Raw genomic sequence first — 71,835 nt, 5'->3', positions numbered from 1 at the left:
TCGATAATCTTTTATAACTACACGATAAGTCTGTGCACTTGCAGAAATATCGCCTCCACTTGGCCATTCGCATCTTCACTTTTCAATGTCGCAAGTTCGAGTAATCCTACTAGATCTTTTTAATATCAACAAGACGATGCAGAACAACATCAAGGAGGACTTCGAAGAGGTGGTCGTGTTCGTCATGCTCCTACATGCGGTACCGGAGGTCATTTAGGTGACGGTGACGATGACAGTGATGGGGTGGTCGTGCTTATGGCTTCCAAATTCTCCATTTAGGGTTACCTAATAGCAATAATATTTTCACTATACGATTAATATCATTGTAAATATACATATTTATTATTAATAAATAGTAGATTGATTAAAAAAAAAAGTAGATACTTTAGTGCTAATGGCCTATTGAACGATGGATTTCTACGTCTCTCATGATCAAATTCTCTTATTCGACAGCGTGCCCATGCCTGCATAAGTAAGGCACATCCGGAAAGGGTTTTGGTTGTTTGGCTTTGATCTCACATGCCCCTATACAACGTTTCCAAACAAGCTGAACCCCAACTATATCCTCTTATTGTGTGTGGATCTTCCAATAGTGGGAGGTACATAGTATGCACACGGTCGGCAGTTGTGTTGGGCAATAAAAATTTCCCAAAAAATAAAGAATGTATGCCCTTAGGTGCTGCAGGAGAATTTCGTATGTGGGATTTGTTGGCATTTGGTTAAGATATTCTTCTGGCCTAACCCTGATCGCCCGTTGGATGGAGGAACGACTCCCAATAGTCGTGGAAAATCTGTCTCCCATATGTTATTGGATGTTCCGGTAACAGCTCGTCCACAAATTTGTAGATCAAGCAACATTGACACGTCTTGGAGAGTTATTGTGGCCTCTCCAAACGGTAAACTAAATATATGTCTTTCCGGTCTCCATCTTTTTGCCAAAGCCGTGACTAAGCCTCAGTCCAACCTACATTTTTGAAGGAGGACGACGTTACCAAAACCACATTCTTCTAACAGCGGTTGTAACAAATGGTTTGGTGCTTTAAATCGGCCCCCAGCTCGCGGTCTAATAGTTTCAGTTGCCTACACACAACAAATTTATAATTAGTTACTGTAAAAAACAATTATGAAAGCCTTTTTTTTTAAGTTTATTTAAGTATAAGTATAAAAAATTTATAGTAATTTTTTTTTTACTTAATAAAGACAATTACATTAGTAAAAAAATATGAAAGATAGGTTATACACTAAGTGTTTGGGACATAAAAATAAGAGGTATAAAAAATTTACTATAATTTTTTTTTTTGACATAAAAATAAAAAATGACATAAAAATAACTTATACATCTAGTTTTTGGGACAAATGATTTTCACCAAGTCATAAATGATCCATTTTGTGAATGAGTGAATGAGAGTATTAGGTTGTTTAGAAAAGGAGTAGTGAGTGAAAGAAGTAGTAATTGAGGGTAGTAGTAAGTGTGTGAGTGAGTTGTAGTGTGAAGAATAAGTGTAGTGAAGTGGTATATTTATAGTGTAGTTGAATTTAGGAAACAATCAAGTGGTCTCCGAAATTACTTTTAGGCACCCGGTGCTTGATGTTCGCGGTAACTTAAGATATGAAGATTACAAATGACGACGAGGTTGAATATATGTTTAACTCACACGGTCAGTTTTCTAACCTAACTCCTATCGAGTTATATGTTAGAAAACTGACTGTGTGAGGAGTTAAACATATAACCTCGTCGTCATTTGTAATCTTCATATCTTCATATCTTAAGTTACCGCGAACATCAAGCACCGGGTGCCTAAAAGTAATTTCGGAGACCACTTGATTGTTTCCTAAATTCAACTACACTATAAATATACCACTTCACTACACTTATTCTTCACAGTACAACTCACTCACACACTTACTACTACCCTCAATTACTACTTCTTTCACTCACTACTCCTTTTCTAAACAATCATTACTCTCATTCACTTATTCACAAAATGGATCATTTATGGCTTGGTGAAAATCATTTGTCCCAAAAACTAGATGTATAAGTTATTTTTATGTCGTTTTTTATTTTTATGTCAAAAAAAAATTATAGTAAATTTTTTATACGTAATGTAATTTTTTTATACCTCTTATTTTTATATCCCAAACACTTAGTGTATAACCTATCTTTCATATTTTTTTACTAATGTAATTGTCTTTATTAAGTAAAAAAAAATTACTATAAATTTTTTATACTTATACTTAAATAAACTTACAAAAAAAAAGCTTCCATAATTGTTTTTTACGGTAACTAATTATAAATTTGTTGTGTGTAGGCAACCGAAACTATTAGACCGTGAGGTGGGGGCCGATTTAAAGCACCAAACCATTTGTTACAACCGCTGTTAGAAGAATGTGGTTTTGGTAACGTCGTCCTCCTTCAAAAATGTAGGTTGGACTGAGGCTTAGTCACAGCTTTGGCAAAAAGATGGAGACCGGAAAGACATACATTTAGTTTACCTTCTGGAGAGGCCACAATAACTCTCCAAGACGTGTCAATGTTGCTTGATCTACAAATTTGTGGTCGAGCTGTTACCGGAGCATCCAATAACATATGGGAGACAGATTTTCCACGACTATTGGGAGTCGTTCCTCCATCCAACGGGCGATCAAGATATTATGTTAGGCTAGCATAGCCAGAAGAATATCTTAACCAAATGCAGCAAATCCCACATACGAAATTCTACTGCAGCACCTAAGGGCATACATTCTTTATTTTTTGGGAAAATTTGTATTGCTCAACACAATTGCCGATCGTGTGCATACTATGTACCTCCCACTATTGAAAGATCCACACACAATAAGAGGATATAGTTGGGGTTCGGCTTGTTTGGCAACGTTGTATAGGGGCATGTGCGATTTCACAGATCAAAGCCAAACAACCAAAACCCTTTTCGGATGTGCCTTACTTATGCAGGCATGGGCACGTTGTCGAATAAGAGAATTTGATCATGAGAGACGTAGAAATCCACCGTTCAATATCCCATTGGCACTAAAGTAAGTATCTACTAATTTTATTTTATTTTTTTGAATCAATCTATTATTTATTAATAATAAATATGTATATTTACAATGATATTAATCGTATAGTGAAAATATTATTTTAGGTACGTTGCTTCCGGAACAAAGTAGTCTGGCGGTCCGGACCACGATATACATGGCGCTACAAACGTGCTCGATCGTTTAACGGAAGACGGGGTAATATATATTCTCTTAATATTTCTTTGTTATTTTTAAACTAAATAAATGCATACACTAACAAATCTCTAATTTGTTTTTAAAAATATCAGTTTACTTGGACTCCTTATGACATCAGTTAGTGCTTGTATCCAGAGGACGTTGCATGTTGGTCAGCAACCACATTTATCATTAACTTTAGGTTGTAGAGTTTCATCAGACCGACAAGGTCCGTCTCCAATTTGGATTTCAACATGCGGGATTTGATGACGTTCCACAAGTCATGACTCGTTACCACAGAATAACAATGCGAGCAGCAGTTCATGATTGGGCAACCAAATTTATGGTCAAAGTCCAACATTGGAATAATCGCCATAATTATGTCCTCGTTGGAGATCAAGTGGATGCACTCAACGGAGTTCTTAAATACTTATACAAGGGTCAACATGTCATATCTTTCTTCCGATCATTATTTATTTGATCCACGCCCACGTCCCGATGTGCAGCAGCATACATTTACCCAACATACCATTTTACCAGACACACCCTCATATAGCCAACAACATCAACATACCGAGATCACAGACCCAGCAACAACAACCATTTACCGAACAACAATATCCAATGTCTTTTAGCCAATCCAATTTTTTTACCTCATTGCCACTTACGCGGATTTTTTTCGACGACCAACCATTTGAATCACTGGGAACTCAACGTTTCAATGAAAATTTAGAAAATGCTTACTACCCCGGTGATTCTATACAACCCCAACAAATCCAACAAATCCCCCTAGATTTATCCTGGGGTTCTGCTGTACCGGACGAGATGTTAAATTCAACGTGGGCTGCCGGTGAAGGTTCCTCGTGGTCTCAACATCTTAGCAATTTGCTTGGCGTGGAAGAAACAAATCCAAACGAGGATAACGAGGAAGAGCAATTATATGAACAAAGACATCCGAGAAATGCAGGTCCTCCACCTTGTGGCACCGACGGTCAGAATGTCGCTACCCAAGAGGCAATGACGACATTTGGAATTTCACTACCCTTCCCCCCTGCTGCGTCGACAGACTTTATCCCATGAGAGGTGTATTACGGGAAATAATTTTGAGATGGGGTATTACGGAAAATAAGAGGGGGGTAGGGGTATATTTTGGGAAAAAAATCTTGTTTCAAGTTTATCAAAATAATTTCGAAAAACATTTTTTTGGACAAATTTATCTTTAACAACATTGATAATCTTAAAACAACGATAATATTGAAACTATGTTTTTAATTTTCGAATAGAATAGATTAGATACATCAATTTTCCAATGTATTTAAAAAGTAAATTTTTTTTATATTTAAAACTAGAGTGAGTAAAAAATAAGAAGGGTAGTTGAATACTTAATAGTGAAATTTCTATTAGTTTTTCTACTGTTAAAAATCTACCTTCTCTTTCAGATCTAAAAGAAAAAAAAGAAATGAATGCAATATGTGTGTTATCCATGCCATAACAAGCCAACAACAAACCAATCAGTACCTGCTTAGTTACTTCCTTCGTCCTCTACTCCTCTCTAGGTGAAACTTCAGTTCAGCTGGCCTTTATTTGTTGCTGTGTCTACAAACAGGTACATAATTATTAATTAATGACCATGACCATTCTATTCTGGTGTTTTGTTTTTGTAAATTATTGGTGGTGTTTTGTAGATGCATGCAAATCTTGGATTGAGATTTGAGAGAAAATTTTTGGGACTTTTTTTCATGGTGTGTGTTTGTATTTGTTCTTCTCTGTTTCAGTATGTGTGTGTGGTGAGTGAAAATTGAATGTGTGTCTGTGTGTTAGTCAAGAAGATTTATAGAGACGGGGAGAGAGAGAGAGTTAGCCGTTAGGGAGAGAGAGAGAGAGAGAGAGAGAGAGCCGTTAGGGTGTGTGTGTCTGAGGTTTGTGGTAGCATAAGTAAATGTTTGGTGTGGGACCATATAAATGAGATGAATTATGCACCATAGATGTGTATACAACTTTTCAACCTACATCAACACTTTTAATCATGAAGCTAATAATCATGTCCTCGCCCATCTAGTCATATTATATTTTCTATTATGATTCAGCCATTCAGGCCCCATTTTAATTTCATTTTGTTAATCAAATTCTGCTTACATTCCAGCCCCATATCAACTATAGGTATATATAGGATGGGAGTAGCGATTGCGACGGGCGCTCATGGATACGGGCTTGACACTTATTAAACTCACACACGAAATCATCACATAAACCCAAACTCAAACTCAAAGGTTGTTTGGATGGCAAAACAATACTCACGCTCACACCGATTGAGTTCGGATTTTTTCCACCCAAACCCGCAACACATTTGAAAATAATTTGCAAATTTAAGAAATTAAATTCCAACATAGACTTTGAATTAAATTACAATTAAAATTAAGGTCTTCCAAGAAAATTTAAACATAGACTTTCAAGAAATTACAACATACACTTTCAAGAAATTAATTTACAACTAAAATTAAAGTCTTTAAAGGAAATTGAGGGAGACTATGGGGTAAGGTAATTATAAAATATTTCGGGTGGGTATATGAGTTTCGGGTGTGGGTTTGACTGATACCAAACCCAAACCCAGTCAAATCGGATTTCGCCCGTTGACTTGGGTTTTAGTTCGGGTGAGTCTCTCGGGTTTGGTTTTTTTTTTCATCCCTATATGGGAGTAACATGTATAATTAATGTGTATAAGTCAAAAAAAAATAATGTATAATTAATGTGTACATAAGTATAGATATCAGTATATATATAACTCAACTAATTAGATTAATTGAACTTTAAGTTTCCAAGTTCTGACAATGTGTAGAAAATTTAACATAACATACTAACAATATAACCCTTTAACATACCTATTTTCAATCACTTTCTTCTTTAAAGCTTTTTCGGTGTTGTCGCCGGCCACCACCGCTTCTCCAGCAGCAATAAGAGTAACCTGCCCAATGACCTTAATTAATACAAAAGAATTTAACTAAAGAGGACAATTAAAATAAAAAACAAAAAGAAAGTGTTTTTCTTTAAACATAACATGAACAACTTGAAAACTTGATTAAAATACCAACCTTTCTGTGCCATATAGTGTCGAGAACTTTGGGATTAATAATTACATAAAGAGAGGATTGTAAGACAAGGGATGGATGAGAGTGTGGGTTTGATTTAAAGAGAGAGAGAGAGAGAGAGAGAGAGACATGCAGTGTGATGAATGAATGAATGTGTGGTGGACTGGTGGGTGAAGAAAATGAGTTAGGCATGTGAGTGATGAATGTGTGGTGGGAGATGGAGGGGGTATGAAAGAAATGTTTGTTCATAATGCAACAATGAACCACTAGATTATGAAGACAAGTGTTTGGTGAGAAGAAAGGAAATGTCCAATTTTATTCAAAAGACTATATATTCTCTCGTAACATGATGATGATGATGATGATGATGATAGTTGAAAACTTGAAATTGAACACTCATCATCACCTTTTGTTTTTGGATAATAAATAAATTCAAAGGAAGACGATTTTTTTGTTTTTGTGTGTGTGTGGTGAATGAAAATTGGTTGTGAAGAAGATTTATAGAAGATTGGATATGTGAAGAAGATTTAGCCGTTATCCGCAACATGTGAATTTTTGGGAATGGCGCTACCTTCTCTCTCTGGCAACTCACTAGGGCATTTCAGAAATTTTCTGAACAGGTAAGATAATTTGGAAAAAAAATATTATTGCAGGGTTAGTTTAAAAAAATAATCGTAGAACGAAAAACTAAAAAAGTAAAAAAGTGAATAGTTCAATCTGCAACGTTCGTGAAGCAAGGACCTGACACAATTGTGAATATAAAATATTATTTTCTTGTTTTCAATAATTGTTGAGGGAAGGAGCAGTAGTATGTAACTTTGCTTCTCCAATATGGTATATATGACCGTTTTTTTTACCGTTACAATGGTAGATATATAAAATTAACATTTTAATAAATTTTTTACTATAAAAATCATGGTCTTTTGAAAATTATAGGCAAAATTTTTATCTCACAATTTCATCTCTTTGTTTTAAATTTTACACTATTTTTTTTTTGTTTTCACCACCAATTTAATCTATGAGTCAGTTCTGACATCAAGTGGTTTCAGTCCCCTCCCGATCGTAGTTGTGGGGGATCGAACTGTGGTTCTTCCTATCAAGTTTAGCGCCAATCACTACTAAATCAACTAACGATTGATATTTTACACTCATTTTTACTCTCATAATTTCATCTCGTTGAGTTTCATTTGACATTGTTTTTTACTCAATTTTTCATCTTATTTCTTCAAACCAAATGGATCCAAATCAATATAATTTTCATCAATTATGTAATTTTTTTTATTGTTTTTAAATTATATGTATTATGTATTTGATGTTAATTTTCGATTATTGTTAAAAAAAACTAAGTTCAATTAATATTTTAATTCTTCTTTCATATTAATTTTAATTAGAAATAGTTAAATTAATATTTTATGTTGTAATAAAATTAAATAGGCTTAAATACAATTTTACCTCATATTTTGAATAAATCAAAATTTTACCCCCTATTTTTAAAATCCGTAATTTTACCCCATTTTAAAATCCTAAATGTGTGGTGGATTGGTGGGTGAAGAAATGAGTTAGGTAGGTGAGTGAAGAATGTGTGGTGGTGGGAGAGGGTATAAAGGAAATGTTTGTTCACGATGCAACAATGAAGAAAAGTTGATTTATCATTTTGTGGGTTTCATTTTCGTGAACTTAGTTCAGTTGGCAATATATTGTATTATATATAGGGAGTCGAGGTTCGATTCCTGATTATTTCACTTATCCATCTTAAAGATGAAATTTTTGGTCAATAGACTACTTGACCATAAAATATATATATATATATATATATATATATATATATATATATATATATATATATATATATATATATATATATATATATATATACTCCCTCCTTTCTTTATATAAAGAACACTTTGAAAAAATCACATAGACCAAAGAAGCATATTTAACATAGTTATTTTCATTTAATACTCTTATAAATTTAAATTTATTCTATGATATACCATTATTTAATTACTGTTTATTAAAACTAACTTACTTATTTTTAAATTCTCTTTCATAATAAATAAGGGCATAAGTGAAATTGAACATTTAAAACATTTGAAAATTGGTCGAAGTTTCTTATAAAAATGACCAATCTTTTTTCCCAAAGTGTTTCTTATAAAAAGGACCGGAGAGAGTATTCATTAATAGTATATATTTAACCTTTGTTTATAATATTTAGTCTAAGATATAATTAAAATTATTTATTCTAAATTACAAATTGATTATAGTTTTTTTTATAAGCAAAATTTACAAATTGATTAAAGTGGTTTGTTTATACTCTTTGCATTGAGAAATGACACCTAGAAAACAACATCTTAAGTAATTAAAACAATTAGGCTAAATTGCAGTTTTGGCCCCCCACGTTTCATAATTGTGCGATTTTGGCCCCCCACGTTTCAAATGTGCGATTTTGGTCCCCCACGTTTGCCCCCTTTTGCATTTCTTGGTCCCCGTTGACTATTTTGACCAAAAAATTGATGACATGAAATATTTTTTACACGTGTCTTAATTGTATTGGCCAACCAAAATTTATTATTATTTTTTTAAAAAAAATAATCAAGGAAAGGTCACGTGATTTTTTTTTTTGGGGGGTTAATTTTTTTTTCCGCCAATGTCCTTTTGTATAATGAATGAATATTTTGAATTTGAAATATTTTGAATTATGATTTTTTTGTTAAACCAATTAATGAGACCAAATTTTTAGATTCTGGTTTTTCAATATAGCATAATCAATTCTTGAAACCAATTAATGAGAATTTGGTAGAAGCAAGTGCATCAACATAATATTTGTGGTGGAGAATAATGTTCTTGAAAAAGTCACGTGACCTATCCTTTTTTTAAAAAATAATAATAATAATAAATTTTGGTTGACCAATACAATTAAGACACGTGTAAAAAATATTTCATGTCATCAATTTTTTGGTCAAAATAGTCAACGGGGACCAAGAAATGCAAAATGGGGCAAACGTGGGGACCAAAATCGCACATTTGAAACGTGGGGGGCCAAAATCGCACAATTATGAAACGTGGGGGCCAAAATCGCACATTTGAAACGTGGGGGGCTAAAATCGCACAATTATGAAACGTGGGGGGCCAAAACTGCAATTTAGCCAAACAATTATAAATATAGTTTTGAGAATTGTAACGGAAAGGAAGCATTTTGTTTTGAACTCCATAACATATCTTATTCGGAGTTGACATAGATCACCAACGGAGTTATGAAAGCATGGCGGCGGCAGATTCCCGAGAGTGAATGCAACTGCAAACACTCTAACGTTCAAGTCAATTATGTCATTGAGAGTGTAGGGTTTTTCGAGTTAGCAATGTACTTTTAACCTATATCAAGTGTTCTTTTTTAGAGGACAAGGGTTTTGAGGTGAAATACATTTGAATTTTGTATTTTGCGTAATTCACACATCAAATTTTCAATGGAGATTAATCACCACTATCGACAGTAGAAATTTCTTATTTATAACATGATAGCTTTGAAAAAAATGTATAATTGACTAATCAAAGATCCATTATGATTCGGTCCTAGCAATTTAATTTTTTTTTTTTACCATCTTCTCCCTGTTGCCTACAAGCTACTCCCTCCGTCCCAAAAAGAATGACCCAGTTGACCGAAATACGCATGCCAATGCATAACTTTGGCGACTAATATCTTTAATTGTATAATAGTAAAAATTATAAAAAATTGATATTTTGAAAATACTCATCGAGACGAATCTAACAACATCTTATATGTTAATATTTATTTTTATTTATTAGTAGAAAAATATGGTCAAAACAATATATATGAATAGTGCATATATTCAAAATGGGTCATTCTTTTTGGGACGGAGGGAGTAATTCCAAAATAAAACAGCTTAATTATATGCATGTCTCAACTTGGTTCCTTATAATTTGAGTGTCAAAGCTCTAGTAGATATTTTTGTTTTGGATTTATGAGTGATCTATTTAGATATACTTCTTCCGAACACAAATATAAGCAAAAATGCACTTTAGCAATTGAATAAGTTTTCATCATATATAAATGATTCTGTTAGAGTTCTAGTAGCATTTGCCTTATTGAAAGTTATGTGTATGTTTGGTTGCGCGTCTACGCACCCCAAACACACGTTTCGACCAGTGAACGCGATTCTTCTCTTATGTAAGCATGTTTGGTTTTCTTTGGTAAAATTGATTCTATCTTGTAAAATCGATTCTAGCAGAAGCAAGAAATCTTAGCTTCTGCGTGACCCAAAATCAATTCTTCGCTGGTTGTTTACTTTACAGGTTTATTATTCATTTTATTCCTTCTTTGCCCTTGACCACTATCATCAATTACTGTTACAAGAACTCATTAATCAACACTGTACTACCCAGATCCACCACTCTCACTCGTTGCATGTTGTTTTTTGCTTCTAAAATCCACAACAACACATATCTGTCTCCCCAATACTACAGAAAAGTTGATGATGGGGTTTATGTGTTGAGAGAAAAGGGGGAAGAATAGGTGTTTCATAAGAGAGAGATGGAGGAAGGAGAAAGAAGAAATAGTGAAAAAGGATATTGAACTGTTTTTTATTTTTTAAGGAAAAAGGATATTGAACTATTGTTGTTGAAGTTTCTGGAGAATTGTGGAAATTTCATCATTCATTTGTTATTTTTCCTAATGTTTTTTTATTTTTAATGATGGGTATTCTTGGAGTGGTGTTTGTTTGCAATTTTTTCTTTGACGGAAAAACAATTATTTACAAACAATTTTTTTACTATTGATTTTTATTATTAATGTTGGGTTGGGGTGAGTTAGCCATCAATTTTGTGAGAAAAGTATGTTTCGACCAAAAAAAGAGAGAAAAATATGTGATGTCTTATATATGTTATTTAAAGTCCAATTTGGTAATTAACCATCTAAAAGCAATTTTAATTCAAATTATTCAAACAACATTAAATATTGAGAATCACTTTTACATTAATGTATCCAAACATAAACTAATTCAGTTAAACTCACTTTTAATCAAAATCAATTCTATCAAATTCAATTCTTTCAAATTCAATTATGGTCGCCGCCAAACCAAACACACACTATATCAAGTATTCTCTCTTGCATTCTTAAATTATTATAAGGAATATCAATTTAGTCTTTGAATTATCCCTCAACCAATTGCTTAGGAATTTATTTGATACGATTTTCACAAATTAAAGGATATTTTAGCTATTTTGATAAATTCAAAAAAGAAATGGATTGATGAGTGAAAATTCAAATACTAAATTGATTATTTACTCATAAAACATGATGGGAAAAAATTTGAGGATCTATTCCTCATTCCACAGCCTAATTATAAGGGTGTTAATTTTTGAAAAAAAAATTCTCTTTAAATCTCCACAATATATTTTAAGGTCATTTAACATGCTATAAAAATTTAGAGAGCCTTACATATTAAGGGTAGAAAGAGATTTTTTTTAAAAAAATTTGTTTTCTAATAAATTGTACTTCCTCCATCTTTAATTATAAGTAAAAATTAACTTTTTAAATTCATTGAATAACTGATGTTTCTGGACTATATTATAGACCAAATACATCTTATTCAATGAATCTGAAAAGTAGATTTTTGCTTATAATTAAGGACGGAAGAAATAAATTAAAAAAAAAAATCAACAAACAAGTGCAGGTGCAGAGGTTTATCCAATTAGTCTGACGTTGATGTATATTTTTGTGCGCGCGCTTTTCCTTTTCCTTTTCTTCTTCTTCTTATTATTATTATTATTATTATTATTATTATTATTATTATTATTATTATTATTATTACTACTACTAGACGCCTTGCCCGTGCGTTCGCACGAGTCATGTATATGACATCAATGAATTGTGAAGCTATTATAACATAAGAATTTTTAATAGATGTACCACAATTCACGATTCTGAAGGAAATTTTTTATTTTTTATGACGAGAAATATACTATATAAACAAAGTAAATACTTCATTATTTTATAATGCAAATATAAAATAAAGTCCAATACTAAAATAAAGTCCAATAATTCAATCATATAACAATACATTTAAAATACTATTTTTTTTTATGTACTAATAATTAATTTGTGTACAATATATATTTGTGACGTACTATTTACATTCAAAAGATAATTCCAATCATGAATGCACGCAGCTAGTCAATGATAGAGCTTCTTGTTATGCATGTTTGCTCATGACTAAAGTCATATTTGGTTGTTTGGTTTGGAGGTGGAAGCTGTGGTGCCATAATCCTCCAAGCTATCTAGTGATTGCTCCTATGAGATTGCTCCACTATATTACCCTTACGCAGCTACGCTTACAGAGTAGCTAAACCCGTGAAAAACTATAACAATTAAAAAAGGGAAATAAAAATCTTCATACAAAATTAACCTTGTGTTTCTTCCCCAATGACAGTTCAAACAGATTTAAGAAAAGAAGAGCAAGCAATAGTGGTGCAAGTAATTAAATAGACATTGCCTTTTTTTGTTGGAGAATGTTAACTTGTGCCCTTAAGGGCACATGTTAAGAAGATAAATGTGGAAAACATTTATTGAACTTATGGTGTATTCAATTATCTAGACATTAAATTATTTGTATCATTAAATGCTATATTTCTATTTTTAGGTAGCTTAACATGTGCCCTTAGGGCACAAGTTAACATGACCCTTTTTTGTTTCTATCGGAAAGGCAAGTAATAGTAGTGGTGCAATTAATTAAATCTTGCATTTTCAATGCAATAGGGGAGCGGCTAGCACAACTTGCAGAATACTAATAGAACATTAAAAGGGCTACAATTATTGTTTTAGATTTTTTTTTTTCCATATATAAGGCAATCCCGTTTTTGTTGCAGTTGCCTCATTAATTGCTGATTTTGGCGCAATTAGGGTTAACCAAGGTTGTTGCTTGTTATTCGTATTCTATATAAGTAAGATTATTATTATTACTAGAATTTTGACCCATGCGGTGCATGTGTCTAATTAGGTGTAATATGTAACATAAACTTATGTAGACATCCATAAATAAATAAAAATTGTGATTAATTCCTCCGTTCAAATTTATTGAAAACAGGGTTAACATATTAGGATTCCTAAATTCTTTCATAATTGAAGTACATGTTTTAGCGGTTGAAAGGTTTTATTGTAAGTAAGGGATGCAGGTTCGATGACAAATCTGTATTTTTGAAAACAGGGTTAATGATAATTAAAGGTTAAAAAATAATTAAAGACATAATCAAGAACATAAACTTAAGTAGACATCCATAAATAAATAAAAATTGTGTTTAATTCCGCCGTTCAAATTTATTGAAAACAGGGTTAACATATTAGGATTCCTAAATTATTTCATAATTGAAGTACATGTTTTAGCGGTTGAAAGGTTTTATTGTAAGTAAGGGATGCAGGTTCGATGACAAATCTGTATTTTTTTAATATAAAGCTGCAATAAAAAAAAAAAATGAGAGGGGAAAAAATTTGGTTTAGGGTTAGCTTATGTTAGCAAGCTTATAATATAAGAGATTATCGATTTTTAATTGTTTAAATTGTGCAATGAATTTTATTTTTTTTTGAAAACTTGGTATCCGGCCTTAGGACCGACTAATCCAAGGGGACCAATCCCACCGCCCACTTGCGGGGGGGGCCCATTTAAAGCCAGAGTTTTTTTTTGCTCTGTATGGACTTAGCCCACCGAAATTGGCACCAGTGAGAATCGAACCTGAGACCTTGAGAGGAGCATACTACAAGGGCCCAAGCCAACACCACTCGACCAACCTCAAGTGGGTTTGCAATGAAAATTGATGGTGCTTAATTGTCGTATGAAATCTTTCCTATGAAAGTTGATGGAGCTTAACACTTTGTGGACATAATTTAAATCACAATTGGTCTGCTAGTGTATATTGTATCAATTGATCATCGGTTAATATTAAATCTGCAATGTTAAGATCAAAATAATGAATGTGATTAGTGACATGACTATGGTTGTGTTTGGTTGTATTGCAAAAAAAAAAATTGATTTAGCAGAATTGAGTTTGACAATAACTTTCCAAATTACACGTGATAATAACTTTCCAAATCTCACATGATAATTATTCTCTAAATTTATGATCCGGTAGAAAAAAAATCATTGATCAGGAAAGACATAAATATATTTCGTGATGAATAATATAGTCAACAATAATTTTGATATGATATACTCCCTCCGTCCCAAAAAGAATGACCCAGTTGACCGAAACACGCATGCCAATGCATAACTTTGGCGACTAATATCTTTAATTGTATAATAGTAAAAATTATAAAAAATTGATATTTTGAAAATACTCATCGAGACGAATCTAACAACATCTTATATGTTAATATTTATTTTTATTTATTAGTAGAAAAATATGGTCAAAACAATATATATGAATAGTGCATATATTCAAAATGGGTCATTCTTTTTGGCACGGAGGGAGTACTTTTATAATTGATGGTGCTTATCAATTATTGCACATAATTTTAATCCTAATTTGTATACTTGCCATAATGGTTGGAAATATGTCTTGCACCGAAGGGTTGCGGGTTCGAATCCTAGCCAAGACAAAATTGTATTATTTTTTAATAAAAATTGCAAGATAAAATGGAGGGAAAACAGGAAAAACAAATTAGGGTTTAGAGTTTGCTTATGTATACAAGCTTATAATATAAAAGATATTTGTGTCATGATAAATGTGTGTCTTTAGTAGTGCACTTGTTAAAAGAATTTAAAAACTTTTGTTCCAATTTTTTTTTTTTTTAAAATAGTCCTGTTAATTTGTATTCTAAGAATACATTTTGGTGAATCTAAAAGTAAATTTTTTATAATTTTTTAAAAAACAATAACAAAATTATATTAAAAAGTAATATTTTGATTTATAAAAAGATTGATGGTACGATTTTTAAATGTTATATTGAATTTTTTAATAGGATCACGCTAAACAGTGTCTTCGGGGTACTTGTTAAGCATATTAAAATATATATCTTTAAGACACATATTAGTATTTTCTTAAATAAAAAAAAAAGTAAATTTGTGTTGAAAAACACATGAAAATTGGCTACACAATTTACATGCCTTTATGTATTTCAGTAAATCTATTATTTTTTTCTTTTTCATTTATATATTTTTCTTAAATGTGTGAATTGGTTAAATAAAATTAACTACCAAAATCAATAAGTTAATGTTAATGTTAGTAGTCCCTCTACTCCTTATTACAAGAAAAACTTACTTTTTAGATTCATTAAAAAATTAATGTATTTGGGGAGTTGGTCTATAATATAGATTATACACCATTTATTTATTCATTAAACGTAAAACATGAAATTTTCTTATAATAAGGACGGTATAGTAAATGAAGTATTTTTCTCCTTTATCAAGACTTAAACTCAAGTTCTTTTACACCTTAACTTCTTTAACTACTCTTAGCTCAAATTAGTTGAACAATTCGACCTCTTTTTTTGGGTACATATCCGACCTCCCTTAAATTGGTTGATTATGTCAATTATTTTGAAACTAATAGAGTTTAACTTTCTCTAATGCACCAATAACCTTATGGGGGAGTAACCAAATATACATTTTATTTGGTGGGTGAATATGGAACAAGATAATGAGAAAGACAGCAATAACTTGTACCGTTGAATTGTAGTTAAAGACTCAAAATTTGCAAATTTAGGGAAGTAGAATCTTAACATGGGTTGTAGAGGGAGTGGAGCTTTGAAAGAGATCATGAGTTTTTTGAGAATGGATTGTCTCAGGTGGATTTTCTACTGCATTCCCTCAAGTCCTAATCTTAACCATTAGATTTCTTCTCTCTCTTCAACTTTTTCTTTTTCTATTCTTTTGGATGGTTGTGATGTCACTGGATGATCCAGTTACTGTAGACAATTCATTCCATGAGTTTTCTATTTGCATTAATTAATTCTAGATTTACATTCATTCTAGTGACTGTTTGTATATTGGGTAGATCTTTGGATTGATTTTCACCAAATTAAATATTAAACATGAGATGTTATCTACTTTTTGTGGATTAGCACACCTTGTGCTTAATCTTGAGTTTAATACTCCTCTAATCCTCTCCCTTGCTAATGATAAAACCCATCAAGCCTCTAGCTCTCTCTTACTCTCACCAATCGTTTTCATTTTTGAGAACACCCAACCCTAAACACCACTTCTCTCTTATTTCCTTCCCCTCATTTTCCTTGATCTCTTCATGTTCCCCTCCTTTTCCTTCTCCGACACAACATGTCCTCTCAACATAACTGTCCTCTGAAACATCGGCCATGGTTCAACACCTTCCATCAACCCTAACAAAAAGTGCCATTACACTCTCCAAGCTCTCCATCTCCTCCAAGCCGATTACCTTCGTCGCACTGGCTTCTTCGTTCCACCTCTCAACGCCGCCGAATCATGTTGGTCTTCTTTCCAATCATTCATCGATGAATTTCAACTTAATTTTGATATTCGTTCCTCTTGCGGTTTTCAAACCTCTTGGATATCACAAGGTTGCATGAACATCACAACGAAACAAGAATTTGAAAAACAAGTTTCTTTACGTGCACTTCAATCTCTTCGATTAAACTGTAACACATCTCTTGATAACAACGCTCATTGTGCTCTTTGCACAAGTAAACGATTTGAAGTGTTTACTACTTATTTGACTGGTGTAGTTCCCGGTAACGTCTCCGATTGTAGATCTTATACAGCGATTTATGCCGCTTCACTTTCTGATGATTTTGGTCCTACCAACCCGGGAACTGCTAAGTGTTTGTTCGGTCTCGATTATACCCCTTCTGGAGCCACTATTATGGGGTCTAGTATTGGTTCAGGAGTTGTACTTTGGCTTGCATATTCAATTCTTGCATTGTTTAGTAGTTAATTTCGGATCTGGTTGTACTTGATTGTACCTTTGAGGAACGTAGTGGGGATGGTTTAGAGCAACAATTAACTTTTGCATAAATCACTATAGCTTCGTATAAAAATGAGTTGAACAGATAATTCTATAATTATATAAGCTATAATTTCTAACTTCAAATTGAATTAATTATAGAGCAAAAATCAATTTTATTTGAGAACAACCATGTTAAAATCAATTATATATTCATGTGCCATTTTTTTAATTTGAAGTCATATATTTATGTGTTCAATTTTTTCCTTTAGAAAGATGTCAATAACAAGATATATATTTTCTATTGGATACAGCCCAACCGTTAATAGTTTTTTTTTCTTAGTTTTTTCCTTTCACAAGAAACCGCTGAATATGTATTTTCTTTTTTGTTATTGCTTCAGTGCCTCACTATTTATGTATGTTACTACTCTCTGAGCACAACTGTAAAGGATATAATGCTTCGAGTCTTGTGAGATCTAAATAGATGATAAAATCTTTTTAAAAGTTTTAATATTATTGTATGTCCAAATCAGAAATCAAACTTAAGACCTTAGTTAAGTTAATTACATTTGTATGATATGGTTTTTTGTGTTTTTGGTATTGCGGAATTTGGTGGGATATGATTTTAGAGAGAAAACTCTCCTCAAATATAGGGTTATATGAAGAATACTAAAGTTTTTATTTTATTCATTATGCTTATGGCTCTATATATAGAGCTACATAAAAACAAATCTTATATTTTTAAAACAAAACTAATCCTATAATAAATTCTAAACAAATCTTAAATATTATAAATAGAAATATAAATCATAAAACCTAATATTATCATATTTTAAATATAAATCTAAAATTATATTTAAATATAAAATCTTTCAAAAAAAGATATTTAGGCATTATTCCCAACACTCCTCCTTTACTGAATATCTTTTTGTCGTATCCAATCTGAGATTTGCGCTGAAATTTTATTTTATTTTTTGTTTCTCAAGTCTCCTCTTTGATCAAATATCTTTGTGTTGTATCCGACCTAGGATTTGAGTTGAAAAAAAACCTTTTTGAACACTCTTCCTCGACTGAATATTTTTGTGTTGTATCCAGCGTGAAATTCATGTTGACTTTTGTTGTTGTTGTTCATCCACATTCTTTGTTGCTGTTTTTGTTTAACACTCATCCCTGACTGAATATCTTTGTGTTGTATCCAGCCCGAGATTCATGTTGATTTTTGTTTTTGTTGTTGTTGTTGTTGTCTACATTTTCATATGGTACATGAACATATTTTTCATGTATTGGTTTTGGGTTTTGTAATACATGTGTATGTATCCTACTTTTCATGTATTGGTTATGGGTTATGGGTTATTAATACATGAAACTATCTCGCATATAACATATGAAAGATGCAGGTTATGATTATGGTTTTTCTACAACTTCATATGAGACTTGAGCTTTTTTCATGTATTTGTTATGGTTATGGGTTATATAATACATGAAACCATCTCGCATATAACGTATGAAAGGTGTAGGTGATGGTTATGGTTTTTGGCTATGGATTGTTTTTCTCTTCTTTTTCACATCTTCATAATAAAGACGCAGTCAAGGTTATGGGTTGTTGATTTCATGGTTTCTTCTTTTTCTTCGTCTTCATCATTTTCTTCCATCTTCACAGATCTGAACCTTAGCGCTCTGATGCCACTGATATGGTTTTTTGTGTTTTTGGTATTGCGGAATTTGGTGGGATATGATTTTAGAGAGAAAACTCTCCTCAAATATAGGGTTATATGAAGAATACTAAAGTTCTTATTTTATTCATTATGCTTATGGCTCTATATATAGAGCTACATAAAAACAAATCATATATTTTTAAAACAAAACTAATCCTATAATAAATTCTAAACAAATCTTAAATATTCTAAATAGAAATATAAATCATAAAACCTAATATTATCATATTTTAAATATAAATCTAAAATTATATTTAAATATAAAATCTTTCAAAAAAAGATATTTAGGCATTATTCCCAACATTGTACTCTAACCAAATGTGATTCATAAGCTTCCCCTAAACAAATTATTGAGAAGAACTTGAGTTTGATTCATGATGAAAAATCAATATTTTTTTTCACCAATTTCTTCTTGTTAATTTCAAAGTAAAACAACTTAATTATATGCATGTCTCAATTTGGTTCTGTATAATTTGAGTGTCAGAGTTCTAGTAGATGTTTTTCTTTTAGATTTTTTTTTTGGTACATAGATGTTTTTCTTTTAGATTTTATGACACTATTTGGATATATATTATTCATGTTTTTTTTAACAGATATTATTCATGTTGTTTTATCGGTTGACTATTTTGTAAACTATTGTAGTGTCTTTTAATACATCTTAGGCTGAAATGACTACTTTATTGGTTTTAGGCGGATTCTAGCGTAGCGTGAGTAACTGAAACATATCCCTCACCTGTGAGAGAAGTAAATTACTGGTTATAGCAGGTGTAACAGGTAAAAGAAGATAATATTTGTTTTTACTTTTATATTTGGCAAAGGTTTTTTTTTTAAAAAAAAAAAAAATCACATGCTCTGAGTACTCACAATTCTAAGTAGTACTGTTTTCCCAAAAAAAATCCCTCTTCTCGTCTTGCTGCTCCTTTGAGATGATGCTACATTACACTGTCATTTCTTTCCTTCTTCCTCTTTCACTTAATTTCTTTGCAATATAAAATATGCTATTGTTTTAAATCATCAAGAATATGATGAAAAAGAAGTGTAAATGGGGTGTTTGTAATTTTATGAAAAGAAAGTGTTATGGGGATAAGTTCGTTTATGAAGCAAAATGATAGATTTGAGGGAAAAGAAAGAAAAAAAGGGAAAATGATGAAGTGATTCATGATCATGACTAAATCTTTTACCCAGATTGCTAGAAACCGCAGATCTGCACACAAAAATTTTGGATTTTTTTTCTGGGTTTGTTTGAAGCTTGGTTGAAGATCTGGAGTTTTTCATTAATTCTCTGAAGAAATATGAACAACAAAAGGAAAAAGATGAAGAAAAATAAATAACATTTGATTGTTCTGGACATTGTTTTAACACCGAACTTAATGTTTAAAAGCATATAAATCTTACAAAGTATATTTCCATATGATTTCCAAGTGTATTTTTAATCAATAATAACTTAAATCTCGAATAAAAAACAAGTGTGTTGAGTGATTTTTTTTTTTGTGCTACTGTGCAGATCCAGATCCTAGGAGTTTTTCTGTACTGTGGGAATAAGTTTCAAGTATAGATACAATTGATTTTATCCCATAAATCTTAATTTGAGCTCAAGTTTAGAGTTTGGCAACATGTCTGATGCAATTGTTTTCTTTGATTGTTGTATTTTTTTACCTTCTATTTGAGCTTCAAGTTTTGTTGTTTTCAATCTTCCACTTTGATTAAGAAAAGAAAGAAAGAAAAAAAATTAAAATAACCCACAAAACACTGTAGCATCAAGTATCTGGTCATTCATCTCTACCCTTCATTATTTTGTCATCTAATCCAAGGGTGAAAAAACAGTCTTCACGGGTGAGAGACATGTTTCACTCTCTCACCCTAGAATCCGCCTTTTAATATATCTCATTTTTACTAGTTAAAAATAAAAATGAAATTAGCATGTATTTGTTGGCGCGTATTTGTTGTGATGAATTATTTTGTAAACTAAAAAAATTCAACAACCACGTGCAGGGGAATTTATCCGGTTAGTCTACTCTACTCTACTAGACTAGCATGATAAAGTTGACATTCCTAATAATTTATTTAAAAGAATTTTATTTAAAAAATGAAGACTAATGCTAATTGAACTGATGTTGATGTCCATAATATTGTGTGTGCGCGCTTTTGTTTTTTCCTTTTCTTCATTGTGTGTGCTTTTTTGTATTTTGACTATTTTCCATTTCTTTTCTTTTTGACCGTGTTTTACCTTTTCTTGTATAATAACCGGCCCCGTTTCTAAGGTTTTGGTGGCCTACGGGCGACCTTAAAATGTGGGTTTATTAAATAGTATAAAAAACTTTAATTGCTAATATATAAACATTGAATTTTTTATTTAATATCAAAATACCTATACAAAACAATTCATAGGAGTATTTTTAGATGCAAATTCACTAATAATTGTTTTTATATCAATATGTTCTATCATATCATTCGCAATACATAAAATGGCTAGATCATTCAACATTTCTTGTGACATTGACAATCTTAAGTAGTTTTTCAATAATTTTAACTTTGAAAAACTACTTTATGCAGATGCAACAGTCACCAGCGAAGTTAAGAGAATTCGATAAGCAATTGCAACATTTGGATAACAATATGCGATTTTGACAAACTCAAGAATTTTAATGGCTAACATCAACACATTTGGCAAACACATTTGCAACACTTTTAATTCAGAGAAAAGATCATTTGCATCAACATCTGACAAATTTTATGATAAAAAACAATCTTAAAATTTGTGCACGATTTTTATAATTCATCATTATCCAATGATTTCAATATTTTTGCATCAAATAAAAATCCAAAAATAATTTCAAATACTTTTAATTGCTCAAATCTATTTTTTAATGAAGTTATTGCCATATCAACAACCACAAAAAAATAATCGACTTTAAAAGATTCCTCGAGTGATTGTATTTCCTCATCATCATTCTCGTCATATTGTCTTTTTCGAAATATAAACAATAACTTCTAACAATTTATTTTTGTAAATATAATTGTAATATATATTTAAATTTAAAATTTTCACAAGATATTTAGACATATTGTTTTAAATTTTCACAAGAATTTTGATATTTATTTTATATTATTGACATATATAATACTCCCTCTGGTCCTTAATATAAGAGAAATTTGATTTTCTAGATTCATTGAGAATCTAATGTATCTAGTCCATATTATTGACTAAATATATTAGATTTGCAATGAATCTAAAAAACAAAATGTCTCTTATATAAATGACCGGAGAGAGTATACATATATATAACCCTAAAAAAATTAGGGGCCTTAATACTTGGAGCCTAGAGTCGTCGCCCTCCACGTCCTTCCTCGGGCACTGATAATAACTTTTCCTTTTGGGCCTGCATTAATATATGTTCACAAAGTTTTTTATAATATATTTTCACAAAGTTAGTTAAACTGATCCACACACAAAAAATTTACGGATTAGTAAGTTCAAATTAAATATCGATTCTATCAAAAAAATAATTAAATATCGATAATTGTTAGATATCTTGGAGTCGGTTAGAACTACTCCGAAATACTCTATAAATAAAATTTAAAATTATTTTAAAATAAATTAAATATAAAAATATGTTATGGTGTTAGAAATGTTCTTTATTTGATTTGGGTGATGTGTTGTTAGTCTGTTTGGAAGGAACGTAACAATCGTATTTTTAAGGGTAAGGTTTCGTCTAAGGATTAACTAGTTTGGAGTATTAAAATGTGACTTAAAACTAGGAAAAAAGACTTTATTTATATATGATTGTCATCAGTGGTGGACGAGTCCTGCTGTTAGTTTGAGCATCTTATGGCTGGTTTTTAATGTGCAGGGTAAAGATGGTAGTGTCTCGGGAGATTTCTATCTTCGATACTCTTGATCTTGGTGCGAAATGATTGTTGCATTTTTTCCCTTCAAATATCACAATGTTTTGTGGCATCACTAGAGATTTCTCATAAATTCTACTATCTTCCTTCCTCCCTTGAGCTTGTAAGTTATATAGTCTTGTGATCCTATTTGGAAAACACATTGTATTTTTATGGTTATTTCCTTGAAGAAGCTAAATTAGCCCGTCCAAATTGTCACCACGGAGAATCGAACCTCAGACCTCAAGAGGAGCACACTCTCAGGTCCCAAGCCAATACGTATTTTTATGGTTATTATTTGATTTCTTAAAAATAAAAGATGATACTTATTCAAACAAACTTCAAAATATCTAAATATTTGCCGAACATTTTTTGGTGAATTTTTTTTTTTTTAATAAACTTAATTCATTTCATTCATCAACTCAAATTCAATACATGATGGTATATAATCAAAATCTTTTTTTTGAAGAAGTATATAATCAAAATCTTGACGACTAGTAAAGAACAATACCGTTGTTGCTAATAAATGAACAAAATTGTTAGCTTATCTCTTAATAAAACTTATCCTAAAATTTGATGATTACTATAACAAAGTTTTACAAATAGCGTCAATAAGTGTATGAGACCTATACCTATCGTGTCTAGTAAAAATAAATTTTATAGCGATGAGAAAAATAGAAATGAAATATAATGTTTATTAAAATTTAAAAATGGTAAATTTCACTTTTTGAGCAGATTCATATTAGATGTCTCTTTATAATTGTTTATTTATATTCCATTATTATGTATCTATATGGTGAGTTGTCAACTGTCATGCTTTGTTGTTTTTGTTATGTACACGCTGGATTAGTTTGTTAGGCATCCAAGTCATTGGAAGTTTGGAACCAAATAATGACTATGGATTTGGTGGTTTAAATAATTGTCTACAACAAATTCAATAATAATAATAATAATAATAATAATAATAATAATAATAATAATAATAATAATAATAAAAAATAGAAAAATGTTAAACAGTGTTTCCGAGATATTTGTTAAGTATGCTCTGAACGGGGATAATGGATAGTTCCAAATGATATAAATGAACGGTTAATGCGGTGGTCTTAGCTTGTGCATTGAGGGGAAGATACCTGCAAAAATGTTAGCATGGAGAGTGACAATTCCACTAGGGTGTTGAGAATAGTACGATTCTAATGCTGTATATGCTGAATTTTCATTGGATAAGATCATCTGCTAAAGAGAATGTGGTTGTCTTTCCCTTGAGCAATTATCTCATGCTTGTTAACATATATTGGAGTTTTACGCTGCCTTTGGGCTTCGAGTGTATTGGGCTTTAGTCCAGTCCGAAACAAAATATATTAATAAATAATTTTTATCTTAAAATTTGTGCATTCAATACCTTAAAAATGTAAAAACTTTAACCAAGTCATTGAGCCAAAGTGCTTAATAAACTTTACAAAAAGAAAAATCATTCAGAAGAACTCGAGTTTAATTCCTGCTGAAACAATTTTTTAGGCAGACTTTATTGACTTAGTGGTCAAACTCCGAATTATAAGGACATCATTCTCCTATAAACTGAATTACAAGAACACAAAAAAATATTAAAAAAAACTTCCTTTTCAATATTAATTTTAATATATTACTAATACTAATCATTTTTAATATAATACCAATTATTATTGATTTAATTATTTAATTATTCTATCTAATTAACATTATGTGCCTTCTATTTTTCATTTATATATAGTAATAATGAATGTACAACAATATTTGATTATGTTAATTTGATAAAATTGTACTATCTACGTTCTTATATGTAAGACTCTCTTTTGATCAATACAAAAAAACAAAAAAAAAAACAAAAAAAAACTATACACTTAATTAGTAATAGTATATAATTTCTTTTAAAAATTATCCTTTAATCTATAAAAGAAATAAATTATTAGTCTTTTCTGGTTGAAAATTATTAGCCTTTTCTTATTTAGTTAGTGACATTTTTGTCATTGGATTCGACCCAATGAAGGCTGGGTTGCTTTGAGAATTTTCAACGAAGAACGGTCAAGTTGTTGGGGTTAATAAGAGGTTGTGATAGTACGTAGTTAGTTGCCTAGAGAATTTTCAACGAATTTGGGGTGGTGTAATGCATATATCCTGGAATTTTTTTTGGGGGTGTCTTGGAAGGTTCGATTGAGATTTCAAGAAAATGGAGCTCTATATTGATTCTAAGGTGGTTGTGAGCACTTTGAAGAGTAGGGGTGAATGATTGGAAAGTGGAGGCTTATTCCAGAGATTTGTAGGTTATTGAATAGGTGTGCCGTGTATATTGTAACGTCAACTCGTATGTGAATGTCCTTGTGAATATGGGTCGTGAGGATGTGGATACTTTGATGATTTATGAGCTTTTTTAGCTCGACTTAGTTCTTTAATTATTTTTTTATTGATTAGATAAGATTTTTTATCCCTAAAATGATTGTTATATGTAATTTTTTTGTCTTACGATCCTCTTGTATTCCAAAAAAAAAAAAATAAGTATTTTTTTTACGATATATTATATAATATAGTCTTACCAAAATGGAAAAAATAATTCTAGAAGATTTTTATAATATTTTTTTATAAGGTGAAGATCATCCGGACATAAGGTAATAAAGTAGGTTTCGTCCATTTTTTTACCTATATTTCCTTATTATATTAAGAGAAAAAAACATACACAAAGTTTTATAATATATAGAAATGGAGACAATATTCATTTTCATTCATCTTTGGACATGAAAACAAGACATAAATTGTTTGGATGAGAACATGTAATTTTTTTGTATAAGAGTGAAAACTAAAATTCGTTAATTTTACAGAATTGTTAAAAATAATATAAAAAGGAAGATTAATATACGCACACAAATAAAACATGTGGGGTGGGGGGTTGTTAAATAAAAGTATTATATTTTTTATTCTATCTTCGAGATGAAACATGAGTGGTGAGACCATAAGAAAAAGAGGAATATACTAATAAGAAGATTAGATTTTGAGATGGGTCAATAGTCAAAAACATCTGCAGTTTTACAAACTACTCCGTTAACGTGACTGAGTAGCTCCGGCCGAAGCAACGTACCTGCCTGGAGTAGTATTACTATTAATCGCAGTATACAGTCCGATTTTTTTTTTACATTACTCGATAACATTATATCACATTCATGTAAATAAAAGTTAGTTAAAATTAGTTATAGTTGTCACGTACATCTCTTTCTATCATAGTCATCTCTATCTCAGATTCCAAACAAATCATCTATTCACAGAAAATTCTTTCTAACATCCACCATCGGTGCGAGTTCCTCTTCCTCTCACGCACATACTTTGAATTCTGTTCATAACAGACTTGTAATACACTTTTTTCATAGAGGAAAATGTTAATTAAACTCTCTACTTTTTTCACCCCCTTCGAGGAAGGGTGGAAGCACTTTATGTCTTTTGGTGAAGAGTTAAGAGACTTGCTAAAACTCGTCATGTCATTTGGTTAGCAACTACTTGGAGCATATGGCGTACTCAGAATAATATTATGTTTCGAGGCGATGTGTTTAATTTAGATGTTTTAATAGATCAAATTATCTTTATATCTTTGTTTTGGTTTATAGGTCATTTAGGAGTTAATACTCCCTTTGTATTTTCTCGTTGGTGTAACGATCTGTTAGTTTACATTCAAAGTATATAATGGTTTTCATTTGAATTATAAGAATTGAGTGCAACTAGAACTCCTTATAATTCAATTTTTACTTATAAAAAATAAATTAAAATCTCTACTTTTTTTAGGTCAAGAAACCCTCTGTCTGAGAGGGATTTCATTTTTTCGTGTCACTAATTTTCATTGCCGTTATTATTATTCTTTTATTGTTGTGGAATTATAGAAATATGTTGTATTCATTGCAGTTTCTCTTGGTTCATGTATACTACACATCAGATTCAAACACTTAATTGGAGGAGCTATCATTTGATGAATGCGGATGAATACTAACATTATAAAAAAAGTTGATATTTTATTTTTTTTTCTTTTTCAAGTAGCTTAAACTGGAATTTAAGTGTTTAAGATTAAGATGAATAAATGGAAGCCCGAAGCATGAGGTTTGAACTTGTTGGAGTTAGAAAATTTATACAATTTGGGCAAAATCTCAATTTTGAACCGAAAAAATTTAATTTTGAACAAAAATCTCAGTTTTGTTCTAAACTAACCCCTAAAAGTATTATATTTGTCTTAAACTAAACTCCAAAAATACCAAAACTTTTAAGAGAGCCTAAACAAGTGCCCGAGCTTATTGGGCGGTGGAATTGCGAATTGCCCCTGCTTTAATACTACATACAATATTCATACTAATCGAGTTATTTTGACGGGACAAGTATACATGAATTTGGATTCTAAATCACAATTTCCTAAATTTAGACAAAATTTTAGGATATTTTAATCTTCTTTTGGGTTTACAATAAACTAGGAATCGAATCCAAAATCTAGTGATTTATGGTATTTTAGTCTTTACAACATACATAAATGTCACATTTTAATTTGCTTGAATGTAGTTGAGTTTAGGCCGAATCCAAATCTAAATCCAGTATATATTACTCTCTAATGCACCAATAAACACATTTTACTTTCTGTCGGTAACTCACCAATAAGAACACTCTGAATTGAACATCCACTTACCTTATGGGAGTAATCAAAAACACAATTATTTGGTGGGTGAATATTGAGCACTAAGCAAAGATAACAAGACAAAAATCAATCATTAGTTGGTTTACCGGTGATTGACGCTGAACTTAGTAGGGAGAATCACAGTTTGATCCCCACAACTACGATCAGGAGGGGCTGAAATTACTTGATACTAGAAGTAACCCTAAACCAGATTAAACCGGAAAAAATAACAAGACAGCAACAACAAACTTAACCACAGTCAAAAGACTTAAAAAATTGCATATTCCTTTTTGTCTCTCTCTCTCTCTCTCTCTTTCCCTTCCTAATGCTAAAAAAACTCATCAAACCTCTATCTCTCAGTCTCACCAACCCTTTCCATATCCATTTCAACTTTTCTTCCATCTAAATGTCATTTCTCTCCTATCTCCTTCCTCTCCTTTTCCTTCTCCTCAATTTCCCCTCCTTTTCCATCTCCGCCACAACAGCATGTCCTCTAAACATAACCATCCTCCGCCACATCGGCGACGGAACACTCCCACCAATCGACCCTGGAAAACAGTGCCATTACATCACACAAGCAATCAATCTAGTCCAATCCGATTACCTCCACCGCACCGGCCTCTTCGTTCCACCTCCCAACACCGCCGAATCATGCTGGACTTCATTCCAATCATTCATAAACGAATTTCAACCTAATTTCGATATTCGTCGTTCTTGCGGTTTTCAAACTTCATGGATCTCACAAGGTTGCATGAACATCACAACAAAACAACAATTCGAAAATCAAGTCTCTTTACCTCAACTTCAATCTCTTCAATTAAACTGTAACACTTCTCTTGATAACAATACTCCTTGTGCTCTTTGCACATCCAAACGCTCAGAAGCACTTTCATCTCTCACCGGAGCAACTCCCGGTACCGTCGCTGATTGTAGATCTTATACCGCGATTTACTCCGCTTCACTTTCTGTTGAGTTTGGTCCAACTAACACCGGTACTGCTAAGTGTTTGTTCGGTCTTGATTTCACTCCGGATTCTTCGGGTTCTAGCAGTAAGCATAAAACTACTGTTATTGTTCTTGTAACGGTTTTTCTATTTTTAGGATTGTTATTGTTTTGTGGAATTTGGATTTTTCTTAAACGGAGAAAAATTGCCAAAGAGAAAGGTAAGAATGGTAGAACTGAGATTGTTATAGGTTTGAATTCGGGTTTGGATTCGATGAATCAAAGTACTACTTTGATTAGGTTTAGTTTTGATGAGATTAAGAAAGCAACTAGGAATTTTTCTAGGGATAATATAATTGGAAGTGGTGGTTATGGAAATGTTTATAAAGGTTTGTTATCTGATGGAACAGAAGTTGCATTGAAAAGGTTTAAGAATTGTTCTGTTGCTGGTGATGAAAGTTTTACTCATGAAGTTCAAGTTATTGCTAGTGTTAGACATGTTAATCTTGTTGCTTTAAGAGGTTATTGTACTGCTACTACTAATTTAGAAGGTCATCAGAGGATTATTGTTACTGATTTGATGGAGAATGGGAGTCTTTATGATCATTTATTTGGTTCGTCGAAGAAGAAATTGAGTTGGCCGATGCGTCAGAAGATTGCTCTTGGTACGGCTAGGGGTTTAGCTTATTTGCATTATGGTGCTCAACCGTCGATCATTCATAGGGATATTAAAGCGAGTAATATACTCTTGGATGAGAAGTTTGAGGCTAAGGTAGCGGATTTTGGATTGGCGAAGTTTAATCCGGAGGGAATGACTCATATGAGTACTAGGGTAGCTGGAACTATGGGGTATGTTGCTCCTGAGTATGCTTTGTATGGACAGTTGACAGAGAGGAGTGATGTGTTTAGTTTCGGTGTTTTGCTTCTCGAGCTTTTGAGCGGAAGAAAGGCGCTTGAAACGAATGAGGATGGTCAACCCTCTGCTTTTAGTGACTTGGCTTGGTCATTGGTTAGAAATAATAGGGCTTTGGATGTTGTTGAAGATGGTATGCCAGAACCTGGTACACCAGAAATTCTCGAGAAATATGTGTTGGTTGCTGTTTTATGTTCTCATCCACAGCTATATGCGAGGCCAACAATGGATCAGGTTGTTAAAATGCTGGAAACAGATGATGAAGCATTGCCCTCGGTAGTCGAAAGGCCAATCCCTTTTATTTCAGGGAGACTTGATATTGAGAAATCTGCGAGCAATAACTCGGGTCAGCTCTGCAGTCCCACTGGTTATCAAGCATATACATTGCAACAAAGTCGTCGCGCTTCTACTTGTAACGAAGAGGAAGGAAACTCAAAACGTCCTTCTAATTTTAAGGAAGAGGAAGGAAACTCGGAACGCGGGTCTGTAAGCAAAGATTGAGATTGAGGAAATATTTAGATTGTATTCCACTGGTATGTATGTATCAGCTTGATTTGTTTGTATATTTAGATTTTAGATTGTATGTTTTCTGAAGTGTTTTTCTACTGTAAAGCCTTAAAATGATGTACAAAATTTGGTTTTCACTATTTTTGTAGAGCTTATTTAATGGCAATAGAAGATTATCAAGTTTTGCTTATATTGAAATCACATCAGATGACACTTGTTCTTGTCAAATATGACCAGTAACAAGGTTTGGCATATTATGCCGTCTCATCTCATGAATTCAAGGATTGTTGCTGACGTCAATTTAGGGGCGGTACTGTACTTTTTTTGTTTTGAAAATTTAGTATCAGGCTAAAATAACTACTATTAATTTGAGAGACACCAATCCTGCCGCAAAGCTTAGTGTTAAAATGTCATGTATATATGCTTGGTATAATATAAGCAAAACTAATAAGTATAAAAATAATAAACTTACTGTTAAAATGTCATGTTGTGTAACCAAAAAAAAAATGTAATGTTACTCTGTTTGTCCTTTATTATTATAAACTTGAGAAAAGAAGAAAAAAAAAAGAGAATGGTCTTTTTTTTTCTACTTAAGTAAGTGTAAAAAAAGAAACTAAAATATAAAAATGTTTTGAGTTCACAACTAAATTAAAAAAATAAAAAATACTACATTAGTTAGTAGTACTGTATCTAAGAGCATCCACAATGGAGCACTTCATTTTTTAGTACTTAAATGGTCCCACATAGACACATCATCAATTTATTATTTTTTTAATAATAGTACCTAATAGGTACTCAACCCCTCCAATGGAGCATTTCTTAAAAAATTCTAAAATGGATCCCATCAATAACTTCACATCATTAAAATTTGAAATTTAATTTAAAATAATATTGCCAAATTAATTTTTTTGAATATATTAAATAAAGTGGGTCCCATAAAAAGGAGAGAGAGTTCTTATATTATAAGTGGTACCTATTAGGTACTAAAATGTGTTGTGCTCCAATGGTAGTAACTAATAAGTACCATGAGTACCTAATAGGTACTACACCATTGGAGATGATCTAAGGAAATTTAATAATTATGGGTTAATCCAGGCAGTCTACGTTTGATGATGGGTTGGATTATTCTTATTCCTGATTAATTGTCCAACTGTTTTCTTTTTTTGTATAATAATGGAACTTGACCTCTCCAAACATCATTGGCGTGGCAAGAATTTAATAACATTACTACGTATTAGTACTTCCTCCGGTCCTTATTCCGTTGTTAGATTATTAGGATTAGGATTGATTATAATTGGTGTTAACATAAATTAATGTGATTATAATTGGTGTTAACATAAATTAATGCGTTATACTAAATTGGATAGATCTTTGTACACAGACGTGATAATTATAGAAGTACTGTATTAGGATTAGGATTGATTATAATTGGTGTTAACATAAATTAATGTGATTATAATTGGTGTTAACATAAATTAATGCGTTATACTAAATTGGATAGATCTTTGTACACAGACGTGATAATTATAGAAGTACTGTATTGATTAAACTATATCTGGAAAAAAAATAATGCATTGTTAGTGTAAACTGGCAAAATCAGAATAGAGTATTCATTACGAATTGGATTAAGTGCACTCGAAATCGTATCCAGTCACCGTAGTCAACTATTTTTTTTTGACACAACCGTAGTCAACAACTTAGAACTATATGATGCTTGGTAAAATTAAGCTATAAGCTTATAGCTGATAAGCTAGCTGATCGTCGAAAAGCTAGTTGATAGCTGAAAAGTTAGCTGATTAAAATTAAAGTGTTTGGTAAAATTAGCTTTTTAAATGATTGATAAATATATAAAGACATAAAAGGACATTTATATGTAGTGGGTAGTTTTTGTTTTAATGGGTAGTTTTTTATTTTATAAAAAATAATATAATTAAATTAAAGGTTAAAAATGGAAGAAAAAAAATTGTAAAAAGCTATAAGTAAGCTCAAACGCTACTTGAAATAGCATCTCAAAACAAGCTATAAGCTCGTGATAAAAACTTTTTACCAAACACTTTTATTTTTTTCAAACAAGCTTATAAGCCAGTCCAATAAGCTATAAGCTAGCTTATTGGACTTACCAAACACACCCTAAATGGTTTAGATCTTAGTACAATTTTTTATTTAAGTTTAATATAAAATTTTAAGATAAAATTTGAAAAGTCCAATTAACATCGAACCAACTACACCATCTTTTGAATGCACCGAATCCATGTCCGTATTCGACAATTATTTTTAAAAGACAATTACAAAATAAATCTACATGCAAAATGAATGGATTTCCATTGAATGGTGGTCACTATGCCAGTATCAAATTTAAACTATTTAAACTTTGTTTTATAAAAAGAAATAGCGTGTAATTGATAAACTAACTTATTATAACAGATAAATATATAGTCAATAAAAATTTATAGCAGATAAATTAGTTGATTAAACTTACAAAACTATATACCGAGAAAAATTTATAGCAGATAGGATAGGATATAATACAGGATAAGGATATGATATGATATCAGCAGGATAACAGTTATCCTCAGTTATCCTATCTTGTGTTTGGTGCACACAGGATAACAAACATGATAACTATTATATCATGTTTTTAATACATATTTGCTCATAATAATATGATAAGATATATAAAATATTTAAATGACAAAATTACCCTTGTAAATCAATTGTTATTTTTTTAAAATTATTTTGTAATACTTTGAATTTTTTAAATAAAAAATATAAATAAGTAATCAAATAAATTTATATAGTTTTAAATAAAAAACGTGAGAAAATAATAAAGTTTAATTTTTTATATGAATCATGATCAAATAAATAACCCAATGATATATACATGTTAGATAAGCTAAATAAATATAAGATATATCTCATACGTAAATAATAAAAATACCATTGCAAAATAATTATATTTAATTTCTTATAAAATTTAAATTAATAAATATCCATATTTTACGATTTTTTAATAATTAGTTTACTTTAAAATATTGTAATTTTAGTATAATTTTGATTTTTTTAGATTATGTAAATTACAAAATTACCCTTGTGAGAAAATCACATTTATATTTAAAAATTAATTATTTTATTATTAATTTACTATCAAATTATTTTATTATCTATATTTTATTAATTTTTTTTTATTTTAAAATATATTTTATAGAATAAATCAGTAAAAAAAAAAAATTCTATCCTGTTGGTAACCCAGCTCAAATTCAGGATAAGAATTTTAACTAGAGAGACAGGATATGGTAAGCTACAGGATTAACTTATCATATCCTGCTATGTCACCAAACACTGGACTGAAACAGGATATGATACAGTTATCATATCCTGTCTTTTATCCTGTGCACCAAACGGGTCCTTATATTCCCGAGCAATCTCATGTAAAGTGAGGGTAATCCCTATAGAGAAGACTAAATTTATATAGGATGCAAAATGAGTATCACATTGAAGATTTTCAATCAAGCTAATCAGGATAATGATGAGCATGATCCTGGTAATCAGGAAAATGTGGAGCATGAACATGTTGATGATCACGCTCAAGATACTCCATATTAACCCAGGTTGTGAGTGTTTTAGAATTGTGAAATATATATATATATATATATATATATATATATATATATATATATATATATATATATATATATATATATATATATATATATATATATATATATATATATATATATATATATATATATATATATATATATATATATATATATATATATATATATATATTGTTTTGATGAATGTCAATAGTTGAAAGAATTCCAAACATTATCCAACATGACTTGCACAAGGTCAATACAAATTGGGCCAATTTGGTGGAGAATGAATTACACTATGAGAATATTATACAAATAATGAGAATGTGGAAGGTGAATTTTTTAAGTGGCTGTTTAATTTCTAAGTCTCAAAGAAGAAACAAGAAGTATTTGGTCCCAAAATTTATTAATACATATGATCTATATAACATGGGATCGGCTTCTCTCCAATCACATTATGTGACGGTGAAATCCATACCATTCATTTTTATTACATCAGCTTTAAATTTAAATAAATAAAGAAATGAATGGTTTAGATGGACACCGGACCTCATCCAGTGAAAAGTTCACCGGAGAGGATCCTCTCCTCTCCCATATAACATATCATAGAGACCTTGTCAAATAAATTGCCTTTATTAGAATGCAAGAGGCCTTGCCAACCCCTCTACAAGGTTGGCATTGAAGAGACTGTGTTAAGCATAAGCCTAATTTTGTCTTTATTTTTGAGCCTTGGATGAGCTTTGAGGGTTATTCTAAGAAATTCTTTTTGAAGCTCTATTTGAAGTTATTTTCTTCCAACAATAAATTGGATATGTACTTCTTAATTTGTGATGTTTTTGCTCTACTCATCTTCAACCCTCTATCATCAACATATCATATTAACATGCATTTTTCAAGTTAACTACGATAACATTCATTTTATCATATCTGCAATATATGTCTCGACTAACGGGCAGATATCTTTAGATATCCTCTCCAGTGAAACTGCAAACAATCCATTGTGTATCCTCACCATTCGATATATTGTTTTTATTACATAACCAACTACAACAACAAATAATAAATGGTTGAGATTAAACTATAGACTTTTTATGGGAGAGGATCCACACCTAACTATATTAATAGAAGTTTTTGTGCCATAATTTAAACATATCTATGGTTTTGATTTTATTTTAATATTAAAGAGGAGTAGGACTCGTAGAGAGAGAAGAGCTTGAAGTAGGGACCTAAATTTGCTGCAGTTGTCGATTAAGATCAGATAGTTTGTAATTTAAGATAAAAAAAATATTTTAAAATATTAAAATTGGGTTAAAATCTGAGCCGTCTGATATTGATCGGACGACTCTGATTGAACGACTACAACTTGACTACGTACATATGAAATGATGAGACTGGATCCGTTTCCCTTGAAGTAGCACTCTTCTCTATAATAAGCACTACTTTAAATTTCTCTCCAATGAGAATACTTGTTGGCTACATGGATTAAGGTTTCTCTATCGAAAATGATCTAAGAATATCACAATGTAGATTCCAATTTAATTACTCATTTCATATCCTATTCAGTGAAATTTGAAATTTGATATAGTTATTGGTGAGATTTATTTACTATTTAGTAAAAAATAAAATTTGAGGTGATGAATTGAAAAAATTGAATGTTTAGTATATTAACATTAACAAAATTATAGGATGATAATGCATCATGTATACACTTGAAAGTCATTTATACACCTAAATGGGAATTTTTTTTTTTTTTTTTGAAAGTCATTTATACACTTGAAAGTCATTTATACATCTAAATGGAAATTCTATTGTGATATCATCCTTATAAAAAAAAATCATCACTTAAATGATTAATTTTCGTTAAAAAACTTGTACGTACATCATATAAAGTTGATTCTCTCTTTTCAACCAAATATTTTTATGCACAAGAACCACTTCATTCATTGTTGGTTATAAACCTAAAAGTTATCGATGCATATAGCCGGATCTGGATTCCATGCATTCAAATTACCATGCAGTTGTGCAGTCATGCATTATAAACCTTTAAATTTAAATTTTGGTGGTCCAACTTTAAATATGGATGGCTGAGATTTACCTGCAGTAAAATAGTGACTGCAGGGAATCCATTTCCTCCTAAATAGTCCTGTTGTTGCTTATGTATTCAATAGTAGTACTCCCTCCGTACCACAATATATGTCGCTTTGACACTTTTACACATATTAAGAAAGGTAATTAATGTTGTATGGAAAAGAGATATTATGAGTTGATTTACAAAATTGTCCTTCATTTATGGTATGAAAAAAATAAATTGAAGAATTGAAAGAAGAGAGAGTAACAAATAGTTAAGGGTATAATATGAAAAATAACATTAAATGTTTCAATGATAATATAAAACGACATATATTATGGTACAATTTTTTTTCTCAAAGTGACATATATTGTAGTACGAAGGAGTCGGTGGTAGATAACGCAAACATCTCATCATGTGACAGTACTGGTCAAAAGAAGAATACTACATAAAATTCAAATGCGTATTCTGTACAAATATCTTTAAATAGACTCTAAGAAATGGCCATCATGGACCATGTATTTAATTTGTCCTATGTTAGTTCCTTGTCCAATGAAATTCAAGAGACATAAGATCTAGTTGAGCAAACTTATAACGAATGCGACCAAAATTGCCAGCTAGCTATGTGTGTCATTCAATTTGAATGGTAAGTGTCACGTTTATTCCAAGCTACTAGCTAGTGGTTGTTTATACTATTACTAAAATGTATAATAATACTACTCCAAGTATTTTAATTTGAAATATAATTTTCTTTTAATCTCTTACGTTTAAAATTTATCGATTTGATCTCTTACGTTTTAACCGTTTACATTAGTCATTTTCGTCAATTTTGTCTCATGTGACAACCAATTTGCATTTGTGGACAGATACATGGATACTTGAACACACTGACACACGTGTATAGTTCAAACAGTGTTAGTGATAAATTAATGGGAATGACTAAATTGAAACCTAATGAAAATGTAAGAGACCAAATTGATACGTTTTAAACGCAAGATACCAAATTGAAACTTAAAATAAATGTAGGAGGCCTAGTTAAACTTTTTTTAAAAAATCTCCATATTTTTTCAAATCTTCTTGCATTTGAGTCACTTGGATATTTGCTATACAGACATAGTCACTATCATAGTTATCATTATCACCAAGTAACTAGCTAGTATATTACTAGTCTACTACTACCTAGGAGCTAAGATTATACACACAAACACAGGTTGAAATGAAGATGGAAATCAAAGAGGATGATGTTGAGGGTGGTGGTAAGCAGATCAAAGGAGGAATAACAGAACCATTGATACATGCAAGCAAAGTAGAACAACATCATCATCCATGGATGGTTTATTTCACCACATTCATTGCTGTTTGTGGTTCTTATGAATTTGGTGCTTGTGTAAGCTCTTTTTTAAATTCTTGTTTGCTTGTGGTAGTTTAATTGACTAAGAGTTTTATAAATTATGGTTTTCCCTGTGAAATTGTTTTTTCAGGCTGGATATTCATCTCCAACTCAAGATGCTATCAGGAAGGATCTTAATCTGTCTTTGGCAGAGGTAACTTAACCAATTGTAGTTATTCAAAATTTGATTTAACTGCATAATACTAGTTCTTAGGATTAATGAAAACATAGAAAATGGACTGAAAATGATTAATAATGGTGTTCTTAAAGTATAAAGACTGAAATATCAAAATTAAGTTGAATACTTGTGATCTAAAGAAATTTCACATAAACATTGACAGCACATTTTTGATTTAACAAACTTTTGATTTGATTATGTACTCAAAAGTTTGTATAACTTCTACTTGATGATCAGTTGGAAAATTATACACCTGGATTTGATGTAATTTACTTTGCTCTTTAACGGATTGAATGTCTGCAGTACTCTTTATTTGGCTCCATCTTGACTTTTGGTGCGATGATTGGCGCAATAACAAGTGGGCCTATTGCTGATTTTGTAGGACGAAAGGGGGTAATAATTTCAGGAAAATGATGATGGTTTTTTGTGATTAACTTCCAAATTGTTAATTATTATTATTTGGTGTGTTCAAGGTAAATAAATTGGTTTTGGAATATTTATATGCAGGCAATGAGAGTGTCGAGCGCATTCTGTATCGCAGGGTGGCTTGTTATTTACTTTTCTGAGGTTCTTACTGCAAAACTTATGTGATTTTATTTTGAATTAAATGTTCTCCAAGGATTAATTGAACTTATTTTTTCTCTTATATAGGGTCCAGTGCCTTTGGATATTGGTAGATTAGCAACAGGATATGGAATGGGAGTTTTTTCATTTGTGGTTGGTTTTAGTTCAAGTTGTTCCATGAAAAATTCTTAAAAATTTCAATTTGAGAAACTAGCATATGTTTAAGTTATTAAAGTGTGACTTTATATTTGATGTATTATTATGTAAGGTTCCTGTCTTCGTAGCAGAAATTGCGCCAAAAGAACTTCGAGGAGCCCTTACTACATTAAATCAGGTATATCTTTTCTACATATTGTAACTTCATGATGTTGATTATAGCTAATATATAAGTGTTTGCAATGAAGGTAGCAATGACATATAAGTTTTTTCTTCTTTTGTAGTTTATGATTGTTACTGCAGTATCTGTATCATTCATAATTGGAACAGTACTTTCATGGAGGGCTTTAGCTATAATCGGCAAGTTTTCTTCGAAATTTGAGCATTATAAATTAATTCGAACTTTTCTTTGAAGTTTTCTTATAAGTGTTTGGTATTGCAGGCCTTATTCCCACCGCTGTGTTGCTTTTGGGTCTGTTCTTCATTCCAGAGTCTCCGAGATGGCTGGTAAGTAATAAATTTAACACAACATCAAGAGTGCCAAATTACCAACCAAATAATGATTGCAGGCAAAGCGAGGACGCACAAAAGATTTTGTAGCAGCATTGCAAATACTTCGCGGAAAAGACACTGATATCTCTCAAGAGGCAGAAGAAATTCAGGTTACTATATCTTAGTGTTGAATATAATTCTGTGACTTTGCCTTCAAATATAATGCAATTAAGCTGGTGTATCTGTCACTGCTAAACAGGATTATATAACAAGTTTAGAACAGCTCGCAAAACCGAAAATGCTGGATTTGTTTCAAAGAAGATATTTGCGCTCACTCACGGTTGGTTAAAAATGATAGTTTATTTTTCACCTTCTCATGTTATTGTTGTTATATTGAGCAAATCTGAAGTGATTTCTATTCAAAAACTTTCATCTTTCGATTTTCCTTCAATCCAAGCAAGTACACCGAAAACGCATACAGATAGCTAAATTTTAACTACTCATGATCAGATTGGAATAGGGCTTATGGTTTGCCAGCAACTTGGTGGAATCAATGGAGTTTGCTTTTATACTAGCAGTATTTTTGATCTAGCAGGTACTGAAAGTGCGACATCGTCGTATTTTCTTACATACCAGTATTTTGCATATAACCTATAGTTCCCATTGAAAGCATGTCTTAAAACTAGAATGAATAAGCTTTCATGAAGAACTCAGATTTTTTTTCTGTTCTGGTGTATTTGTGTATTTTGTCATAGGATTTCCTTCTACGACAGGGAGTATAATTTATGCTATCCTTCAGGTTCTTATTTTTAACTTACCAATAGTTCTTGGAAAATCTGATTTTTGTTTCCCTCAAACCAACTCAATCGTGTTTTTTAATTTCGCAGATTGTGATCACAGGTGTTGGAGCAGCCCTCATAGATAAAGCCGGCAGGAAGCCCTTACTTTTGGTAAAATCAAAGCACAAAACAGCTTATCTTCAAACTTTCATTTACTTATCCTCGTCATGTATGACATTTTTAGTGCTATTTCTTTGTTTCATTTAGGTATCTGGATCAGGACTAGTTGCAGGTTGTATATTTACAGCAGTTGCCTTCTATCTTAAGGTACATCCGAACTAAGGACGTTATACCTTCAAATTCTTAATCCTTAGGTTTATATAAAATTAATATCCTTGTGTGAGTAACAGGTTCATGATGTGGCTGTGGAAGCAGTCCCGGCACTTGCCTTAACCGGCATACTGGTATGGCTACGCCTACTACTCTATGGTCGTTGATTTTTTAATTTTTTATTGTATCATATAAATCTGAATTCATTCTCCATGTGACATTACTCTTTCTACTTCTGATATTAGGTCTACATAGGATCATTTTCAATCGGAATGGGAGCAATTCCATGGGTTGTGATGTCCGAGGTACGCTCCCTTCTCTTCCGCTTTTAGTTTTTGAGGTATAAGATGAGAACAAGACCGGAAGCATAAATGTAACGTCGATTTGCAGATATTTCCTGTCAATATTAAAGGGCAAGCAGGAAGCCTAGCGACATTAGTGAACTGGTTTGGCGCATGGTTATGCTCCTATACTTTCAACTTTCTCATGAGTTGGAGCTCTTATGGTAAATACATTATTTTTCATATTTATTTCATTTAAAGGAGTAATGATCTACTTTATTATAAGATAACAATTCTTTCATTTTTGTTCAAGAAACCTATAGAACATAGAACTTTACTTGTATTTATGATTTTCAGGTACCTTCGTTCTTTATGCTGCAATCAACGCGCTAGCTATATTATTTATAGTTTTAGTAGTACCAGAAACCAAAGGTAAAAGCCTTGAACAATTACAGGCAGCCATTAACGCGTAGGAAGTTTGCGATTTGCAGTGTTTGGTGGAACAAACAAAGAATGCAAGTTGATGATTGAATCATTGTCACTAGCCATATTTTTTATAGTCTATTTACTTCTATATTTGATGATTGAATTCACTATTATTTGTCTTGATGTCATTGATTCATGAAATATACTCCAAAGGAACTATTATATTTCATTTGAAAATATTACAAGGTAAATTTAGCCACAAGAAGAACAAATGTAGAATATTATCTGAAGTAGCGAACACTTTTACCACGTTCGCTACTTAAGTAGCAGATGGAAAAAAATTACAAAATTTTCTCTAGGGGGAGAATATTATCTTAGTCATCCATTGATACTGTAACAAAAGCTAATTTTTCCAAGAAATTGACAACTTCATGATTCCTTATAATCTTAGGTGGCTTATATTGACTAGCTGATGTACCATTCTTAATAGCCAAATCAGATAACTGATTAAAAGCTCCATGTCTTAGGATGCCTATCATTAAATTCCCTATATGACCTTTATCTCTCTGCACCTTGTACAATGCTCCTAAACCACTCTCAAGAGAGGAAATACAAGTTTTAAACAATTTAACTCTTTCCTCCAAAAACTTAGATTCCTCTTTGACTTCTATAAATACCTTTAACTGCTTCGGAGTCGATTCTTGATCCAAGAAATTTGCAAACTCAACAATCTCAATGGAGTCAATTCCCATAGTACTTCTAAGTGCAAGTTGAAAATTTTCAACTGCTGTAAACAAGTCTTTTTCGGTGAGAATCTCGGCTGAAGATTTCGGCGCTCTCATCACAAATTCGACCTCAGGCGATGAATTATGAAAACCAACAACTCTAACTATATCGCCTAATTTGTATCGATAAAATCCTCGGTAAGTAGTTACAACCACTTCATACATCTTCCCAACTTCAACCCCGGTAAGGTCCACTGTTTGTTCAACAACATCTTTCTCATTCTCATTCATCTGAAATGGAAGAAACTCAAAGTAGGCGAAGGTAGGAAGCATTACAAACCGCGTTGTTTCAGGCGGTTGCGTTATGTCTAAATTTAAACCTACACAACACTCTGAAGCAAAGTAATCTCCTCCAAGAATAGGTACATCTTCTCCTGCATAAAACTTAAGTTTTTGATAGTACTGCTTCATGCTTCCGGTCGTAACACATTTAATAAACCGAACATTCGGAAACAATCTGCGTACAATCCCGCCCCAATTTTTACCTTCACAAACTAATCTTATTCTATTCGACAATTCATGCTGAGGACCACCAATAGTTTTTATCACATCTTCCCTCATTCCCTTATCTGATATCTCATGACTTGGAAAACCACAATCAAGATCATCACATAGCTGCTCCCATTTCGACTCGAAAAAACTAAATACTTTAACCAAACCTATGGCATATGGAGCATTAATTCCATCTATAATATCAAGATTCCTAAGACCACATAGAATGTGACAATACATTTGATGCTCAACATTTGATCCAAGAATGACTTCAAGGGGACTAGAGAACATTGCAAGTTGTTGAGAAGTTACCTTACCACTTTGTAAAGGGTATGAAGAAGCTGCCATAACTTTTATGCCACTTTTAGTTGTAGTTGTAATTTTGTCAGCATAGAGAAACCATAGGATTTTGTTGATATTAGGCCTTGGAGGAAACAACCTGCATTGAGGTTTCAAGTTTAAACTCATACTATACTGTTAAAAAACATAAGATATTTCAAAATTTGAATAGCTTAGTCTAAAATTATTTTGAATAGCTTAGTTTACCTTTGAAGAACCGCGATACTGCCCCGGTGACCAACAAATGAGGCAGCTTTGGAAAGGGTTGAATCAAAGTAAGGGATCAGTTTTGGTTTCATGGAAGTAGTTCCCGAGCTGCAAAAGACAAAGTCACACATAAGTGGTCGATCACATCAGAATAAATCATCAATAAATCGAAAGTAAATTGTCTGTTATAAAAAACTATCAGAGAGAGTATTATATGAAGAAGAGTTAAAAAGGGACAAACCTATAGAAAAAACAGAGAAGAGGATCAACAGAGAGAAGAGGATCATGATTTCCATCATCAGCCATCTGGTGAATAAAGTCAACGTAATCTTCATAGGAAGACAAAGGAACAAGGCGTGTGAAAGTGGAAGGATCAACATCAACACTTTTGTTGTTATTAAAAAAAGGTTGAAGATAGTTAACAGAACAATTATGATGAAGAATTGAGTTAAGAGTTTCCAATTGATGATGTTTGGTGTTGTTGGTCAACTCTTCTATCTTCTGTAACAGTTCCTCGTCTGTCATCATGGGATGAGATAGGGAATCACTTCTTAATGTTGTTGTCCTTGTTTATTTGATCTATGATATATGTGTTTCACATTCAAGATCACAATACAAACTCTTTATTGGTGATCATGAAGAAATATTCATTGCCTTTTGGGATTATATTGCAGCTGGTTGTCACTTGTTAATGACTCAATAGGATAGTAGTATTCTAGTTTGTTTGCAACATTGTTTTTGACTTTTTGGTCGGTGGAACACAGTAACACTTGTACAGTAAATATTTATTATTAGAAAATGGAAAGTTTTTTTTTTTTTGTCAAGTTGTTTATTATTTAGAATTTCACATTTTAAATGTAAAAAAAATAAAAACAATTTCACATTTTAATGCAAATAAGTGGGAGTACCGATTGAGTAAAAAAAAAAGGATTACCGAGGTTTGAATTCTAACATTTGCATATTAAATGCAATATCTCCGTCATGATCACGGATATATATGTATGTACATACACATAGGGGCGGGATACACCGCTAAATAACGCTATATTATAAAAAAGAACCATCACAAAAATACGTACTATTTCAGTGAAGACCCTTTTCAAGTTATCACTTCACATGGGATGGAAATTTTCAAAACAAACATACCTGTTAAAAAGAGACCTAACTCGATTATAGTGAAGATTTTCATTGATCCATAATACAAACAACCTCATTTAGAGATAAATTAGTTGGTTGATATGTGTTGTAATAACATATTTGCCCGAAATGTTCCCACAAAGCATTTGGTCATAGGTTAGATTTATTAAATATACAATGAACCTAAAAAATAGGTTTAATTCATATATGGTCCCTTATCTTTATTTTAGGTTTCAAGTTGGTCCCTTATATTTTAAAAGTTTTAAATTGGTCTCTTATCTTTTCTTCCATTTACTAAGTTAGTCACTTCAGTTAATTTTTTTACTAACACCGTTAGATTTTGACACGTGTCAAACGGAAAACACACGTGGACAATCACATGGGATGACTTACCCAGTCATGTGTCACGTCAATTTATTTTAATTTCACATCCAAAATTTCATAAAAAATTCACAAACCTTCGTAAAACTTCAAGTCATTTCATCTAAAAGCTTCAAAACACTTTCAGAAACTAAAATTCATTGAAAACAAAATAAGGAAATCCATCCAGAAACGCCTAGTTCGAAGTTCATAGCGGTTAAGAAAAAGCTTGAATCAGTTAGAATGTTTCATACAGGCACGGATTTAGTGTGGGGGCAATGGGGTCAGCCGACCCCACTTGCCTATTATATTTTTGGTTAATATTAGTATTATTTATGCAATGTGACCTCACATATATGGTATTATCGTTTTTATATAATCAATTTAGTACACTGCAATAAATATAAAATTAATAAGACTAATTTATAATGTTAATGAGTATCTTAAAAGCATCGACTAAGAAACCAAAATAAGTAATTTTGTATAAGAAAATGTTATAATTATATAAATAACAATTTATATTTTTTTATGTTATAATTTTGACCCCACTTATTAAATTTTTTGGATCCGTCACTGGTTTCATAGCTCAAAGCAGGTAGGTTTCACTTGATTCATGATCTAAATGATATTTTAAAGATTTTCCACAAATTAATTGAAATTCAGTTTGTTGTTTGTCATTCAATCTTTGTCCCCAGAATTCTAAAATTATTTATTTTATTCATTTCCCGGATACATAAATAATTAATGAACTACAGTAAGTTTTTTTTTTTGGATTAAATAAATTTTTAACCCCTAAAAAAATCATCCCTTAATTCATTCGAAAAAAAAAATAGCCCTTAAAATAAAAACATGATTTCATTTTTCTAAAACTTTTTGGGCCAAGTCAAAAAAAAAATAATAAATGAAAATTCGTCGACAGCAGGGTTCGAACCTGCGCGGGCGAAGCCCAACAGATTTCAAGTCTGTCTCCTTAACCACTCGGACATATCGACATATGATGTATTCAGAACACATTCGTTCATAATTATACTTAACAAAGTCTAAGAATTGAAGGTGTTTCCTTAACGTTGTCATTTAGACACATCATTGCGGCGTTCCTAGTAACTCCACCGCACATTCCTTATCTTCCATCTTCTCCTCATCATCTTCCACTTTCCGATGACAACTTAACTTCCAAAAACCACCCTCCCAAAACCAAAAAAATGAACACTTTAATCCATTTTTCAAACCATTATCTTTGTAGGGTACCCTACCCTTTACTCTCTCCTGTTCTAACCAACAACACTAACCTTCCAAGGTTCATTTCAACTATTAAGCGTTCACCTTATCCTATTGCATGTGCCACTTCCAATGAAGAATTTACAGAGGAAATAAAAGTGGTTGAACCTAACACCAATGATGAAGGAATCACTTCCACTACTTTTTCTACTCCAATTGACAAAGAGCTTAAAAGGGTTAGTTCATAGTTCACATTTCTCATCACCCTTTGATAAATAATCATTCAATTTTCAATTTAAATCAAATTTTAAGGATGCCAATTTTGTAAAAATCCTAACTTTACTAAAAATTGATTAGTTCAGTTAATAAAGGTTTCTGTTGTTGTTAATATGTTGCTTAAGAGTAAAGAAAGGTTCTAGAAAGATAGAGAAAAACTCATGAGAAAAGTTTGTCAGCCATTTGGGTCTCACAAGACTCGAGGGATTAGTTTTTGTAGTTGTGCGGAGAGATACCTGGTTTTAGTTTACAACCAAAAAAAGGAAGGTGTTAGAAAGATAGAGATAAAGGGTGATTTTTGTTTTTGAAATGTTTGTTTTTGGAATTTGATAGGTTGCTCAGAAGACAGCTGCAACATTTGCACCAAGGGCTTCAACGGCATCGAAAAACCCTGCAGTACCTGGAAGTACTTTGTATACTGTTTTTGAGGTTCAAGCTTATGTATCAATGTTGTTGGGTGGAGCTTTGTCCTTTAATCTCATTTTCCCTTCAGACCAACCTGATATTTGGAGATTGATGGGAATGTGGTCCATTTGGATGTTCAGTAAGTTCAAAATCTACCAATTTTTTAATCTTAATTTTGTAAGTTGCATAAATGAACAAGTGCTTCTATGGTCCATTTGGATGTTTTCAGTAAGTTGCATGAATGAACAACTGCTTGTTTGCTAGTTCATGCTTTACTAGTTATCATTCTGTAGAATGTTTGGTTCATCAGTATTTAAAATTTCACAACCTTTTGAAAATATGATTCATTTGTGAGAAATAATATTAGGTTTTGACGCATTTGTGTCTATCTTAACCCCACAAAATCGACTTTTAAGTGAAGATTGTCTAGAATTTATAAGTTGTATTTAGATTTTAGACCTAATATTTAACCACTGTTAGACTTTAGTAGTTGCCAAGGGCGAACCATTCGCAGATCAAGGATAGTCTCTAGGATAGTGATATCAACAAAATTGGTTTATAAGATGACGATTATCTGGACTTACATGCTCTATATACGCCTTATCTCTATGTTCTAGCCGATGAGTAAGAGTTGACTTTGTTTTTTTCCAATAAATAATGTTAATGCTTTTGAAATCAGATGTAATTGATAGTAGTTCCTTCATGCAAGATCTTATATGTGTCCTGATTGCTATGATTCTGTAGTTAGTGTAATAAAATAAGTTATATGATTAATTCTATTAATTTATATGTATGCAGCAATTCCTTCATTACGAGCTCGAGATTGCTCAAAGAATGAGAAAGAGGCTCTCAACTATCTTTTCCTCCTAGTTCCATTGCTCAATGTTGCAATCCCATTCTTTGTGAAGTCCTTTGCCGTTGTTTGGTCGGCAGATATAATAGCTTTCTTTGGAATGTATGCATGGAAGGTACATATGATTTCTAAGGATTTATTTCTATAGTCTAAATTAAAATATTTCAATCATCAATTGTTTAAATGTGTTACTTTGTACTAAAAAAGTGAGATTTAATTTAATTTGGAGTCTAGTTATCAAGATTTGCCAATATCTTATTTTTTTTCGCAGCTTGGATGGCTCCAGAAATCGGACTAGTCAGCCCAACTTGGTGGTTAACCGCTTTCAAGACAAGTTGGCTCTTGACTTTCTCATAGATCTCAATTATATAGGACAGAGAAAATGAGATGCAACATTTCTTCTAGCATTTCATAAATGACAGTCCTCAACACAAGGATGGAAGAATTCTGCGCGGAAATTCCAGGTGCTTTTGCATCTATTAGGGGAGCTATATGTCATTGTTGCATTTTTCGTTATATTGAATGAAGAAAATGCTTATAAAAGTTTTGCATTTTTGTTATACTGAGTTTGATCAACAACCTCCCAAAGATGAAATGCAATATAGTGATTGTTAATAGCACATATGATCTGTATCACTGTATGGAGTGTAATTTTCTGACGGCAGTAGCTTATTTGCTTTGACTAGATGAAAATTAAAATTGAGATGACAATTTTATCTTACTGTTTATGTTGAATGAATGGTAAGTAAAACGTATCTAGCGTTAGTATTGCATCGCTGTTTCATTTGTCATTTAAATATTGAATCATTGCTTAATATTTTGCCAGTGCGAGATTAGTGTAAAGAAGAGAGATGAAAGATAGAAAGGGGGAGATGAAAAAATGAGAGACATGAGTGATGGACATGAAGGGAGAAACTTCCCCCACTGCCTACAAAATTTATCAGGCTGTTTAAAACATGATGATGTTCATAGGTATCATCATGGCTAAAGAACATTGGAGTATGGTCAGTCCCATCCCTCTGGTAAGTGGCAGTCTATAATTGATATGCACAAACAGCATACCATTTTTTCTTACCCAAAACACCAAGAAAAAGGAGAAACACCGTAAGTGACATTGTTCCATTTATGTTATCTTGGCCTTCTCAGGTTCCTTGAATGAAACCTGACAATTTCTTGTGTCATTCTTGGCTAGGAACCTTCGGCGACTACTAGACTGTTTGATCTAAGTTCAAAGTTTCTTTGTCTTAAATTCAACGGCTCTACGGTTGCTACACAATGTTCAAAGTTTCTACTATCATTTTCAACCTTCAAAGTAATGAGAGGTTGGGCGATAAAGATCGTAAGGTGCCCAAAGATGATCAACACCACAAGGGTTCCTTGAATCTAGCCTCAACCAAAGTTTACCTTTCCTACTCCAATGAAGCAAACTAACAGGAGCTGGATGTAATTTACCTTCAATATTGTCCCCTCCTAAACCATGTTGATTCCACCCTTTATCTCCACAGCCAAAACAAGAAGAAAAGGAGGCAAAGAATCGAAGTGATATATCCTCTTTAGCTTCTGCACTCTCATCCACACTTCCACCTTTTGTGTAAACTTCCTTCGCTCTCTTTTTCAACATCCACAACCATAACACATGTGTTGATCAATGGAATAAAAGATGTTAATTAAATCAATGATTTTATTTCAAAAAATAAAATTTAAATAAAAAATAATAATTTTAATAAAAAAGTTTCAAGTTTACACCTAATATAACTCACTTGGGTTGGTGCATTGGTATTGACTTGAGACCTGGGAGTATGCTTCTCTTGAGGTCTGAGGTTCGATTCTCTCTAGTGCCAATTTGGATGGGCTAAAAAAAAGTTTTCACCTAATATTTCATAATTTTCCCAAATTGAATCCCCTCAATTTTGAACATTACACCTTACTTCCTCTTGTCTAAGCAAAAAGTCAAAATGCATATAAATTTTGTTAGTATACCAAATTACTCGCCATTACATTAATCTCTAAATGTATTAAAACTAGTTAGGAACCCGTGCAACGCACGGGCGAGGATGATTGTTTCATCTGATTAAATATAGCATTTAGACAATTGGTTGTTAACATAACACAACCATATAAAAAAGACATATAATAATATAATTGTTGTTATTAGTTAAAATCTAAACCAACAAACAAACAATAACTTTGCTTCAAAAAAAAAACTTAAAAGTATCATTAAGATAATTAATGTAAATAGAGTTCAAGCAGAAAACCATAATAAACTACAACACGTCAAACATAATTGTTTTTGAAGAAGACAATTATTGATGTTGATTAATGATAACAACATTAAAAAAATCGCGGATCTGAGACAATAAACCGAACTCTTGCACCAGGTTGTATGTTAGCATTTGAACAAATTCAAACCATCCAGCAGATATATACCTCTCATTCCTAATTCTTGAAGATGTTTTGATGGCACAACTCAACGAAATATTTGATGTTTGGGTGGCACAACCGAGAGAATATTTTATTAGTTCATCTTACAAAACCCATATATTTATATGGATAATCTCCGTAAAATTTCTTTATATGAGCTAATAAACTACCAAACAAATTATTAGAAAATGAGTAAATAAAGAATAATTGCGAAAGCAATAATAATAATAATAATATTATACTTTGTAGTATTTTCCATTTTGTTGTATTGCAAACGAAATTTTGTCATTTATAATGGAACAAAAATTAAGGCTTCAACTTAAAAAGTCAAATATTAGTTTTCTTCCTAAAATTTTCTACCATTTCAAATCGAACAAAAAAAAAACACAATATTGTAGCAGGAAATGTAGTTACAATATTTGTATCAATGACATTCCCTTTTGTATTCTTCATGTAGTTTGAATACTCGAGTCATCCTGATCGTTGCAAGGTAGTTGAAATTTAGAGAATGCTACAACAAAAGATAACCAAATCATGTATTTTAAACACTTAGGTCATTCTAATTTCTAATGAGATAGTTTGAAGATTTAGTTATACATAAATGAATAAGAAATAAATTCCTAATAAAAACTATGAAGAAGACAATATAAATGAGAGACAAATATAGTTAAAATCTAAAAAATGCTTCGTCAAAAGATAATTAAACCATGTAATTTGAGCACTTGAGTCATTCTAATAATATATGAATAACATGTATTTTTCAAATAAAAACTATGACCACACTATAATGACAAATAAATAACAGAAGTAACAAAAAAACATTCTACACACCTTTAACAACTTTCACTTTTAAAACTTAGAATTCCTTCTACAAAATCTGTTTTCATAGATTAAGATAACTCGAAATTCATTCCCTTCAGCATCCATAAGTAATCAGACATTTATATCATATTCAATTCAATTTGCATTAAAAATTAGTTGTCCTTATGCATTAAAGTAGAATAGAAGCCAAATCATGATAACACATGTACTGCCTACAACTCTTTGTTCTTTTTCAACGTGAATGTTTACACTATACTACCAATGAATTTTTCGTTCCCTTACATGTACCACAAATAGTCTCTAACTTAAATATGCTAATTTTTTGTACATAATAAATCATAGTTTTCTTAAAAGCACTAAAATACATAATTTTTGTCTAACTCCAAATTAAAATTTTAAACCATTACATAATAATCTCTCCACACACACATATTAAATGATCCTCCGTATACTATGAATCAGTTTTACGATTCTTTTTTATTCTTCTCATCCCTCAATGCTCTCTTCCTCTAAGTTACTTTTCATGCATAGTGCTAATAAACTATACTGTGGTGGCTGGAAATATTTGAATTCAGGTTCCTTTTAAAAAAATATGGATCCATTTCACATCATATATTTAATTAAAAAATATGAACCCCATGACTCAAAATAGAACAACAAAGAAAAGAAATAGAATTGAATCGTAACTACCACTTAACCAATAATATCAAACAATTTCTATTTCAAAACCCAGGCATGTGCTAATATAGTTAAAAAATCATTTTGAACTTCTCTATCTTTATGACGGTTCATTCCAATTGCTTCCAATTAAGAAGAAAAAAAGGTCAACAATAAGCAAGTTACATGACTCATATAAGTCCAAAATAAATGGTTGAATCAAATGACATGAATTAAAGTACCAAAGATAGATAAATGTAAATATGAACAAACAAAATCTTTCACAAAGTTACATGATGAGTGACTGAAAATTCCACATAAAACAAACCAACGCAAAGAAGAACATTGTCTGACAGATGTAACGAAAACAAACCAAAAATAAAGTTACTGATTAGGAATTAATAAATTATAGAATTAGGCAATAAATCCTTCAAAAAATAATAGTCCAATTAATTAGATTAGTAAAAGGATAATAACTCAGATTCTTCAAATAGAGCTACATATGAAATATCAAAGGATTCTTCAAATAGAGCTACATAAAAACTTTTAGTGAAGATACCAAATACTTAAAAATGAGCTAACTTTCAGTTTCTAAAACATCAAATTACTTATAAAGTGGTAAGTTTACTGTTTGCAAACAAAACAACCGGCGAATAAAACTTCATTGTCCCAAAGATGTATGAAAATATGTCATAACTATTCAGCAAAATTGAACTAAAACGTTAATAATTTGTCTCGAACTAAACTGCCTTGGTACCAATTGCAGACTCCACATCATCAAACTTGGGCATTATGTCATGTCAAGCGAAAATCTAAAATGTTTAGTGTATTACATAACTATACAACAACTTAATAGAATAATAACATTAGTTAAGTTGCAAACCTTTGAAAGAGCTCGAGTCTCATTGCCGTTGATGGTGTCACTTGAAGAAATTCTCTTAGCTGGACTCTTGTTTTCATTCAGAGTGGAAATTTGGCAGCCATCACTCTCTTGAGCCTTGGTACCATTATCAACCGCAACATCAAACTTGGACATTGGATCCTATAAATTAGAAATCTAAAACGTTTAGTATATTGCATAGTACAAAACAGCTCAATATAACAATAACATTAGTTAAGTTGCAGACCTCTAAAAGAGTTTTTGCTGAACTTCAAATCTAAGTGCACTACATCTACATCCTTCAACCTGTCAAAATAAGAATCAACCATGGTTGCAAAAAGAGTGGGAAAAAAACACACTGCAAAAGAGTATTTAATGTTGATTTTATGTCTTAAAAACAAAAGCAAACATTTGGTAGTATGATAGAGTCTACCTATTGTAAAGAAACATTGATCTCAAAGAGTAAACTTTCAACACATCTAAAAATAGCTAATTTACAAACTAATTCAACATCATCATTTGAATGACTCCTTAAATGAAGTAAAAAAAGCTTAATGAAATATTATGAGATTTCATTTATCAATATTGTCAGCATGGGGAACAAATTACTTATATGATTTATTTATATATAATATCAATAGTCTATATTATAGCCTCCCGTGTTATAAGAATTGAACAATAAAGAGTGACAAAAATTTTAACTATTAACTATACAATGAATAAAGAAGTAGTAGTCAGGTAAAGTTTTCAGTTTAATTATCCAAGTTCAAAGTGAAATCATACACACAGACATGTAATGGTGAGGAGGAGAAGGAGAGAACTACTAAATGTAGCGTGCTTCATAACACCAGAATCAAACAACACCATAACACAATTAGACAAACAATAATTAACATATAATACAACCATATCATAAGGAAAATATAATAAGAAAATTGTCGCTACATTAGAAACATAAGAGTATCATTTGATCAAGAACAGAGATGAATCATAAATATGAGCACATATCTTTTGCATCAAGACATCATATAAAATCCATTCAACTTACTTGTTCACCAAACATTTCAGTCTTGCTCCCAAATGATCCACCTGACATAATTAGAAAAACTGCTATGAGAAATTCTGCTTCACTATATAAGCATTGGGAAAAATAGAATCTGAGCAATTTCTAATAATACCATGAGAAAGCAAGATAATCATAATAGAAAAACTTTCAATTCAACATATAAAAGACATTAAAACATTCCAATCAATGAGAGCTTTCTTTTCCTATTCAATACTTTGCAAAAACTTAAAAATGAGGTAACTTTCAGTTTCTAAAACATCAAATTACCTACAAATTACTTACATGATTTATTTATATATAATATCTGAAGGAAAATCGTATTTAAAATAGAGTGTAAAACGCAGCGGAAATTAAAATTTTCCTTCGATGGATCCTTGCGAATGGACATGATCAGGGTTTCGGTTATTACCTTTGAAGAACAATTCCTCGATTCTGAATTGATCACAAGCACCGCACGATCGCAGCACCTCTAGCCGGTCCACACGAACAGTTTCCGTTCACCTCTTAGTGCTAGCTGCAAGACGACGGTAGAGGGAGATTTAGTGCGGTTAGGGTTTTAGAGAATTTTAGGGTTTCTCTAAAATTCGGATTATGTGTGTAACACCAGACTGAATTGCATAAGGCTCTATTTATAGAGCTTCTTATGTTGTCTTCAGGCCAAAGTGGTTACTGGACTTCGCAAGCCCAATAACCTACTGTTACTAATCGCACCCCACTAATAAGTCATACTTATTTCTCCCGTCATTAACTGTCCTTATGTGTGTGACCCTGTAGGTTCCTATGACGTTGGCAATAATATTAATCTCAATATTATAAACAGTGAGCGGTATCTAGCAACACATTACTACTACCCAAGTCACAAGAATGTCACGTGATCTGACAAACCTTTCCGTGATAAATATCTTGTGTATAATTACCCTTTTACCCTTATGTCTATATTGAACACAAGACATAGTATGTCACCCTTGCTAAGTTCAATATTGGGCCCATAGACATATCTCCTGTAATGTAGGAGGGGCAAATTCCATCTAGGTCACTCATGTCCCTCAGCATGATTCGTGGAATACCCATCAACCAACTTTATAGTCATCTTGTTACGGATAACGTTTGAATGGCAACAAGGTAATACACTCCTACATCTAGGGTACATAGTGATTTCAGGTCGAAGGGTGGAATACACCACTTATCACTATGAGAATATCTTATGACATTTCATAACACACTATGTAGTATTCTCACGGTGGGTCAATCCGATATAAATGTTACCCTTAACATTTATATCTATGTGAAGACTTGATAACTCTTTATCTATGATCCGTGAGATGTGACCATCAGTCTACCAACATAATAGCCTCTATGCTTTAATGTTATCCCATTTCACTTTAAAGCTTGACTACGGATGCTTCAAGAATAGTGTTCTTATGTTTAATGGATTCTCACGATTAAGTCATACTTAACGTTCCACTTAATGAACTAATTATTCTAGGGACTTTATTACTTTAACACATAAACATAATAAAGAAGAGCCTTTATTTAATAAATGAATTATTCAATACAAGTATCATGCAATCATAAATAATTGGCCTCTAGGGCTTACACCAACAATATCAATAGTCTATACTATAATCTCCCGCGTTATAAGAATTGAACAATAAATAGTGACAAAAAGTGAACAATAGTCTCCATTGATTAAACTTTATTGAGTGATTTTGAATCGTGCACTATAAAGGAAAGGGTGAAAATAAGGCAACACCAATAGAATGTGCTTAATCTCTATTTAATTAGTAATATATAAGTTGAGACAATATACAAAAAAAAATGCAGTGTACATACTTTAATAGTACATGATACAATAGAAATTGAGATAAATATATCATGAATATACAATAGAAATTGTGTCTATCCTAGTTGCACTCAGGCTTTAGCTAATCTTCCACAAACTCTAGAGTTTCCTTGTAGTTGGAGAACTGGTACAATATCAAGCTCGTGTCGAGCTTTTCTGCTTGTATATGGCACATTATGTGCACTAATTACTTGGTATTGGATATAAAGTCCTGACCTATTTAATCTCTGAAAACTTACACATCAAACCGTAATTTTGTGAACCTGAACAAACAATAACATTCGAAAAAAATAAAAAAATTAGAATATGAAATGAAATCATGAAATAAGGAAGGAATTTCAATTATATCTTCATTGGTTTCACATACCTTGCTTTTTGAGAAGCCCTTTGAACATTCCTTTATGAGATACCTGCATATCACTTGACCAAAGAAAACATAGAACTCATTAAACAGAACAATGGTGTGAAACCCATGAAATCCAAAGCCAAGAAAAATAATACATGTGTGCTCTGCTTCATCGATCTTTGTCGTCCCTGGGTTTGTAAGTCTGAACAAACAATAACATTAAAAAAAAATCAGAATATGAAATGAAATCATGAAATAAGGAAGGGTGACAAAGCTGAAGAAGCATATCCCAACCATTAAATTTGAGAAAGAAGAATAGCAGAGGGAGAGAGAGAGTCCGAAAAAAGAGAGATAGAAGTAGGATTCAAAATTTGAATTGAGTTCTGGAAGTGGGGGAAATGAGTTGTGTTTTCTTTCAAATTGTGATGTGAACAGAGATGAAGAGAGGGATGTTTATTTGTTTGAGAAATAATGAAAGCCAAAGTGTTTGCTAAAAAAAGGTATCCAAACCTGTTACAAAGCTGAGAAAGAAGGCGACTGTTCAAGATGATTGTGCAGCAGCAATTTTGTTTTGTTTGGGCCGAATAGATTGGGCTTGTGTTTTTTGGCCCAGTAAGCAAGGATATGAAAGGGGGGAAAACAGATTCAAATATTGCTCCAAAAGAAGTAAAGTTTTTGGCTTTTTGTCCAGCAAGAATTTGCTCTGCGCGCCTGTAAAGATTGCAAAGCAATTCATAAATTCTCTTTTATCAATCAAGTTAGTACTTATTATTCTATACTTAGAAAATCAATTTAATCTTTAAATAAATATTTTATTCTTTAAATTAATCCATAAAAATATTATTAAATAAATCATTGTTGTGGGTCCTCATCATCATAATCTTCATCCTCATCCTTTTCTTCACAAACATTTATTTATTTATTCACCAACGAAACTCTCTCTCTTCTCATCATTCATTTTCCTATAAACACATTTTCATTCCCTTCATCTCTTCTTTTCACCATTTCTCATGAATTTCTTCAAATCCGTTTTCTCCGACGACTCGGACCCTCCAGGATCCGAATCCAACAACGCTTCCTCCACCGACTCCCCAAACGCGCCACCTTCCGATTCCTCTCCGTCACACCACCACCGTAATCCTTCCGCCTCATGGAAGAATCTAATCAAAACCCTAAGCGAAAAATCCGAATCCGTAATCGAAATTTACCGTCGCGATCTTCAAGAATTCGGTACTGGATTGAAGAAAGAGATAGAAGTTGCACATGACTCTCTTGAAACGGTTGGACACGTCATCGATCAATTCGGAAATACCGTTATCAAAGGAACGGCTCAGATTATATCTCAAGGAAAAGAAGCAATTCTTGAATCTGATTCTGTTCAGAAGAAGAATAAGAAACAGAGTAATTTGAATTCGAAGAAGTATAGTAGATTTGATGCACAAATTCGTGCAATTCAGGGTGATGTTAATACTTACATTGAAGAACCTTTTGATTTGGAGCGTTATAATAAGTGGAAATTGGAGTTTTCTTTGGAAGGAAAAAATGAAGAGATTGAAGGGTTGTTAAAAGAGAATGATGAAATGGATAGTGTTTATAAAAGAGTTGTTCCTAATAATGTTGATAGGGAAACTTTTTGGTTAAGGTATTATTATAAGGTTTATAAGGTTAAGAAAGCTGAGGATATTAGGGCTAAGCTTGTGAGACGAATGTCGAAGGAAGAGGACGAAGATTTGAGTTGGGATGTTGAAGATCAGGAGTATATTGATGATGATGATGATGATGATGATGATGATGATGATGATGATGATGATGACGTAGATGAGGAAGATGAGTCTAAGGTTGAAAAGAGAGATAGTTTATTGCAAAACAAAATGGTGGAGGAATCAAAAGTTGATGAGAATTTGGAGGGTGTTCAAGAGAAGGGTGATGGAAGTAAAGTGGATAATGTTAATGATTCTGAAGTGGATTCTGATAAGAAAATGACAATGGAGAGGAATGCCAGCGATGGAAAGTCTATACCGGAAGAAAGTCGGGAGGAGAAGGAGAAGGAGAAGGAGGAGGAGAAGGAGCTTGAGTGGGATGAGATTGAGGATCTTAGTAGCATTCATGAAAAGAAGGCAATGGGGGAGAGCGGTAGCGCAAGCAAAGTTGATTTGCTGAAGCGCTTGAGTTCTGCGGCCGAAGAAGAAGATTTGAGTTGGGATATTGAAGATGATGATGAGCCTGCCAAGGCTTGATATTATATATATACATGTAAGTTTGCTTTTGGCAATAGAAATTTAGCATTTCATTATTTTTTATCTGTATAGATTTCTCAGAAGTAGTTGTTTCATTGTTCAATATCCTAAATCATGTCAAATAATGTATGGAATAGCAATTGTTTGTATAGACAAGTCTCTTCTCTTTAATGTTTGTCAAATGTTTTTGATATACTAGATTTTTAACCTCCACTTGTGAATTAGTAACTATTATGGGTGGCCATTTACATGTATATTTTCATGTGAGAGTTGGAGATTGTGCTTTAGCTAATTGTTTCATTTACAACCTAATTTGTTTTTATTGAAGTGTTTACTTTAACAATTACATGAAGCTAAGCTTCTTGTTTAATCAAATAATAGAACTAATGAATAACATATATTAAGTAGATGTGCAGTTTTTTGTAATGCGCGTACATTTAACCCAGGAATATATCATTCCTTCCAGAAAATGAGAAATTATTGAAAAAATCTGAAATATACAAAAAGTATATGAAGTGAGGGGATCACTGGTGTATTACAAAATAAAACCTTAATGACAACTTTGGTTCTGAAGTTGAAAGGTAATTATGGAGATTAGAAATGGCAACTTCGGTTCTCAAGTTCTCAAGTTTATGAATAATAATAATAATAATAATAATAATAATAATAATGATAATAATAATAATAATAATAATAATAATAATAATAATAATAATAATAATAATAATAATATTCCACACGACCAATCCACACATATATAACCAATTTAAACCAAGTAAATGCTGTAACTAGGCATCTTCGGAGTCTAAAATAAAAATAGTCTAAAATGAAAATATAAATAACCATTCATACAAAATTCCACCCTCTGGTATTAATTCACATTTTGCCAAACTATAGCTAGACCTCTCCAAATTGTATAAGCTGATCTGAATCCAAAATAAACTATTCACGAACACTAATCTAAAAGCAACAAGGAAAATGTCACAAAAATGGATGAAAGGAACTGTTCTGGCAGCACCTGGGCCTTTTGTACAACAAAATAAATTACTGCAGAGTTCAAAGCACATAAATGAGGCGGGAAACCCCCTTTCCTGATTTACGTTTCTTTAAACCCAAGGCTGCTCTGAGTCTGAAATCATACCTATCATTCAACAGTAATGGTGGGTTCAGAAGTAGAGTCTTCTGTGTGTGACTTAACAGGGGAAGGTAATGCCATAACTCGTCCTTTGTGGGCACGCGGTGGAAGATACCTTGGCTGTTTTCTGGGTTGCCCCTTCCAACAAGGAAAGAAAACTCCGGTCCCTCCGCAAGGAAGTTTGCTGGGATTCATTGTCATAGGGTGCATAGGGGTTAGCATGACCATCGGAGCACCAAGAATTCCCCATGGGGGCATCATATCCATAGCCTCATTGCCACTTAGTGCTCCATTTGGCAAAGCAAATGGACTGGCAGTGTCGGGTTGCCAGAGAGTCATCGCAGATTTCGTCGTTGGAGGATTTGTTGATTGGCCTTGATAGGAGTCTTCTCTACCTCTAAAGAAGGTGATGCTCACCCTTTTGTTAGGAGATGGACACATCACATGCTTTGCCATGTCAGCGCTGTTTCCTCTCATCACTAAAAGAGACCTGCAAGGTATTTCAATATCCAATTATGTTCTGTAAAATGCCCATTAAACTATATTAACTATAAGTATACCAACAATGATGCCAAAGAGTTAAATGCTAGAAATGGAAAACTGGAACCATTAGTAAGAAATGTTAACCAAAGCGCCAATCCTGTATTTATTAATACGGCCTCCAAAATGGCCTGGAATCACTTGTTGAATACCATACCCGTATATAACATTCCCTAAAAACATGTCAGAAACCTTGAAATTTTTAATGTTGAGGAACTTAATGCTAACTGAAAAGAGAGAGCATAACTACTGATATTGGAGACATCTACCAGGACCTTGTGCAGATATTGATAATGTGGAACTATGTCTGACTTATGCTATCTAGCAACTGATATTTACTAGACAAAAACAATTTATTTTATCCCTCTAAGTATCTGCAATTTTCTGTACTACTCAAGAAAAAAGAAAAGGGAACTATGCAATCTAACCAATTGGCCATTTATCATTGTTAAATAGCGGCTATAACTATTTGACAACATTTTGTACTAAATATTGTATTGTGAAATAATAGTGATTTGAGCAAACCACTTATTTTTCGCAATCCGCAATGGGCAACACTGCCATTTATACGAACATAGCTGCAAGTCACAATTTCAAGATAAACTCACTTACATGCTGTCCACTAAATGATGAAGATATTCTTCCTTTGTATCAAGCAATAAGTTTCTCAAAAATAAATGCTAGACAAGAATTGCAAAGAGGAGTAAAAGTTCTTTGATAGATACCCTTGCTTCAAAGAGAGCGTAAGTGGACCTTTGTAATTCCCATCATCTTCACTCATAAGAATACGCCCAAAAGCCATTGTAGATTCAGAGAGAAGAAGGGTAGATAGAGGTTGATCCAAATGCGGAGGTTTCATGAATGGCTGAGAAAACTCCCCCTGCAAAATACAAAATTTTATAGGTATTACTAGATGGTTACTCCATTGCACAAAACAATGATCTCATTAACTCTTTTTGAGTTTCGAGTTTTGACTAATCAGGAAGTGTGAACAATTTACCTCTTCAAAGAAGTTGATGATGCAACCATTTGGCCTTTTGTACTCTGGAATCAAATCCCACTGAATAAGGTGATCAATGACACCATGTAGAAGTGATGGAATTGGCTCAATACCTGTACACAAAAAGAGAAAAGGAGGAAAAAAGTAAAATTTTATACTATCCTTGACCCAATTACAGTTTTGTTAATATTAAGGTGTAGGAAGTCTATCAAATCTTCCCATTTAACGATTTCTTCTTACGTTTTGCATTGTCTTTTATCTGTCCAAATATGGGAACACCTAACTGAATCAGCTCTCTCTTGTTCCCCTTCACCTGTTTGTTAAATAGTATGAAGGTTTCACCTGCATTTTATTCAAATAGATTTTGTTTGCATGTTAAAGACAGTAAACAATAGATCATTAGTTTGCATTTTTAATCATATCTTGAAACTAGTATTGTTATCAGCAACAAAATCTAATACAAATCCTCAAACTACCAACTCATATTAAGGATAACATAGTGTTTGACATTGCATTGATGTACAAGTCCCGAATCCCTATGTTAAACGCTTAAACCTGCAAAATTCACCTGAAAGTTCCCCATTCTGGCCAGCAGCATGGATCTCTTTCACAAAATCATTCAGCTTGCAGAGTTGTGATTCAGAAAAAATGTCTTCATACAACCTCAACCCTTTCACAGCATTCACCTGCTAATTGCAATAACCTATCAATGAACAATATCCAGCTGCTTTTTAATCAAAAAAATTACTTATATCAGCTCTATGAATCCTAGCTTATTTTACAAACAATGCATTTGAGTTTATGAATGAAAGAACTTGCCAGATGCCCTTTCAGGATCTCCTTTGTTGTGAAACCTTTTGTCAACTTTATCTGTGAAGAACGTCCTTCACATTCTTCATGATTTGAACATATACTATTGTTAGTGAAACTGTGTTGAATTTCCTGCGATCCTGCGCACAAGATCGAAGCAAATTTCATCATTCAACCAAATAGGGTGGTGGATAGACTTATCAAGATCACACTAAAATGCAACAAATTTCCATCCAATGAACTGTCATAATAATTACCATTGCATAATTAACTTAAGTAACAATGTTAAATTGAAATTTCACCATTATTTTTGCAGTGTGATTGCTTGGAAATATTTGCCGTCTTGCAAAAACCAGTTTGATACTACATTGATTTGCCAATATACTATCACTGTCCCCACACACCACAGTCAAGTTAATAGTGCCAAAATGAGCAGGCCATAGCAACAAACAAAAAGTAACATGGTAGCAACAATACATGTCCCCCATTAGGTGAATCCATCCAGCAACTAAAAACATTTATTTGTTCTTTCAATTAATTTAAAATCATGACACTATTTTTTTAGTGTAGCAAAATTGAGTTCTCTAATTTCCTAAACACATTTATTCATTGGATCCTTCACCCATTAACTCATGAGCAGAACATAGTTGACCTTGTTGAATTGAAATTCAATAGGGTGTTGTTTCATTTCATAGGGAATTACACCAAAATTGTCAAAACACCAACTACCCACTAACACTAAGGCACTAACCCAGACCCGAATCCGCACGTGGTGGGATACTATGGAATCACGTGCCGTTAACTTTAAAACACTCTGCATCATGCATTATGCAATGCAGTCAGAGCTTAGATCACACTCTGTTGGTTACGCCGCCGGTGTAATAAAATCATTGCACACATCTCTAGATGATTCCCTATATCAACGTTGTACTATTTGTCCTTGCTCCACCAACATAACACCAAATATAACCAACAAAAATACAAAACTGCATTGGAAATAAATTATCAACCTAATTTCCTGCGTTATTTTTTATGAAATGCGTGCAATTATACAGGAAACAACACTTTTTGCGATGATTTTTGCGTTGCCTAAAAATTGGAGTAGTACTGTAGAGTATTGAAAATGAAATTAATCAAAACGTTGAACGACGTCTGCGGTCTACCATTTCAGCTAAAAGTGAATTGTTTTATGTTTTAATACATGCGTTAAAAATGAATTGAAAAAAATAAAAGTACACTTTTTTTTTAAGGGACAATAAAAAGTACACTTGTTATAGATTTTTCTTAATTTTTTTTATACAAACATAAACAATTGCCTTTAGAAAAGTTTTCATCTTTATGTTACAAATTAAAAAATTCAAAATTAAAAAATTCAAAAGAGATGAGAACATGTTTTTAGTAGTTTCTCCTCCCAAAAATCATTTATAACTAATTTTATTTTTTAAACATTGATTTTCATACCGGTATACAACCGCAATATAATTTCTGTTTTTCAAAGAATCTCTAATGAAATACAACTACTTTTCTTTTTTCAAAATTAATTTTGTAACAAACATACAAAATTCAATCATAAAATTAAAGGTCTAACTTTTTAACTTCGAGCTAAAATTAATTTTAGAGAAAAAATCAATTATATTGAAAAACAATCGATCAAATAATAAAATTGAGTACATTTGGCCAAGCTTATTTTTAGGCATAGAAGCTACCGTACTCTAAACATAAAAGTAAGAGCTTTGAAATTAAAAGTTAAAATTGTTTGATAAATTCATATCTCTGTACCAAAGTAAGAGCTTTAAAAATGAAGTTATAGTTGTTTAGTAAATTTTATTCCCTATAATCAACTTTGATTCTTATAAAATGAAACCTATTGTGCACTACAAACTTTGGAGAAGTGATTATTTCTCGTGTCAAATAGGAGTAGTATGGCATCTTTTCTTTCGTTCAACAAAGATCTATAAGACACTCTCAAATAAGCCTATAATTTTATAACGAATAAAATAAATAATGTAAACTATTGAAATTTCGTAAGACACTCTCAAATAATAAAATTGATTCTATTAAGAATTTAATTGACATGCACCGGCAATGTAAAATAATTTTACACTCAATACCAATCATGTTTTCAGCCAAATCACCTCACTTCACCCCACTTTCTTGAAATGACATGGCAAAATGATGGTTATTTATTGGACGATCGTGTAAAAATATTTTACACCGTCAGTGCATATCAATTAAACTCTTCTATTAAACTGTCAAGTACATGTATTTCTCCTTTTATTATCAATTAAGTATCCATACCTTACAACTTATGATCATTAAATTTATCTAATTAGAGTCTCAATTTAGTCCTTAACATATTCTTCAAAGTACTAAATTCATAGATACACACAAAAAACAAAACTCAATGTTTACACAGTTGGCTTGCCAGCTTAAAACTTAAGCTGTCAACAGTCACAATCAGTGTGATTCTAGAAGCAATTAGAGTTAAATTCAATAGCAAGAAAAATTAAAGGAATTTAATTCGACTTTCTTTACTTATTACGAATGAAAAATGAAAAATCAAAACCGATTAATTACACGGCAAGAGGAAAAAACAATGAATTACTGTACTACTACTAGTATCACAAATTAAAATTAACAAAGCCAAAATTTAATTAAAATAATTAAATACAAGATCGTTTAATTACCTGAATCAGTGATCTCACTGTCCGGCGAATCATATTCCACCGTCACCTCCGCCGTCGCGTCATCGCCACCATTCCCGACACTTTCCACCACTTTCTCATCAAAACCATCACTCTCTACAGTTTTCATCGCTCCATCAACCGATTCAGTTTTCTTCTCAGCGACCTTACGCAGTTCAAGAGTGACATCAGCAATGGAGTGATACTTCTGCATCTGAATAACAGGGATCCAGTTAAGACGCCGCCGATGAATAGCAGCAAACGCCAAATCATAATCGTTCGACGACGAAGCAACTTGCGCAAGATGACCGCAGAGAGAGTCAATGATTGCGTTAGCAGCGGCAAACTCGCCGTGAAACCATGCAAGAATAGCGTCTTTAGCGTAAGAATCAGAAACGAGTAACGGCGGCGGTGGTTGAAACGGCGGTGTTGTTTTTGGTTGATCCGTCCGTGATTCTTGGATAGCCGCCATGGCTAGTGATTTGAAGGTTCAATTCACAATAACACAGTGAAAAAGAAAAAGAGAAAAGAGAGAGAAAAATGAATGAGTATTTCTGTTTTTTTTTTGGTGTTGTTGGTTGCAATGTGTGGGGTTTTAGTTTTTTTTGAGTCACATGCATATGGGTGGAGAAAGGGTTTTAGGAATTAAGGAAAGAGCGTTGGTGTGCTAATGCCTTGTTGAGTACTTTTCTTTCTCTAAATGCTAACGTGGCAACCTTGCCACCTCACTTCAATTTCTCTCACTTGTCACCATTTTATAAGTGAAATTTTATTTGTTAGATTTATTTATTGAATAATTGATATATTTGTTCGCAAATCCTAACTTAATCGGTAGAAATGTCGTAATTGTTAGTGTCGAATGTCAGGATCGGGATTCGAACATCGGTCACTTCATTTTGTGTGTGTGAGTTTTCAATAGTTTTGTTATTTCATCTATCTACAAGAAAAAAAATTGATGTGTTTAATCTATATTATGATTAAATATATAAATTATATAATAAATAAAAAAAATCGACCGATACTTTATAATCGTAGTTGAATGGAGTACACTTTTTTTTTTTTGGAGATGGTTTATTTTTTTAGATTGATTAAATAATTGATGTATTTGATATATATGAGGATAAATACATCAATTATGAATATTAATAATTTATGAAATGATTATTTATTTCTTAAGGAAGTAAAAAAAAAATTTTGTTAATTCTTCCTCCGATTCTATATATAAGAAGACATTTACTTTTTAGATTTATTTTAAAGTTGATGTATCTAGATCCTACAATATTGTTTAGATACATCAACTTTACAATGAATCTAAAAAGTAAATTGTTTCTTATAGCTCAACTGGCAAAAATGGTCAAAATTATTTGGCCGGACGTTATGTTCGGGTTCGAACCAGAATCTCACAATTAATGAGTTTAATTTCGGTGAATTATCACTTGATTAGACAATAAAAAAAAATTCTTTATACGCAACCGTTAGACTTTTTTTTTTTTTTAAGGAGCAACGGTCAGACATTGAAACACTGCTAAAGAGTTCAAATCTTTTTTTTTATCCCTTGCATCGATTGGTTTTTGGTATTGAAATTTCTTTTTTCCAACAATTTTGAACATTACTCTATTTGATTTTCAGTACATTGAATTCTATTCTACACTTTAGGTAAAAAATTATTGAGTCAAACAAAGGTGAAAACTTATGAGCAAGGTTATCAAAACCGGACCGGACCAATCGGTCGGACTGGTCGGACCATAAACCGGGCATGAAGGCAGTTCGGTTTGGAGTAAAAAACAGACAGTAAGCCGACCGGAAAAAACCGTTTAGATCAGTTACGAACCGGTTCAAACCGGTGAATCGGCCGGGTGGTTTAGAGGTTCTTGAGTTCTTTTTTTAAAAAAATCTGAAAACAAATGGAGAAGGAGGAGGAGAAATTAAAATAATAATGTGTTTCTGAATTTTCATGTAACTTTTATGTGTTTCTGAATTTTTCTACAAATGTTCAAGTTGAAACTCATATTCACAATTTGGACTACCATAAGAGGAGAAGGAGGTGGAGAAGAAGAAGCAACAAGTAAATATTCATTAATAAAGGAACCATTAAAACACCATGTTTAGAAAATGAAACAAAAAAAATAAAAAGAGGAAGAGAACATGTTGTTTGGAGATTGAATTTGGAAGAGAACAAAATAATGTGGCGGCTGCTTCTTCTTTCCTTTCTTTAGTCGAATACCAATATTAGGGTTAAGAGATATATAAGTGGGCTTGGGTCAAATTTTTTTTACTATTCATTGGCCCAAATATAAACTACTACTAAAATTTTTAATAAAGGATTACTAGTATTTTTTTTTAATAAAGGATTACTACTAGTAACATTTTTTTTTGTAGGGAGATTACTAGTAACATGTTAGATTGTTAGATAAGAATTGAGTACAACTTTGTCAAAAAAAAAAAAAAAAAAGAATTGGATACAAAATATTTAATAATGTGAAATTAATATGATTTTAATAGTACATAATTTCTATTATGTAATTTTTTGTTTAATATTATTTTATATAATATAAAAAATATTAAAATATATATTTAATTAAAAACGGTTCGACCCAATTGAACCCCGATCCGATCAACTGAACTTTGAACTGGTAAGCTCACTGATTCGATGATCGGTCTGGTTCTGACAACCTTACTTATGAGTAATGATAAATATCACATAAACTCATTTACAAATGAGTCACATTTTTCCACTAAAGCGACTATTAATTTCTATATAATATCAAAGTAAAGTTATTACGTGGATATATAATCTTTTATTTTTTTTACAAAAGATATATCGAATTATATATATATTTTTTTACAATATTGAACTATGTGCTGCCACAAGGCTGTCAATTTTATGAAATTTTTTTTTTCTACCCCTACATTTATCACTTTACTCCAACATATTTTAAAATATTCTTATTTTATCCTTATCTTATTCTAGTAATTTTTTTTTGGTATGTTAATTTTACCGGAACACTTTTGACAAGTGTTCCGGTGTACAAAAATTTTGGGAATTGTTTTCTTTTTACCGGAACAGTTTAAAAAAACTGTTCCGGTACATATTATAACCAGAATTACATACCGGAACACTGGTGTACTGAAAATTGGAGAATTTTTTAACTATTACCGGAACACTTTTAAAAGTTATCCGATATGTTTTGCAACACTTGATTTCAGCTTTACCGGTGTGAAAATAGTTTATAAAAAATCAAGTGTTCTGGTATATAAATTATTGCATCCTCAACATCCTCTTCCATGGCTCGTAGGTTCTGACTACTCTTTCTCTTTCAATGTCCTGTCTAGAGGAATTAAGATATGCAAAAATCTTAAAATCCAAATTTTTATTATTATTTGAATGTTCTCTTCCATCATTGAGGATGCGAGCTTTTGATCATTATTCATGAACAAATATTTCACCCATTAACCCATTGCAAAAGCCAAGCAACATAGAAGATGAAGATAAAAAGCTGATTCTAAGCCAAGCCTTACTAGTACCTGTAACTTGCGGTTGTCCTAGAAATTGCTACTTCGCAAATTTCACTGATACAGTCAAGCTAGGTGACAACTACTTCATAGGTTCAACCACTCAATACCAGAATCTCGCCAATTATAAGGAAATGGAAGATTTTAACCCAAATCTAAGTCCAAATCTATTGCCACAAGAAATCAAAGTTGTAGTCCATTTATTCTGCAAGTGCCCTTCAAAGAATCGGTTGAACAAAGTGTTCCGGTAATAGTTAAAAAATTCTCCAATTTTCACTACACCAGTGTTCCGGTATGTAATTCTGGTTATAATATGTACCGGAACAGTTTTTTTAAAGTGTTCCGGTAAAAAGAAAACAATTCCCAAAATTTTTGTACACCGGAACACTTGTCAAAAGTGTTCCGGTAAAATCAACATATCGAAAAAAAATTTACTAGAATAAGATAAGGGTAAAATGTGAATATTTTAAAATATGTTGAGGGTAAAGTGATAAATGTAGGGGTAGAAAAAAAAATTTCCAATTTTATATGTGGCCAAAAAAAAATTTCCAATTTTATATGTGGCCAAAAAAAATTGAGTCCAACTTCAATATGAGATGCAACTCTAAAGCTGAAAAAGAAAATGCAGTAAATTCTTAAAATCTAAAATTGACTCCAACTTTTTTATTTAGTAAGTATGATTTATTTTTCAAATATAATGTCGAAACATTTGCTTTTTTTTAAACAAAAACAATAATTTTCCTTTATAAGATTATTTTAAAAAATTTCTTAGAATTTGGGAGAAAAAATAAAGAAAAAAAAAAGGTTTTTAAGACTTTCTTTTTTTAATAACGAAATTATTTTCAAAAAAATAAATAAGTGCAAAAAGGCCTCTTACCTGGCCCACACAAAAGTAATGCCACAACGAGGGAGAATAAATATTGTTTCAAGAGTCTTTCTTATTGCGCCCACCGAGTCTCACACACGCTTTTTGGCATTTCAATCCTACCTTCCCTGCAATGTAGGATGCAAATGTTTAAATAGTAAAAATTGAGAGAAAAAATCAGTTCTCATTCCATAATTCGAATTGTTTTTTCCCAAGTTTGCGCCCCCGGAGTGTGCTACTTAAGTAGCAATGGAGCATTTTTAAAATTTTTGGGGGCGAATGAGGACTTCAAAAGAGCGAGAAGTAAACCTCTTGTTTTAATAGAACATCATAGGTGCTTAGTAGCGGATCTTCTCCCGCTAAATTTTCATTGGAGAGTGTGAAGTGCACATCCACGCATTTAAATTTCTTTAAATTAACAATTTAACATGTGATAAATAATGGATGGATCAGATTTCACTACAAACAATAAACAATTTACATGGAAGAGAATCTCTTGCCCCTTAGTAGGAATTTAATCTTGGAGTTTCGAATTTGGAATTCTTTTTATGCTTTAGTTGCCACATTGTTTGATAAATATGACAATTCATTTATTTTTAATTATATTTTTAATTACATTATACCATATGATAATACATAATTAAATACTTGTGTAAAAATGATATACTAGTTTCTATTTTTATATAATAGTTTAATTTCCCTTTAATAAAAATTTATATATTCACATATAAAGTGTCACTTTCCTTTAATAAAAATTGATCTACATCTCTCAATGATAATAACTCTATGGTCAACTATTAATAAATCTTTTACAAGATATATCAAGAACAAATTCTATTTTCTATCATTTTTTTCTCAATTTTTCTCAATCTCACATACATAAGAAAGTTACAAAAGCGATAAAAAATTGTTCTCAATTGCTCTTCAAGAGTAATCTCCAATTTCTCTTCTCATCTCTCAACCCCTCACATGATAGATTTTCAAGAACACGTTAGAGAAAGTTTTGATCGTTCTCCAATAATTCCTAGTTATCCAAGATGTTTACAATGTGTTTCCCAATTTTATAGAACCCCACAAAAGGCTCTTCACAAGGTCTCTATAGCCATACTACGTAAGTACAACAATATCCCTCATTTATTATCTATCACCATATAACTAGAAGTCATTGTTGATTGTATTCTTCTACTCTCATCAGTAAAAAGCTCCACCTTAAATTGAATTTTTCCCACCACAACTTCACACCAAAAACTCTTAGGCTGCTCAAATCCCAAATGCATACATTTAATATTTCTTTTATCTTGTAACATATGAAACTCAGTTAACTATTCTTAAACAAATTAACTCCTGGGGTACATAATTTCAATTTAATTCTACCCCCTAGAAATTCTTGTTTAGCTTGTCTACCTAAACCTATGTCACTAACACGCACAAATCTAACGTCTCACAGCTTAGTTATGCCATAGTTACTAATGCATGACTATAGTAGTACCATCATGGCTTTTTCTAACAAGAACAAGTGGTTCATGTGGTGCACCATGCACAAGTCTCGAATAACATTATAATGAATACGAATTTTACAAAATCGATCGTTGGATTGAAAGATTATATCATACAGATCATCCATAGAAATTTTTAGAAAAATTAAAAATAATTTGATATGTTATTGAGATCAATCAAAATTAACAGTTTATGAGTTTTATTAAATACCGTTAATTTTGATGGGTCTCAATAACATATCAAATTATTTTCAATTTTTCTAAAAATTTATATGAATGATCTATATGATATAATCTTTCAATCCAACGGTCGATTTTGTAAAATTCGTAATCATTATAATGTTATTCGAGACTTGTGCATGGTGCACACCACATGAACCACTTGTTCACGTTAGACTTGACCTACAATCATATAACATGTATAAGACCATCTCCAATGGTAGTACCTATATATTAGGAACTTATATAGGTACTTATATAGGTACTTATTAGGTACTACCGTTGGAGCAAAACCTATTGAGTACCTATAATATGTACTGCTTCTCAAATAGGTATCATATCTCTCCTCATTTTAATATATTTTTGTGGGATCTACTTATAAAGATGTAGTATTATTGATGAGATAAAGTTATTAGTGAGACCGATTTAGAACTTTTTAAGAGGTGCTGAGTTGGAGGAACTGAGTACTTATTAGGTACTATTATTAAAAAAATAATAAATAAGTTATGTGTACACGTGAGACCCAATAAAATACTTAAATTTGGGGAGCTCCATTATGGATGCTCGAAAACATACACTTTGAGAACTCTACGTATATTATCTTTGCATTATGCAAAATCCTCCAATAGCATATTCTCAATTCTATAGATTCGTAGTTTAATCCATCAAACATGCTTATCAATAACAAATTTTGCTAAGTTCGAGAACATACATTACATTACATTACATCGTGTATCGTGTAAAAGGAGCTCAATGTTATCAAATATCATATGACGGACCAAACTTATACATTGAACCATACAAGTTTTTCGTTTTTAAGGTGAACAATTTCACCTTCAACTACCTTCAAAGCATAAAATATTCATTTTTTTATCACATGTGAAAAGAGCATCCAAAATCCATAACACAACTCTCTACTAATTTTCAACTTGTCACAACTAACGCCTCCACATTTATCCTCCTTTGAAACAACCAAGTGCTCCACTATGAATTTTAACTCTATCATCGTAAATAAATATAATAATTTCTTTTACTGCAAATAATAAATAAAATTATTATTTTATACATAATTCGAGTATTCTTAGCACCTCTTTATAAATTGATCTTAGCACTAGGCACACATTCAATTAAAGAAAATCAATGACTATAGTACCTTATGGATCGAATTCTTGTACGGATAATCAAAAATAGGTAGTAACAACCGTTCACCTTTTTAAGCATGAGGCATGAAAAGATGCCATGTCACTTGTTTACAACCATAAATTCATGTGTATATAAAGTAGCATACTTTGGAAGATACTACTTATTTCTAAAGTTTTTTCCCCTAAATAACACGGTAGGCAACATAAAGGAAATATTGTAGCAATAAAAGCAAAAGGCAACGAGCATCTTAAGGTATGAACTAATTTTGAATCAAATTGTTTTTCTTTTAATCAAATTGTTAATTTTCATTTTCTTTTATTTCATTATATTTTTGTTTTGACAAAATTTCGTCATCTATATAGTCTCTCATTTAGCATTTAAATTAATCTACACTGTCGTACTCCAAAACAAAAAAAAACTGACCTACACTGAAGTAATTTTTTTGACTAAAGTAGTATCAAATATTCTTAACCATTTATTGTGATTTGTGAGCATGAAAAATGACTTGAACCATCAAATGGTTGCATCTACCGAAGTTGCCACAACGATTAACTGCAGATGAATAAAGGTGGGAATATGTTAGGTCGAGCTAGGCTTTGTCAAACTTGAGTCTGGCCTGTCAAAGAATCGAAGGCCTGAGTCTGGTTTGTGGCCTATCATAGACTTATCTTTTAGGTCTAAGTCCGGCCTTTTGAAAGCCTATATGGCCCGTTAGCCTGTTTAAAAGCCTATTTCATATTAACATATTTAAATAAATAAATATATTTATTTTTAAATATACTTATAAACTAATAAATCAATGTCATTTTATATTTAACATGATATTTTAGAAACTTTGACTATATATGTCATAATATTTCAATTCTAGTTTATAATAATACATTTATATATATATATATATATATGTGTGTGTGTGTGTGTGTGTGTGTGTGAAAAACTATTGTAAATTAATAAACTTAAACTACTGAAAACGTTAATAAATTTATATATATATATATATATATATATATATGTGTGTGTGTGTGAAAAACTATTGTAAATTAATAAACTTAAACTACTGAAAAAGTTAATAAATTTATAATTTAATCAAAGTACATATTTTAATATATAAATAATAATAGTAATAAAAATATTATTTATATTAACTTAAATAGGCCGACCTAGTAGGCTAAAAAGCTTTTTTAATGACCTGCAGTCTGACCTATTTAACTAAATAGACTTATAAAAAGTCTTGACCTGAATCTATGTAAGCTAGGCCTTAAGGCCATGTAGGCCGGTCTGGCCTATTCCCATCTTTACATATGAATACTACGGTGTTGTTGAATTTGTCGGGGTTCAAAGTAAATTTTTATAAGAATTTGTTTTCGGAACTTAACATCTCCGCTGAAATTAAAATTAACACATATATTATAAAATGAAAACATAAAATACTCGCTAACTTTAACCTCTCATTAGATTCCTTAGTTTGTGTTAGAATAGAGACTTCTCCTAGTGAGCTTCGTCAATTTATCTTTGATGATTTTTTGAAGCTTGCGTGCTTAGAAATGTTCGTTTAGTTTTTTAGTTTTTTGTTAGACTTCGATCCATATATATTTGCAAAGCAAACCAAGTTTTATAACTAAGATTTCACCATTTTGTAAAAACTAAGATTTCACCACAACTATAAAATAAAATAAAATAAAAAATCATTATAATCTTAGTAACTTATACATATGACAAATGATACCAAATTAGTGTCTTCAATGTAGTTACAATCAAGCTTTCCAATTTCAATTGGATAAGCAAATAGAAAGAAGAAAAATATACAAAGAACATATATACTATCCTATAATAGACCCTTTTTTTGTTGACAATATCCTATAGTAAGACCTTAATTATTTTTAATCCAATCCACTCAATAACGAATATTATAGATGCTCAACACATTGAAAGAAAATGAAAACCACCAATGAATGTTCACACTAAAATATATC

At 31.7% G+C, this 71,835-nt stretch overlaps 6 protein-coding genes, 3 long non-coding RNA genes and 1 other non-coding gene across 16 annotated transcripts; 4 read left to right on the top strand and 6 right to left on the bottom strand.

Annotated features, from left to right (window-relative positions):
- Positions 1–3,045: 3,045 nt before the first annotated feature.
- On the bottom strand, positions 3,046–6,768 carry LOC123890670. Its single transcript, XR_006802912.1, has 3 exons — positions 6,300–6,768; positions 6,090–6,172; positions 3,046–4,806 (listed from the first exon to the last, which is right to left on the bottom strand). It is a non-coding gene; the product is annotated as an uncharacterized LOC123890670 (long non-coding RNA).
- A 21,007-nt stretch (positions 6,769–27,775) lies between these two features.
- LOC123890624 (probable LRR receptor-like serine/threonine-protein kinase RKF3) lies at positions 27,776–30,474 on the top strand. The gene has a single exon (XM_045940264.1). The coding sequence runs from the start codon at positions 27,898–27,900 to the stop codon at positions 29,845–29,847; it is 1,950 nt and encodes a 649-aa protein (XP_045796220.1). The 5' UTR covers positions 27,776–27,897; the 3' UTR covers positions 29,848–30,474.
- A 6,122-nt stretch (positions 30,475–36,596) lies between these two features.
- Positions 36,597–40,375, top strand: LOC123888840 (sugar transporter ERD6-like 7). The gene is made up of 18 exons (XM_045938034.1): positions 36,597–36,904; positions 36,999–37,061; positions 37,389–37,478; positions 37,593–37,652; positions 37,737–37,802; positions 37,918–37,983; positions 38,090–38,165; positions 38,248–38,312; positions 38,375–38,467; positions 38,557–38,637; positions 38,808–38,892; positions 39,053–39,096; positions 39,185–39,247; positions 39,344–39,403; positions 39,487–39,540; positions 39,652–39,711; positions 39,797–39,911; positions 40,045–40,375. Exons 1-18 carry the CDS (start codon positions 36,734–36,736, stop codon positions 40,158–40,160), a joined length of 1,428 nt encoding a protein of 475 aa, XP_045793990.1. The 5' UTR covers positions 36,597–36,733; the 3' UTR covers positions 40,161–40,375.
- LOC123888839 (probable indole-3-acetic acid-amido synthetase GH3.6) lies at positions 40,230–42,645 on the bottom strand. Its single transcript, XM_045938033.1, has 3 exons — positions 42,178–42,645; positions 41,937–42,044; positions 40,230–41,829 (listed from the first exon to the last, which is right to left on the bottom strand). The coding sequence occupies exons 1-3, from the start codon at positions 42,462–42,464 to the stop codon at positions 40,488–40,490; spliced, it is 1,737 nt and encodes a 578-aa protein (XP_045793989.1). The 5' UTR covers positions 42,465–42,645; the 3' UTR covers positions 40,230–40,487.
- A 1,698-nt stretch (positions 42,646–44,343) lies between these two features.
- On the bottom strand, positions 44,344–44,425 carry TRNAS-UGA. Its single transcript has one exon. It is a non-coding gene; the product is annotated as a tRNA-Ser (tRNA).
- Positions 44,426–44,460: 35 nt separating this feature from the next.
- On the top strand, positions 44,461–46,956 carry LOC123893043 (protein RESISTANCE TO PHYTOPHTHORA 1, chloroplastic). Its single transcript, XM_045942963.1, has 4 exons — positions 44,461–44,887; positions 45,261–45,471; positions 46,131–46,300; positions 46,457–46,956. The coding sequence occupies exons 1-4, from the start codon at positions 44,636–44,638 to the stop codon at positions 46,481–46,483; spliced, it is 660 nt and encodes a 219-aa protein (XP_045798919.1). The 5' UTR covers positions 44,461–44,635; the 3' UTR covers positions 46,484–46,956.
- Positions 46,957–48,823: 1,867 nt separating this feature from the next.
- LOC123893233 lies at positions 48,824–52,300 on the bottom strand. Of its 3 annotated transcripts, none has more exons than XR_006803372.1 (4): positions 52,014–52,290; positions 51,213–51,271; positions 50,969–51,127; positions 48,824–49,117 (listed from the first exon to the last, which is right to left on the bottom strand). It is a non-coding gene; the product is annotated as an uncharacterized LOC123893233 (long non-coding RNA). The 3 variants fall into 3 exon arrangements; XR_006803374.1 differs by lacking the exon at positions 48,824–49,117 and adding an exon at positions 49,500–50,897 and having other exon boundaries at positions 52,014–52,293; XR_006803373.1 differs by lacking the exon at positions 48,824–49,117 and having other exon boundaries at positions 49,500–51,127; positions 52,014–52,300.
- Positions 52,301–53,890: 1,590 nt separating this feature from the next.
- On the bottom strand, positions 53,891–54,775 carry LOC123889764. The gene is made up of 4 exons (XR_006802637.1): positions 54,515–54,775; positions 54,376–54,422; positions 54,242–54,294; positions 53,891–54,137 (listed from the first exon to the last, which is right to left on the bottom strand). It is a non-coding gene; the product is annotated as an uncharacterized LOC123889764 (long non-coding RNA).
- Positions 54,776–55,103: 328 nt separating this feature from the next.
- LOC123889763 (BSD domain-containing protein C22A12.14c) lies at positions 55,104–56,764 on the top strand. Of its 5 annotated transcripts, none has more exons than XM_045939255.1 (2): positions 55,163–55,982; positions 56,016–56,764. In XM_045939255.1, the coding sequence occupies exons 1-2, from the start codon at positions 55,231–55,233 to the stop codon at positions 56,455–56,457; spliced, it is 1,194 nt and encodes a 397-aa protein (XP_045795211.1). In that variant the 5' UTR covers positions 55,163–55,230; the 3' UTR covers positions 56,458–56,764. The 5 variants fall into 5 exon arrangements, with proteins under 5 accessions (XP_045795208.1, XP_045795211.1, XP_045795210.1 ...); XM_045939254.1 differs by having other exon boundaries at positions 56,013–56,764; XM_045939256.1 differs by having other exon boundaries at positions 55,163–56,000; positions 56,034–56,764.
- A 375-nt stretch (positions 56,765–57,139) lies between these two features.
- Positions 57,140–63,273, bottom strand: LOC123889762 (RNA demethylase ALKBH10B-like). The gene is made up of 7 exons (XM_045939250.1): positions 62,630–63,273; positions 59,952–60,082; positions 59,701–59,818; positions 59,373–59,474; positions 59,133–59,245; positions 58,858–59,012; positions 57,140–58,082 (listed from the first exon to the last, which is right to left on the bottom strand). The coding sequence occupies exons 1-7, from the start codon at positions 63,096–63,098 to the stop codon at positions 57,602–57,604; spliced, it is 1,569 nt and encodes a 522-aa protein (XP_045795206.1). The 5' UTR covers positions 63,099–63,273; the 3' UTR covers positions 57,140–57,601.
- Positions 63,274–71,835: the final 8,562 nt, after the last annotated feature.

This window comes from Trifolium pratense, linkage group LG6 (genome assembly GCF_020283565.1).
Source record: "Trifolium pratense cultivar HEN17-A07 linkage group LG6, ARS_RC_1.1, whole genome shotgun sequence".
Lineage (NCBI taxonomy): Eukaryota > Viridiplantae > Streptophyta > Magnoliopsida > Fabales > Fabaceae > Trifolium > Trifolium pratense.
Note: the sequence above shows the minus strand (reverse complement) of the source record. Positions and strands in the feature narration are given on the sequence as shown.

Excerpts from the sequence above, each read along its gene's own strand:
- LOC123888839 (XM_045938033.1), bottom strand. The coding sequence starts at position 42,464 with ATGATGACAGACGAGGAACTGTTACAGAAGATAGAAGAGTTGACCAAC. Across the intron at positions 42,045-42,177 it reads CTTCTCTGTTTTTTCTATAG|CTCGGGAACTACTTCCATGA; the intron begins GTTTGTCCCTTT and ends TGTCTTTTGCAG. Across the intron at positions 41,830-41,936 it reads AGTATCGCGGTTCTTCAAAG|GTTGTTTCCTCCAAGGCCTA; the intron begins GTAAACTAAGCT and ends ACCTCAATGCAG.
- LOC123888840 (XM_045938034.1), top strand. The coding sequence starts at position 36,734 with ATGAAGATGGAAATCAAAGAGGATGATGTTGAGGGTGGTGGTAAGCAG. Across the intron at positions 37,062-37,388 it reads TTAATCTGTCTTTGGCAGAG|TACTCTTTATTTGGCTCCAT; the intron begins GTAACTTAACCA and ends GAATGTCTGCAG. Across the intron at positions 39,712-39,796 it reads CATGGGTTGTGATGTCCGAG|ATATTTCCTGTCAATATTAA; the intron begins GTACGCTCCCTT and ends GTCGATTTGCAG.
- LOC123890624 (XM_045940264.1), top strand. The coding sequence starts at position 27,898 with ATGTCATTTCTCTCCTATCTCCTTCCTCTCCTTTTCCTTCTCCTCAAT.
- LOC123889762 (XM_045939250.1), bottom strand. The coding sequence starts at position 63,098 with ATGGCGGCTATCCAAGAATCACGGACGGATCAACCAAAAACAACACCG. Across the intron at positions 59,819-59,951 it reads AGATCCTGAAAGGGCATCTG|GTGAATGCTGTGAAAGGGTT; the intron begins GCAAGTTCTTTC and ends TGCAATTAGCAG. Across the intron at positions 58,083-58,857 it reads ACGCTCTCTTTGAAGCAAGG|GTCTCTTTTAGTGATGAGAG; the intron begins GTATCTATCAAA and ends AATACCTTGCAG.
- LOC123893043 (XM_045942963.1), top strand. The coding sequence starts at position 44,636 with ATGAACACTTTAATCCATTTTTCAAACCATTATCTTTGTAGGGTACCC. Across the intron at positions 44,888-45,260 it reads TTGACAAAGAGCTTAAAAGG|GTTGCTCAGAAGACAGCTGC; the intron begins GTTAGTTCATAG and ends GGAATTTGATAG. Across the intron at positions 45,472-46,130 it reads GTGGTCCATTTGGATGTTCA|CAATTCCTTCATTACGAGCT; the intron begins GTAAGTTCAAAA and ends ATATGTATGCAG.
- LOC123889763 (XM_045939252.1), top strand. The coding sequence starts at position 55,231 with ATGAATTTCTTCAAATCCGTTTTCTCCGACGACTCGGACCCTCCAGGA.